The following is a 72,089-nucleotide window of genomic DNA, read 5'->3' as shown; positions in this document are numbered from 1 at the left end:
AACTATGGTGTATGCATTAATTTCTGAGCCTGTAAGCTAGTGAAGTTAATGTGCAATTCTTTATCACTGTATCACTGTCATCCCGTTGTTCATAGATTTGTGCCTGTAACTTCTTCATTTGTCCCTGTCACGTGCAAGTGTAGACCAGTAGCGTCTGCTCACTCCAGGAACACTAAGAGCACTTTGTTGTTACTGTTTTTAGCAAATGAAATACGTCACTGGTATCTTGCCAGGCTCTGCCATGTGGAGAAAAAATAAAAATAAAAATAAAGAGGTATAGAGTATAAGAGGTTGTGTGGCTGCACTCCAGGAAAAATTGCATCGCTTTCTTCTGGGACCTTTGTTTTATAGGTTGCTGGGGCTCTGCGTGGGGAGGGGAGGGAAACTCAACCTGCCCCCATCCGAGGGAGGCCCAGTGACGACAGACTAGCATGGGGGCAGGAGTCTCTGCATCACTCTCTTCCGGGGGCTTTGTTTTATAGTCTCTGGATCTTGGCTGTTGATGAGATTACATGGCGCTGGAGGGAGTTTGTGGGTGTGACTGCCAAGCTACTGGAAAACTGGGGATCTGAGTGGAAAAGTCCCTGTCCTAATCTGAGCAGGCTTGGAGATCTCAGCCATGGGTCCTGCATACCTGGGTTCCTCTGTCAGTTCCCTTATGAGTGAGGCTCATCCGAATGTGTGGAGAGTGGCCTTGAGCATGGCTGTGGCTGGGTTCTGGAGGTTTTCTGCTGCAGAATCTCCTGCCTCTACTCCAGGCTGTCTTCACCAGGGCCCCCTCAGAGGGGATCAGGTTGAGTTTCCCAAACAGAGCCCTGGCAGCTGAAAACCTCCAGAACCCAAAATATGCAATTAAGAAACAAATTCCAGATCAAGCCACCAACACCAAGCTGCCAAATTGTTCAAGGTAGATAGATCTCTAAACTGAAAACTATGATCTTCTTGGAAAGGGGTTCCCCTTCCTCCTAGATAGGCTCAGCAGCACTCACCCACACGTGACATCCTCCAACATACAAATGGCTCAGCTCCACAGCTCCTGGTGCCCAGAGTCACATATGCAGCTGAAGGACAGCTCCAAAATTTACAGTGCTGGCAGCCCAGTAGAAGCACAACAAATTTGATAGGTAAGTTTTGTAGAATCCCACCAAGCTCAATGAGCCAAACTCTACCAGCATCAACTAGCTCAGTAAATCCTCAGACAATGACTTTGATAATACCATTGTGAGATATAACAACTATCACAAATTGGCTTTTATTGATCTATTTTCTAGAATTCAACTTGCCATTTTGTTGTAACAAGAACCACAAAATCAATTTTTGCGCCTGCTAAGAGGGCAGGCTTGGAGAGTGCATGAGAAACTGGGAATATTGGTGGAGGAAAGATTACACTTGTGGTGGGATTGGTGATGCAACATTGAATTCCCAAAATAACTGCATTATGAAGAATTATATGTCTATATAGATACACAAACACATATACACACAAACACATATACACATATGTGTGTGTCTCGGGGGCCACATCTGGATGTGTTCAGTGGTTACTTCTACCTCTGCACTCAGGAATCACTCCTAGCAGTGCTCAGGAAACGGTATAGGATTCAGGGAATCAAACCTGGGTCGGCCACATGTAAGGCAAGCATCTTATCCAATGTTCTATCTCTCTGACCCTGATAAACACTTTCATAAATTATGGTGTTTGAATTTAAAAACATTTCTGGTTTTTACTTTTTGGTTTGAGAATTCTTATTATACTCTCAATATAACTTTTTATTGAAAAAATTGAAATAAAGATGCTTCAGCATGTATAACTCAAAAATGGGAAAACAATTTAAGATAATGTGTGTCAAAAGTTGTACTACCAATTGATTTTTCATTCAATAAAGAAGTATAAATTTCAAGTAATATTTGTTCAGTTGTAATAACCACTTATAAAAAATGTTTTGTACATGTTAACAATTTGGGGTGAGTCTATCTACCATGGGAACTGCAGTCAGCAATACCCAATGGCATAGTCTTTGAAATATCCACAACTTCTAAGAGATAAAAGGCTAACACTTTTATGTATGTAATATCAAGATTGAGTATCAAGTATCGAGTACTCCATGGGTAGCTTGCCACACTCTGCCATGTGGGTGGGATAGTCTAGGTAGTTTGCCAGGCTCTCCAAGAGGGACAGAGGCTTTTGTGGCGGCCTCTAATCGCCTTTACAGGTGTTCCCAGTCTAAAACAGTAACAACAATGGTCCTCCTTCCCCTGACCCTTAAAGATTCCCCAATAAGCCATCGGGCTACACTAGCACGCAACAGGGACAGATGGAGACGTTACTGGCGCCCGCTCGAGCAAATCGATGAACAACAGGATGACAGTGACACAGTGATACAGTGAATATCTAGAAGAACCAATATTAGAGGGAACCTTGGCAAAAAAAGCACATAACTATGCCCTTTCCCTTGTTTCCTCTTAACCATATGGGAAGTGTTGAGCAAGGAATATAGAAGCAGCTAATCATCCCCTTCCTAAATCATGGGCATCTAATACTCAAGTGGGCAGGAATTAATGTGGTTTATAACTGACTAGAACTTTTTATTCTTATATTTATGGTTTCTAAAGTGCTAACATATTTTTGTTACTGACTGAAAGAAGTATTTTTATAACTTAATGCTAATTAGGAAAGCTAAAGTACCCATTCAATAAATTTTAAAAGGAATACTGAGAGGTAGGTTTGCAAGTGGTAAATAAAGTACATGCCTAGCATGTGTGAGGCTCTGAATTTGATCCCCACTGCCTCATGGTTCTCCTTGTCAGGTATAGCCCTGGTTATCCCTTAGCATAATCTGCATGTGGGCCTTTTTTTCAAAATAGGAATGTAATTGGTTTTGTTTCTATTTGTCTTTATTGTCTAATTATTGAAAGCAAAAATTCTAAACAAAATCAGAATGGGATGATATTTATAGGGGATGAGGTAGTTTTTTTTTAACACCCTTGGTCTGAAAATAGAAAACTAACAAAGATAGAATAACAGGAATAAAGAATATATTTATTTACTATAAATTTTATATGACACGAAAAGCTTTCTATATAAATGAAGTCACAAAGAAATAATTAAACTGGAATATTTTTATGCTAGGTTTGACAAAATGTTGACAATTGTAAGAAATATTAGATAAGTGCAACAAATTTGGGGAAACTTAGAAAGGCCTATTCTTTCAGATTCTTCTCTGTGTCCCTTTATCATTGAGTCATTTGTTCCCAGGCTAAGGAAGTGAATTTATTATCAGAAGGTTTTATGACCTGGCCAGGGAAGCAGGAGAGGTTAAGGTGACCTTTCTGTTTCCTCAAACTCCCTCAACTTTAAATATTGAATATGCTAACATGCCATATTCATTATACTAAAATACAATATTTTGAAGTAGCATCCTAAACCTGACAATGAATTCAAAAAATAATTAAAATTCTAAACTGGAGGAGAATAAAAGCAATAAAAACATTAAACTTTATTAGTAAAACATGCATAACCAATTTATTGGATTAAGAATGTTAATGGGAGCAAATCTATGTTCTTTTAAAGCTGTTCAAAATTATTTTGCCTCTTTTCTCTTTTTTTAGGAAAACTTAATTTTTTATAGCTTTTTATTTTTTAATAGTTGTTTATGATGATTTGTTACATTCAATACTCTAACATCAATCCCATCACCACTACACTTTCCCACTACCGTTATTTTTAATTTTCTCGACCATCCCTCAAGCCTGCCCCTATAGAAGGCCCAGAAAATCTTATTTTATATTGCTTGTTTTAAATAATTTGCTAAAAATTATCAGAAAATGTTTTCATCTATGAAAAACAATAGGTGTAGTTCTCAAAACATTAAAATAGAATTATTATATCAATTCCACTATTAGCTATCTATCACAAGGATACAAAAACACTCATTTGAAAAGGCTAGGTTATGAGAGGCTGGAGAAATAGTATAAAGGGTAAGGTGCTTATTTTGTCTATTGATTCAGATTAAATCCCAGCACCCCATATGATACATCAAGCCCTCTTCACTCTGGTGGTAGGTGTTAAAATGTTATATGCCTGAAACGTTTTTATTATTGTTTGGAGGTCACACCCAGCTGTACTCAAGGATCACTCCTGACAGGGCTTGGGGGGACCATATGGTATGCTGGGGATCAAAGATCAAAGCTGGGTCAAATGATTGCAAGACAAGCATCCTACCGGGGATTCCAGGACAGCCCCAGCCGGGGCAGGAGCTCGGCTCCGGCCGGCCGGGTTTTCGGCCCGGGTGCCCATGCCTCTGCAGAGCCGGTGGATGTGGAACGAGCGGGAACCAGAGACAGCTTTAGGAATTGGGGTTCCAGCAAGTGCTTGCACCCATGTATGGAGGCTGTGAACTAAGCTTTTGCCCCACGCCGGCTAACGGAGGAAATAACCTTCCTTCTTGGTCTCTCTCCCCTCCGGGAGAAGGCGTGGTGTCCGACATTTTGTGGGTCCGTAGAGAAGGTATGAACTTTTGGCGCGGAAAAAAAAGTGTGCTTTGAACTTGAAACAGCCGCGGGATTCCGGGACAGCCCCAGCCGGGGCCGGTGCTCGGCTCCGGCCGGCCGGGTTTTCGGCCTGGGTGCCCATGTCTCTGCAGAGCCGGTGGATGTGGAACGAGCGGGAACCAGAGACAGCTTTAGGAATTGGGGTTCCAGCAAGTGCTTGCACCCATGTATGGAGACTGTGAACTAACTTTGGCTACATGCTGTTCCAGGAAGGGAAATGATTCATTCTCAAACTTAAATCTTCGCGGACTTAATTACTATAATACAGAAATTGTAAACATTATCTAATTGTAAAAATCATCTCTTCATTCTCATCAGTGGAGAACTTATTATCAAATATTTCCCTGTTAATAGAGCTGTATTCTTAGGGGATAAATTCCAACAAATATAGTGAGTCTGTTTTGAAACTCTAACAACAATAGTGAGTTATGTGTTGAAATCTGGAATGTAATCAAGGTAAAGAGAAAAGGAAGTGAAATTATCACTCACCTACGGGGTGGGTTGGGGGGGTGAGGGGTGGGATGTATACTGGTTTTTTTGTTTGTTTGTTTGTTTTGTTTTTGCTTTTGTTTTTGTTTTTATTGGTGGTGGAATATGTGCACTGGTGAAGGGATGGGTGTTTGAGCATTGTGTAACTGAGATATAAGCCTGAGAACTTTGTAACTTTCCACTTGGTGATTCAATAAAATAAATTAAAAAAAAAAGACAAGCATCCTACCCACTGTACTATGGTTTGCCCCCTGACATTCTATTATTAACAGTAGTGTAAATCATGGTACATAAATTAAAAATTGGGGGGAAAGTTTGTATGTTTTAGGGGGAAAATATTACTTCATTGTGTAATCACATGCAACTAGGAATCCAGCGGCTCTCTCTCACCACCTGCCTAGTCTGGGGCTGCCTCCCCACCTGGGACGGCCAATGCCATGTGCCAACGAAGGAGGAAACGAGGACCAGGCTGGTTGGTGATCAGTTGCCGTTTATTCCGTTCTTCCTGTGCATCTGTTCCAGTCTTACTAAGCTCCCCATTCCAGTCCCCCCTGTCTTCCTTGCTCATCTCACTGCACTGACTCACCACCTTGGTCTCTCTCTAGTCTCTCACCAACTCCTCACATTGTGGGTAGCAACCAGACCCAGGTCTGGTAGCACAATCAACATCTCAAAGCCCTTCCTGATCAGCCTCAAAGGCAAAATACCACGTAGGGTGTTTTTCTCCTTCCTTAGTTCAATAACTTAATTAACATCTTAATTAACATCTTAATTCTACTTCCTAATGTTAGTTATTTTGTTTGGACACAGTAAGAGATACATTAAACTTGTAGGATGGCTTTCCTGGGAACATCTTGCCACAGACTCAGACTACAGTGCTCAGGCCAGATTAGTCTTTCTTAATCTTAGCAGGGTCCTAATCTAGTTGTTACTTTTTGGATCATGTCAGAATTTGTCCATAACGATGCTCTTAACTTATAGTTAAGTATTATGGTGCTTTGGCATGGCCCATTTTGATACCAGGGTAGCTCACAGCTTGCCCTGGGGTCCATCCTGTCCCTTGTCAGGACTCTGCTTTTGGGGTACTAGGAACTAAAGGCAGCTGAGGCTTAAATCGAGAGTACAGAGTAAGTATTATTTGGGGTGAATTAACTCCCAAGTTAGAAAAGCGTAGCATTCACTGTCTCCCTGTGTCTATACAAAAAGAACGTTGCTCTGAATTAACTATGCAAAGGACTTAAGGAGAAGAGAAAAGCAATATTTCCAATTTAACAGAGTCTAACATTATTAGGAGATAAATGTGATTGACTGATTGGGGAGGCAAAGCACAAAGAAAGAGCTTATAAATAAACACAGAAGAATGGGAGCTCAGCACCTTTATTGCAAAACACAACACCTAATCAGAGAGAGAGAGAGTGAAAGGGAATACCCTGCCATAGTGGCTGTTTGGGGTGGGGGGAGACGGGACTGGGGAGGGTGGGAGGGACTTTGGGTTTACTGGTGGTGGAGAATGGGAACTGGTGAAGGGATGGGTTATCGAACTTTGTATCAGGGAAACATGAGCACAAAAATGTATAAATCTGTAACTGTACCCTCACGGTGATTCACTAATTAAAAATTAAAAAAAAAGATCTCAGGATAAAGACATAGTAACTAGGTAAGGCACTTGCCTTGAATATAGCCCACCAGAGTTTGATCCCCAGCACCATGTATGGTCCCCCAAGTTTCATCAGGAGTGGTCCCTGAGCATGGAGCTAGAAGTAAGCCCTGAATGACACCAGTTATGGCCCCCAAACCAATAAATAAATAGATTGCAAGCTAATGGTTTATCATTATATGTTAAGAATGTAAGAAAGAAAATTAAAACTAAGCATTAAAGAAAGAAAATGGAATAATAAATTTGAGGAAATAAAATGAAATAGAATAGAAAACAATTTTAAAAATCAGTGAGACTAAAAGACATAAAAATATTTCAAAGACTTAAATTTGGTTCTTTGGGAAGATAAAAGATAAACAAAACTTACCAAGAAAAACAAAGTGACAATTCAACTGATTAAAGTGAAAAATAACAGCATGGACAAATAACTTTGTAAATCACTGAGCCTTGATAATAATAAAAATAAATAGTAAAGTAAACTTTGTTATATACCAACCCCATATCTGAGACAGCTAATTATCAAATTCCAACTATCTATAAATTATGCAATTAAATCAACTTTAGATAAAATAGGTCAATCCTGGGGCTGGAGTGATAGCACAGCGGGTAGGGACTTTGCCTTGCATGTGGCCGACCCGGGTTTGATTTCCAGCATCCAATATGGTCCCTGAGCACCACCAGGAGTCATTACTGAGTGCAGAGCTAGGAGTAACTCCTGAAAATCACCGGATCACTGGGTGTGACCCCCCCAAAAAAGTTAATCCTGAAATCACTCCTTTTATTAATATAGTGTCACAATAATTAGGGGTTAATTACCAGAAAGATTATAGCCCAATTAATAGCACAATGATCTATCATGATGAGAATAACCTATATTAAAAAATTTTAAAACAGCAAGTATTGTAATTCTTATTACATTTTTGGTGAGGATGCAATAGTGAAGGAAGTGCCTATAGAAAACATTATGAAGATTCCTTAAAAAACTTAAAGCAATATCATTTCTAGTCATTAAGTAGATATAAAAATACTAAGTTGAAAATATATTTGTATCTATTTGTTCAAAACAACATTATTCACAATAACCAAGGCATGAAATCAACCTAAATACCCATCAACAAATGTCTGTATACTCAATGGAATGCTGTTCTGTCATTAAAAATATATATTCTGCTCTTTGAAACAGGAATATTATATTAAGTAGACAATTAAAAAAATGGAAAATAACTGTCCCGCCGTTTCACTTATACATGGAGTATGAATAACTAAAGCACAGTGAACTAGAAAAAACAATCTTCAAACTCAGTGAAAACTCTGGCGATTTCCAGAGAAAAGGTAAGAAAAAGAGTAGAGTAGATAAAAGAACCATTTTGAGGGACTGGAGAGATAGCACAGCGGGTAGGGCGTTTGCCTTGCACGCGGCCGACCTGGGTTCGATTCCCAGCAGGCCATATGGTCCCCTGAGCACGGCCAGGGGTAATTCCTGAGTGCAGAGCCAGGAGTAATCCCTGTGCATCGCCAGGTGTGACCCAAAAAGCAAAAAAAAAAAGTTTAAAGAGCCATTTTGATAGTGAGATGACTTTAGAACTTTGGTAGTTGGCATGATGATGCTATAAAGAGATGAAAAACATTTGAAATTAGAGTATTACAAATCAAGATAGAGAAGTGAAAATTTTAAATATTGCAATTAATTTTACATTGACATTATAAAATTCTGCTTATTCATTGGAATTCTAAGGCAATAAACTAGAATTAAGCCCTAATTTTCATAAACTAATGGAAGGAAAAGTATAGTGCTGGGGAGTACTTTCAACTTTCATTGTTTCTTTGTAGATAATCATGTCCACACATCCTAGAGTATTAATACATTTTATTAAAAAAATTGTTGAGGGGCTGGAAAAATAGCACAGTGGGTAGGGCATTTGCCTTGCATGTGGCTGACCCGGGTTCAATTCCCAGCATCCCATATGGTCCCCCAAGCATGGCCAGAAATAATTCCAGAGTGCAGAACCAGGAGTAATCCCTGTGCATTGCCGGGTGTGACCCAAAAAGCAAAAAAAGAAAAAGAAATTATTGAGAGTTCACCTTGATAACTAGAAATCCATTGATATAAATTGGTACAGATTCATTGGCACAAATCCAGTGGAATAGAACTAAATGTGAGCATAAGTATGCTTTCCATATTTGTATATGGTTTGATCTTGTGTTACTCCATCAGCAGAATTTCTCTTTTCATGATCACAATTATCCCACATTAGTCTATTCATTTATATCTTACCAAATTTATGGAGAAAGAATAGAATCAGAAATTTTAACTACATTGGATACTCAATACATTAATTTCCCTAGAGATAAAATTGCACTAACAAGGCAAGGACTTCCAGAATGGTAAAGTGAGGAGTTAGTTCAGTAAATCCTCTTCATAAAAGTCTTGATATCACTGGATAAAAAATTAATATAACAGTCACACCTGGACTCTGGAAACTGAGGTCAGAAGTAAAATTGAGAAGCATTTATTCTAGAATTGTTGAATCTTGATGAGTACAGCATGACTCTGTGTCATTATAACCTGAGGTTACTTCCATTTCTTCTCCGCTTCATGAGACAATGGTCCTTGGTTTATATCAGGGCATAGAAACACCCATACTGAGGGACATTTTAAAAGAAATAGACATTTCAGTGGCAAATATTCAAGAAAGGCCAACATTACAATTAACCTGAGGTTTCTTCCAATATCGGTTTATGTAAGTAACGGGATGGCAAAACAGCAAGAAATGTGAGTGACAGCCAATTAACAAGAGTTATAGTAAGTTTTGATATGCTGTGACATACCTCTGAGGGTCTGTGTCAGAAAACATTTGAGAGAATATTGGTGAGCTCCTTGTCCTTAAGTGCACAGGACACTTTGCAAGTGTAGAAAAGCATAACTATGGCAGACCTGTAAACTTTACTCTTTCTGAATTTGAGTACTTTCCCCAAGCAACACACATATTCATTAACGTAGCATAGAAATATTAATAGCATAATGCATTTAAGCAACATCCATACCAATCTTGACTGATTAATAAGCTGTGATCTGTTGATCCAGGTGTGATTTCCATCTAGGAGGCCAGAATTAAAAAAAACATTAACAGTGTTGTAAACCAAAGAGTTTAAATCAACAAAAATGTGTTTAATTACAATGGGGAGATAGGTTTGGGGGTACACTCAGGTGGAATATGTGGTGTTGAAATATTGTATGTATGTAACATTACTATTATCAATATTGTAAATCATAATTCCTACACTTTTAAATGTTCTAAAATATGGTCAAAATAAAGAAATTAAAAAATAGAAACAACCTAGTGATCATTAGCTAAACATTGTGGAAAGAACAAAATCCACATAATTAGTTCTTTCAACAGACTAAACAAATGACAAAACAGTAACATCCACCCAAGGTAGGGGTGTGAAACAAGAAATTAGAATTCATACTTGTTACAATTATTTTTAAAAAATCAAAATTACAACAAAAATATGAGAGATGCTAAGAAGCAGAAAGGTGTGAACTCTTAATTTAAAACACAATTCAAAAATGTTTTTGAAATAGTATTTTTATGCTGAAGCCATCTAAATATATAATATCTGTATTAAAAATACTGCAGAATAGAGAAAGTGATTGGAAGTTTATCAGAGAAAAGATTTTATTTTATTTGAATTAGTATTAAATGAATGCCACGGGAGAGCCTGGCAAGCTCCTTGTGGCGTATTCATATGCCAAAACCAGTAACCACTTCCCTGACCCTGAAAGAGCCTCCAATGCGGCACCGTTGGGAAGGATGAGTAAAGAGAGGCTTCTAAAATCTCAGGGTTAGGACGAATGGAGACGTTACCGAGACTGCTTGAGGAAACTGATGACCAACGGGATGATGATAATGATGATTAAATGAATGAGAATGCAAGTTAAGGTTTATATTGTAATCTTCAAACAATTATTGAGAAAATACCTTAGCAGGGCTGTTGAGAAAGAACTGGGGTCAAGTTGCGTGTCTTGCACACAGCCGACCCTGATTCAATCCCTGACAACCCATAGGATTCTCAGAGAACTTCAAAGAGTAATCGATGACAGCAGAGTCAGAAGTAAGCCCTGAGCACAACTGAGTGTGGTCATAGATTCCCCACTTCCAAAAATGGGGGTTGAAGATAGAATAAAGAAAATAAATACCGAAGAGCCAGAGAGATAACTCAATGAACTGAGGGAAAAGTGGGAGGCTGGGTTAGATCTCTAGCACCATGAGTCCTCAGGAGATAACCCTGAGCAAGATGCTGGAGTAGTCCCTGAACATTTCCAAGTGTGGTCCAAAAATAACAATAAAAAAAATGAAAGATACAGAAAAAAAGAAGGATCTCAGGCACCCTCTGCCTTCTCATCCAACATTTCATAAGAAGTTATCATCCCAGCTGAAATCTCCTTCGTCTTTTAAAAACCAGAAGTGTATTCTCCTCCTTTCCAGCTGGATTCCAGCAGACTTCACCCCCAAACTCTGCTGTCTCAACCGACCTAGATCCACATCTTCTAAATCATGTGACTCTATAGGCTGTCATACAAAAGCTGTACTCATCATTCACTCTGCAAGCTATTTGGGGGTGAGGTGGGTGGAGCACACTTTTTGTTGCTCAGGCAGGGTTTACTTCTGAGTCTACTCTCAGGGATCACTTCTGGCTGCGCTCAGGTGATCATACTATGGCTCCAGATCCCATACTGCACACTCTTACACCCCACCCCACCCCGACACTGTTTGAAAACTGCCAAGGAAGGAAAAGAGTAACACCCACCCTAATCCCTAAGCAACTCACATGAGATCTAACTACAAAATTTACACTCAGCACAATGGGAACAAAGTAAACACAATGGGGAAAATGCATAGAAGGACACCAAGCTCAACAAGTGAAAATAAAAGCATGAACTTATCAACCCAATCTGTTCTGTAAACTCCCAAGAATGACATTTTTAATTGACACCATGTTTGAGGCTGTTAAATGAGCTCTAGGAAATCATGGCACAGGTGATCAGCAAAGACAGAAATGAGGAAACTATAATCAGTGACGGAAATTAAGAGTATTGTACATATTTCAAAAACTCAACAAAATGTTTATGCAGGAGAATAGAGGAGCTGAGGAAAATATCAGCAAGCACCAAGATGAGATGCAGAAAACCTTTAAAAAACAATGGAAGATGGAGGGGAAACATCTGAAAATAAATCAACAGCACACCAGAGAATTATGGGATGAGTTCAAGAGGAACAACATAAGAATCACTGGAGTTCCTGAAGAACTGGAAGAAATATTCAATAAATAACAAACAGTTAAAGAAATCATAGATAATAATTTTCCATAGTTGAGGAGTACAGGCACTCAGAGGGCAGGGGGGGATCCCAGAGAAAATAGAGCTAAAATTGTCTATGGCCATATCATCCTGAACACATCTGATCTTGGAAAATAGACTGAAATAAAGAAAACTCCAAGACACATTGTAATGAGTATGACAAAAGACAAGGGCATAATATCGAAAACATATAATAAAAAGAACTTACATACAAAGGAAAGCCATAAAGTTCACAGAACATCTATCAACTGAGTTTTTACAAGCCAGAAGAGAATGGTTGGGTTGTAATAAAGAAAAAAACTCTATGAAATGAACACTTTACCAAGAATACTCTATCCCACTAGGTTATCACTCAAATTTAATGGAACAAAACAGAGCTTCATAGATAGGCAGGAGCTTAGGGAATTCATAGCCTTGAAACCAGTTTTGCAAGTGGCATTAAGGGAACTTTACTTATTAATGCAGACATAATGTTTTCTCTTGGTTTGTTTTGGGTCACACCCAGAAGTGTTCAGGATTTATTCCTGGCTCTGAAAAGGGATTATTACGAGTAGGGCTCAGATGACCATATATGGTCCCTGAAATTGTGCCTGGGTCAGTCACATGCAAGGCAAGCACCCTACACACTGTACCAACTCTCTAGCCCAGGCATTATATTTTCTTACATATAACAAAGCTAATATTTACTTTTTAGAATAAGACACTTTTATACAACTATACAGGTTTTCCTTGAAATATTTAAAAATTCTTCTCACTTCACTCTCATAAACTTGTAAATTAATAGAATTTTTCTATATCATGAAAATTTTAATGATTAGCATAGAACTATTCAGACTATCAATTTTGAAATTTATATACTTGTAGAAAAACAAAAATATACAGTCTATGACAAAGAAAAGCTATCTTATTATTGCTTAACAATTTTATAAAATTTGAGATTAGCTTTACTCACCTATATGCTCGCAGCTGTACCATCTCCACTATAAAAATAATTCTCTTGTATGTCATACATGGGATATAAACAAACATAGTAAGGGAATAACAAATATCCAAGGCATTGTAACTGGACATCTTGCCTACAGAATTGAGCTTCCTGGGAAAGAGGGTTCCTGGGAGGTATCTTGGTGGTATGTGGAGGAAAGTAGAAGAGTGGTGGATGTAAGCAGGAACTCTGGTGATTGGTGTGGTGTTGGAATTATGTATACATGAAAAGTATAATAAGCAGTACCAAAAATCATGGCACTTCAATGACAATGATAAAGAGAAAACAGCAGTAGGAAGAAGAGGGGGGAAAATAGAAAGAAAAAAATAAATATATATTTTAAAAGCAGAAAAGAAGTTAAAATAGTACATTAAAAACATTTATTCATCAACAACAAAAAGGAAAACATAAAACATTAAGGGACATAAAAGAAAATTGACCTTTCAACCAAGAAACAAAACACATCTTAAAAATTAAAATTTTACACTGAAAACTACAGAAGCCAAAATGGGAAATTTACCAACAAGACTCGGTGGCATGATATCGAGATACAGGTAATAATATGTTAGCTTGTGGTAAAATTAACTTTTTCATTTGTTTTTGGATCAAACCCAGCAGTGGTCAGGTATTACATCTGGCTCTTCACTTAGGGATCATGTTTGTTGGTAATTGGGAAACCATATAGGTGCCAAGTAGCAAACCCAGGTCAGGTCCTTGGAAGGCAAGAACCTTAGAACCTTAGAATTCTTAGAATATCTCTAGAATCCTTAGAATATCTCTCTGGCCCAAGATAACATCTTTTTGAAGTAGAAAAATTATTTATATTTATATATTTTTATTATCCATTCTTTAGTTGTTGGCACATCCAGTATTTTGACTTTCTAATTATCTTGAATAATGTTGCCATAAACGTTCATATACAAATTTTGTTTGATTCTCTTGGCACCATTTTACATCACCATCATAATGCGCAACTAAATCCATTTGTCTATGTCTACTCCATCACTTGCTTTTAGCTTTAAAAAATTATAGTCACTTTAGTGATTGTGAATTTCTTTTTTCCTTTTAAATTAATCACTGTGAATTACAAAGATACAAAGATATTTATGATTAGCTGCAGGAATATATTTTTCCAACAACAATCCCTTCACCAGTGCCCACTGCCCTCCACCTATGGTCCTTTTCCCTCCTACCCCCAAGACTGTCTCTGTGGCAAGTACTTTCCTATTCCCCATTGTCCTGGTAGTCCCTTAAATAACTTATTTCCTTCATCCCAGCCCCAGAGCCAGTATTTCTACTGAAGTCAGTTATCATGCTCTTCATTTCTATTGCCATTGGACATTTGATATTTCCCTATGGAGATTCTTTATAACCTACATATGAGATAGATCATTCTGAGTCTGTACATCTCCCTCTGGCTGATAACATGTAGAGTAAACATGATACTCTACAGATCCATTAATGTTACAGCAAATGACTTTATGTTTTAATAAGGCTGCATTGTATTCCACTGTGCATATACACCATGCTTTTTTATCAAGTCATTTGTTCATGGGCATTTGGATTGTTTCCATATTTTGACTTTTGTATATAGTGCTTGTGCTCTACCAATCTGGGAACTTGTCAGCAATGAATGATGTTCTTGACTATTTCTTTGTCATGCCTTCTGTCCTTTCAGGTCTCTGATGTTTCTTATGTTGTTACTCTTAAATTCATAGCAGAATTCTCTTGTCTGCTGTTCATTCCGAGTCTTTCTTTTACATCTCTGCTCTTTGGAGGTTTTCTGCATTTCATCTTGGAGTTCACTGATTCTATCCTCAGCTACTGTTACCTTGCTGCTAAGGACTCCCAGTGAGTTTTTTTTCACCTACCAAGTACTTTAGTTTGGTTACTTATGATTTTTAAATTTCTTGTATCCTCTTGTACTTAACTGGCAAATCCTCCCATTGTTTCCTTGAGCTATTAAACATCCTGTTCCTTACACAATCATGGAGGAGCTGAACCAGTCGACAGTATTCCTCGTTGATGTTGTCAACAACAGCATCTTCCCATATTGCCGCAATAGTGCCAAAGACCTCCCAGTTGGTGGTCGTTCTGGGAGTACTCTTCTTAAACTTTGCAGCCCTCTCTCCCTGCTGTGAAGTAGAATTTTGCACAAAGGAGACGGTGGTCTAATCCCGTTTAGAATTTTGGGACAACGACATTGGTCAGGCAAAACCATCGATTGAATATGACATGGTCAATTTCGTTGTGAACAGTCCACCAGGAGACTTCCATGTCCAACATTTAGATTCGGCCTTCTGGAACTGCGAGTTACCATGAATGGTCTAGGTCAACATGATGAACTCAAACAGTCTCTCACCCTGTTTGTTCCATTCTAGGTCGTGGGTCCCAATGTGATCTTCAGGAGATCTTCTCAGTCCTATCTTGGAGTTAAAATTACCAACAATGACCTTGTAGAAGGTGTGGTCTTCTTTATAGAACTTCTCCAGATCCATGTAGAACTTCTCAATTTCTTCCTTGTCGTAGCTGGATGTTAGTGCGTAGACAATAAGGATTCAAACGGGGGGGGGGGGGAAATGAGCCACATCTATTCAAATGTAAGCATCTGATTCAGGTTGTTAGGCATTTGAACGAATTAATGCTCATGGCCAAGTTCATGTTGACGAGGATACTGACACCACCAACACCTCCCTCTACTGTTGCATGTTCTGAAGAACAGTTCTCCAGTGTCAAAAACAGCACGATGTGATTGATGCCTTCTCGTCTCGGTCAATCCAATGATATCATACTTGATCTTCTGCGCTTGCACCATCAGGTCCTTGATGGATGCTTCTGATGCCAGCATATTTGTATTAAAAGTACAGACAGTCATTTTAGTCCTTCTTTAGCAGCCTCTCTTTGCTCATCCTTCTCAATGCTGCCATATTGGGGCTTTTCCAGGGTCAGGGGAATGAGGACCAATTTTGTTACTGTTTTTGTCATATTGAATATGCCATGGGTAGCTTGCCAGGCTCTGCCGTGCGGGTGGCATGTTCTAATAATCTGCACGCTGACAAACATGCCACACACCCTGTGCATGGACATGCTGCTCACGTACAGAAAGTACTGGCCAGATCGACACAGTCAATACAAGGAATCTTTGGATTGCTCTGCACCTGCCTGCATCTCTGGGAAGCAACTATCAGTTCGCTCTTTGCAGGTTGACATCGTTGCCATCCCCTCGTCACAATTAGACGGTGAACCAAAAGACGCATGTCTTCGGAAACTCTTGAGCTCATTCGCCAACGTGGTTTGGTGTGAGCCTCAGGCAATCACAAGCTAATCTCGGAGCTCATAAAGCTGTTCAGAGAAGCAATAAAGGAAGACTTCAGGGAGAGAAGAGCAGCAGTGTTGGCCGATGCGGCAGAAGCCAGGAAAAGTATTCGCAATGCCCGCCTGTTCTTTGCCAGCTATAAGACCAAGCTGACTGCCCTCTGATGTCCTGATGGATCTATCACATCTTGCAGAAGGGCAATGGAAAAGGTTATCCACAACTTCTAATCGGATCTCTTCAATAGCCACGTCCACCTGCCCATATACCAAATTCCGCATGATGGATATATTGTTTCCAGCATTCTCCCTTCTGAAATCTAACACGCCATTTTGTCAGTAAAGAAGCATACAGCACCTGGTCCAGACAGTGTCAGACCTGAACACCTGAAGAATCTGCCCCCAGTACGCATCAATACACTGGCTCAGCTTTTCACACACTACATGTCTGAATGCAAGGTTCCATCCCAATGGAAAACCAGCAGGACCGTCCCATTGTACAAGAAGGGAGACATCCACGACATTGGCAACTATCGTCTATCTGCCTGTTGTCCATCGTCTACAAGTTGTTCACTTGAGTCATCCTGAATAGGATTGGCAGAACACTAGATGAAGGACAACCATGTGAGCAAGCCGGGTTCCAAAAAGGATTCATCATGATCGACCATATCCACATGGTGACCAAGCTCATTTAAGTTTCAAGAGAATTCAAGATGCCACTCTGTCTAACGTTTATTGATTTAAAGAAGGCCTTTGATTCTGTTGAGACTGAAGTGGTCATGGAAGCCCTAGCCAAACAGGGTGTTCAAACTCAGCACATCAGGATCTTCTGTGAGCTGTATTACAGATTCACCACTAGGATCTCACCATTCTCCAAGGAAATGAGCATCGACATAAAGAGAGGGGTTCAGCAGGGCAACACCATTTCACCGAAACTCTTCAGTGCCACCCTCGAGAAGGTCATGCGATGACTGGAATGGGAAGGAATGGGAGTGAAGATAGATAGTCGGCAAATATACCACCTCTGCTTCACTGATGACATCGTTCTAATTAACACCAACATTAGCCAAGAGGCATGAATGCTGGCCAACTTCGACCGTGAGTGTGGAAAGGTCAGACTGCAGCTGAATCTCACGAAGACAATGTTCATGAAAAATGGACTAGTTCCTGATGTCCCATTTGCTCTGAATGGAATGAAGATCTCTGAATGCAGTATTTATGTTTACCTAAGTCTAGAACTCAACATGATGAATGACTTGGCACCTAAGCTGTGTGCAGGAGGAAGAGAGCAGCATGGAATGCCTTCAAGAGCATCGAAGAAGTTGTTAAGAGGATGAAGAACTTCCATCTCCAGGCACATCTTTTCGACTCCACCATTCTTTCTGCACTAACATACGGCTCAGGGACCTGGGCCCTACGAAAACAGGATAAGAACATTATTCGGGTCTCCCAAAGAGGAATAGAAAGAGCTATGGTTGGAATATCATATTTCACTCAAGTGAGAGAAGGAATCCAGAGTTTCGACCTCTGTCAACGATGGAGAATTAGGGATGCTGTCTCATTTGCCAAGGCATCGATAATCAGATGAGCTGGACACGTAATGTGATTGTAATGTGATTTGGAGACAACTGCTGGACTAGAGCTGTTACCAACTGATTCCACTGTATGTCAAAAAGAACGCCTGGCTGCCCACCTATGAGATCAGGTCAGACTTCTTTGTCAAGACCCTGAACGAACAGTTTGAGGCTCTTCGTGTTCCTGGAGCAAGCAGACACCATTGGGCTACACTAGCATGCAACAGGGATGAATGGAGACATTACTGGTGACCGCTCGAGCAAATAGATGAGCAACGGGATGACAAGTGACAAGTGACATTAAACACCCTCAACATTTCTTCTTTAAATACTTTATCAGAGAGATCATATAATTGGTTATTACAGGTAGAGTCTTCAGGGCTACTATCTTAGGTACCTAAGTAAGGTGGGGTTCTGCACTTCTTTCTCAATGTCCCTTTTATGCACTGGCAATGAGTTTTATGTGATGTTTTGTGGATGTGCATATACAGTTAGAATGGAAGTGTATACTCTCTGTGATATGTGATGAGGTGAAAAAATTCATGGCTGCTTTAGTATGCTGTATGCTTTGGGGGGCTTTTGACTGACCTAGGGACAAAATGGCGCACTTCTGAGAGCACCTTCCTAGCTGTGAATTTTCAGGACCAGGAGTGGGTCATTTCAAGCCCTGGCAACTTCCAGGAATGTAGCCAACTGACTAGCCCACTTCAGGGATCCTGATGGCCTGGCGGTGAAATGAAAATCATAGCCTACTTTAGTAGCTAGCACTTATTGAATTATAATAGATGGACTAAACTTTTGGGGAAAATATATGAATAAATGTGCTTGCACAAGTTTATGAATATATCTGCATATAAGACACTATGTTTTTTGTGTGTATATATATACACACACATATATATGCTGTTACATAACTACATCAATGTGTGTTACATGCCCATGAGTATTCATGTGAATGGATGCATGTATTAGTGTTTGTAGGTCAAAATGTGCTTCTGTATGCTGGTAAGATTGCCTGTGCATGTGTCTGTGTGGTGTGGTTATCATGAGACAATATTTATTATCAATATTTATTAATTGAAAGTGAGCTGGGGGGTTGCTACCAGGCTGGTTAAGTGTTTGCATGATATTGCTAAGTGAAATGACTCAGAAAGAGAGGGACAGACATAGAGGGACTGGACTCATTTGTAGAGTATAAAATAACATCACATGAGGCTAACACCCAAGGACAGTAGATACAAGGGCTAGGTGGATTGCCCCATAGCTTGAAGACTGCTTCATGAGCAGAGGGGAGAAGGCAGATGGAATAGAGAAGGGATCACTAAGAACATGATGGCTGGAGGAACCAGTTGGGATGGCAGATGCATGCTGAAAGTAGATAATGGACCAAACATGATGACCTCTCAGTGTCTGTGTTGCAAGCTATAATGCCTAAAAGTAGATAGAGAGTATGGGGAATATTGTCTGCCATAGAGGCAGGGGAAGGGTGGGAAAGGGGGAGTATACCTGGGATATTGGTGGTAGGGAATGTGCACTGGTGGAGAGATGGGTGTTTGATCATTGTGAGATTGTAACCCAAACATGAAAGCTTCTAACTATCTCACGATGATTCAATAAAATTTAATTTTTTTAAAAAAATGCGTTTGCATGATATTGTTTAAAAGTTAAGTCTGCATTATGTGAAAATTCAACAGACTTTAAATGTAATTATCTTTTCAATTACATTTGTTTCAGTAAAACCCAGTGCTTTTTTCAAATGGCCCTTTTATTTACAAAATTGAATACCAGTGCTTACTTGTACTCTTTCCTTTAAAATGTCATGGCTTCAAAAATGTTACAAAGTTTTCAAATAAAGTACAAGAAATGGCCTTTTAGCAGTTCAGAAATTTATCTGACAATTATGATTTATCTGGAATGCTTCTGAAATGATTAATTTCTGAATCAAAATGACTGGTGAAAGAATGCAACACTACTTGACTTTTTAGAAAAGAAAAGAACTGTTTCCAAGGACCTTATGTTGAATAACCTTGTGTTATTCAACCGTGTGTTGAATCGTCCTAAGCCTTCTTTCTGTGGTATGTGAAGGATTTATAGGAAAATCATCTGTTACCCTTTGTTTGCTTTTGTTGTGTACATACAATAAGATAATTCTGTTTTTAGTGCAGTCCTCTGAGTTTTGGCAGAGTACTTGGTGTTTTATAACTACCATAACAAGTAATGGTAAACAGTGTCCTCACATCCTGCATCTTTGTTGTAAAAATTCCACTTTTATTTTCTGATATCACTATCTGTTCTCCCACTCTGTGATTTTGTGTTTTCTATACTGTCACACAAAGTTAGGGTACATGTAGACTTAAATTGTAGACTTAAAGAAGTACAATATCACAATATTATTTCTTTATACTTGCTGTGCTGTTACACCATTAGAGTGCCCAGAATCCTTTCAATGTTATCCCCAGTTTCCACAAACCCCAGCACATTGTAATCACAGTTCTATTGCTTGTGTCTGAGGGTTATTTACATTGGCTATTGTCTAATCCTCTGCTATGTTTCTTTGTACTCTGAAAATGAGTAAGATCATATGGTGTATCACCTCAAACCAGCTAGAATGGTCTATATATCAAGGTGTTTGGAAGCAATAAATGTTGACTAGAATAGGACTTTTTTTCTGAGACTTCTGAAAAAATTAAAACCAGGACTTATTTACAATAATTTTGATTCCACATGACCCCGCAATTCCACTCTTGGATGTCTTCTTCAAGAATACCAAGACATTAATATAAAAAGACAGTATGCACATCTATGTTCACTGCAACATTATTAACAATCTCTGAGTTTTTGTTAATTACAAGCCAAGTTCCCAACAATAGTTGAGTGGATAAGGAATTTATAGTCTATAGACTATATGTAGTCTATATTATACTATAGTAGGACTGGAGCTAGAGCACAGCAGGTAGGGCATTTGCCTTGCACGTGGCCGACCCGGGTTCAATTCCTCTGTCCTCAGAGATCCCGGCAAGCTACCGAATGTATCCTGCCCACACAGCAGAGCCTGGAAAGCCACCCATGGCATATTTGATATACCAAAAACAGTAACAACAAGTCTCACAGTGGAGAAGTTACTGGTGCCCACTCAAGCAAATCGATGAGCAACCGGACAACAGTGTTACAGTGCTACAAAGGTTAAGGTGCTTGTCTAGCATTCATTCACAGTTGTGACTCTGGGTTGAGTCCCTATACCACATAAGGTCCCCTGAGGAGCACTGCCAGCTGAATACTGAAAGGTCTGGCCCAAATGCCAAAAAAAGAGAGTTAATTGTGGTATATATATATATATATATATATATATATATATATATATACATACAATGGACTATTATTTGTCTATGAGAAAAGACGAAATCCTGAAATTTTCTATAACTTTAATGGAATTAAAGAAAGCTGTGCTGGAGCTGGAGCGATAGCACAGCGGGTAGGGCGTTTGCCTTGCACACAGTCGACCGGGTTCGATTCCCAGCATCCCATATGGTCCCCTGAGAACCGCCAGGAGTGATTCCTGAATGCATGAGCCAGGAGTAACCCCTGTGCATTACCAGGTGTGACCTAAAAAGCAAAAAAAGAAAGAAAGAAAGAAAGAAAGAAAGAAAGAAAGAAAGAAAGAAAGAAAGAAAGAAAGAAAGAAAGAAAGAAAGAAAGAAAGAAAGAAAGAAAGAAAGCTGTGCTAAACAAAGTGAGTCATAAAGCAAAAGACATGAAGTCTTTTGAATTTTGATTTTTCCATTTGGAAAAATGCATTTGCAGTTCTTTTATATTTTTGCATCAATCTATCGTTAGTTTATTTAATGGGTAGGGACATTTACATTGTTTCTAGTTTGGTGCCATTGCTAATAAAACTGCTATAAGCATTCACATATAGATGTTGTGCAGAAACACAAGTATTCCTTTCTTCAGTGTATGTAGTCAATATTTTGAAACTTTAGCTTTACAGAAAAAGTGATCAGAATGAATAGAGGGTTCCAAAATGTATGAATTCTTCACCTCATTCCCCTCAGTTTTCCCTTACATGGAAATCTTGCAAAGGATGTGGTATAATTGTTACAATGGACAACCAACAGTGAGACATAATTCTTAAAATAAATTACATTTGGATTGTTTTTTGTCTTGTAATATTTGTTTTGAAAAATGCATATTTATGAATCTAACATAACAGTATCATGCATAATAGTTATAATTTCTAAATTCCCATGTTCCACCTATTCATCTTTCCCCTTCACACTGATCCCTGCCCAGAGCAGTTATGTTTTACTAAATCTATAGGTTTATTTTCTAGAATGTCATCAAGGTGGTATCATGTGATATGTAGCCCTTCAGATTGGTTTCTGTAATTTAGCAATATGCACATTAGTTTCAATCACATCTTTAATTGTCTAATACATTTTTTCTTTTTGATGTTGGTATGCTATTCCATTGTATGATGAACTTATTTGTTATCGCATTCATCTACTGAAGAACATCTTTGTTACTTCACTGTTGTAAACATCTGTGTACAGGTATTTGTATGGATATAAGTTTGAAATTTATTTGAATAGTTAGGATAACTATTTTTTTGTACTGTATTTTAAGATAGCACAGCAGGTATGGTGTTTCCCTTGCACATGGCTGATCCGGGTTCAATTCCTCCATCCCTCACGGAGATCCTGGCAGGCTATGGAGAGTATCCCACCCACAAGGCAGAGCCTGGCAAGCTACCCATGCTTTTATCCTATATGCCAAAAACAGTAACAAGAAGTCTCACAATGAAAACGGTACTGGTGCACACTCAAGCAAATCGATGAACAATGGGACAATAGTAATACAGTGCTATTATATGATAGTGCTTAGCTCTTCTTTCATTCCTTCTTCAGTCCTGTGCTGGGGAAGGGTGGTGGGACACATGTGGTGTGAGGAATAGAATCCTCACATGTGCAAAATTCCACCACTTGAGCCACATCCCTGGCACAATGTAAAGTTTTTAAGAAACTACCAAATTATCTTCCAAAGTAACTGCACCATGTAGCATACATAGTAGTCACAGTGCTTTAAATATCCCCTGTTCTGCCTTCCAGTCCCTCTGCAATCCAAGAAGTCTCTCTAATCTCTTTACTGTCTCCAGAGTTTGACATTTTACAAAATGACATAAAATCATACTATTTAGTCTTACCAGACTGACTTCTTTAACTTGCACAATTTAAGTTTTCTCCATATCTTTTGTGACTTGATAGCTCATTTTAAAAAATCACTAAATATTTTATTGCACCTATGTAACATCAGTTGGCTTATGCATTCATGTATGGAAGAAAATTTTGGTTACTTCCAGGTTTGGGAATTCTAAGTCATGCGACTATAAACAGCAATGTGCACATTTTGGAGACCTTCCCTGCCACCCGGAGGGCCGCCTAGCTATCAGCACGACGATCCCTAGCACCGAAGCCGTTTTCTCTTCCGGCCCAGGTGTGTGACATTCCCCGACCCGCCCTTCCCAAGACCAGCCTGCATCTCAGACCCAGACCTTCCTTGCCAACCCCCTGGCCCCAGAGGGCCGCCCCAGGTGGCAACTCGCAATCCCTAGCACCGAATACAGCTCCAATAGGACAAGGGGCATGGCCTAATCCAGAAGGGGCGTGACTTCGACTAAACTGTGCGTGGCCTCTTTTGGGGGGGGCGCTAACACTGCTGCAGACATTCTCATGACACCCATCAATCTGTTGTTTCATCTCAGCTTTCATTATGTATGTCACGTCCAAGAGTAACATCCTACATATCCATAAACAGTAGGTCAATAAAACACAAAACTTCACGTAAGGATTAGAGGAACATCTGAGAGGGAGGACATGTTCTAGGAAAATAAAAGGCAACCACCACTTACCGAGCCCTTCCAGTATCCCTTTTCGCAACAAAAGGGAGCAGGGATACTGATCTTCAAGGTCCCTCTTCCATAGCACCACAACAACATGAAGAAACAGTGCAAATCCCCACCACAAGCAGAGGACAATGAAAGGAGTCCAAAAAACCAAATAGGCTGTTCCTGCAAACTTGAGCTCTCTGATAAAGAATTAAGAGTTGAAATACTCAAGGTGTTCAATGAACTCAATGGAAAGATTAACAAGTTAAAGGAGGACCTGACAGAAACAATACAGCAGATAGCCGAGAAACTACAGGAAGAAATGAGAGCAGAAATAAAAAACCTACGAAAAGAAATGAAGGATTTGGTAGATGAAATAAAAAACTCTTGTGGCTGCCCTCAACAATAGAATGACCACAGTGGGAGAAAGAATCAGTGAGCTTGAAGATGAGCTGCAAGAAGCCCACAGGCAAAAACAAACAATGGGATGAGACCTCAAAATAGCTCTAGGACGACTCAGAGTCCTAGGGGATGATTCCAAGAGGAACATATTAGAATCATTGGAGTACCAGAAGGACAAGGAAGCAACCCCAATGAAAAAGCCACAGTCCAACAAATCATTGCTGAAAAGTTCCCAGAGCTGGAGAATGCAGGCATCCAGATTCAAGGAACCCAAAGGGTGCCAGCTAAAAGAGACCCTAACAGAAAAAACCCAAGACATATCATAGTTAGAATGATGACGTCATGGTTAGAGACACAATACTGCAAGCAACAAGGTCGAAGAAGAAAATCGCATACAAAGGAGCACCACTCAGATTCACTGCAGACCTATCAGAGGAAACCCTCCAAGCCCGAAGGCAGTGGTGGGATATAGTGAAAAAACTCAATGAAATCAACACTTCACCAAGAATGCTTTACCCGGCTAAACTCTCATTCAAACTCCAAGGAATGATACACTATTTTGTGGATAAACAACAGCTCAGGAACTTCATATACTCAAAACCAAACCTAAAAGAAGCACTAAAGGGGCTATTGTAAGACAAGAAGAACCTTTACAAGCACAACAAACCCTTACACAAAGGCTGCGCAAAATCGCATAACATTAAGCTCTTTTAATGTCAATGGTCTAAATTCACCAATTAAGAGGCACAGAGTGGCAAAATGGATTCAGAGACTGAACCCAACATTTTTCTGCCTGCAAGAAATGCATCTGAATAACCAGAACAAACACAGACTCGAAGTCAAATGATGGAAAACAATCCTGCAAGCAAACAACTCTCGCAAAAAAGCTGGGGTGGCCTTATCCGACAACATAGATTTCAGGTTGAAAAAGATTAGAAAGAATAGGGAAGGCCATTTTTTATTAATCAAGGGATATGTACAGCAGGAAGAAATCACACTCCTTAACGTGCGCGCACCCAATGAAGGACCAGCTAAAAACCAACAATGACCGCTAACAGACAGTAAGAAGGACATCGCAAGCAACACAATAGTAATTAGAGACTTTAATAACGCCCTATCTCCCCTGGATATATCAAGAGGATTAAGACCCACCAAGGAAATACTGGCTTTGAAGGAAGAAATAGAAGAAAGAGGGCTAATAGATCTATATAGGGCTTTATATCCCCAAAAATGGGAAGACACATTCTTTAACAGTGGACATGGAACATTTTCCAGAATAGACTATGTGCTGAGCCACACAACATACCTCAACAGAATCAGGAAGATAGACATTATATCAGCTATCTTTTCAGACCATGAAGCACTGAAGATAGAAGTTAATCATGTACAGACGCAGAAAACCAAATCAAACACCTGGAAATTAGACAACTTGATGTTGAACAATGAGTGGAACAGGAAGGAAATCAAGGAAGTAATCAAAAGGTACCTGGAAACAAATGAGAATGAAGACACAAGTTACCAGAACCTGTGGGACGCAGCTAAAGCCGTATTAAGGGGACAATTTATAGCTCTGCAAGAATTCTTCAGGAAGGAATAAAGGGCCCACATAAATAACTTGACTTCACAGCTTAAGATTTTAGACAAGGACCAACAAAAGGAGACCAAACCAGGCAGAAGAAAAGAGATAATAAAACCGAGAGCAGAAATCAAAGACATGGAAAACCAAAAGACAATCTGAAAGATCAACGAAACCAAGATCTGATTCTTCGAGAAAGTAAACAAGATTGATAAACCATTAGCAAGACTCACAAAGAAAGAGAGAGAGAGAACCCTTATAAACAGAATCAGAAATGAAAAGGGGGACATCAAAACAGAAAGCAAAGCAATTCAAAACATTATCAGAGACTACTTTGAAAAGCTGTATGCCACGAAACAAGAGAACCTAGAAGAAATGGATGGATTCCTGGATTCCTACAATCTCCCAAAGCTGAACCAAGAAGACCAGGAACACCTGAACAGTTTTATTAATATCAAGGAAATTGAAACTGTAATCAAAAGTCTTCCCAAAAGCAAAAGCCCAGGACCAGGTGGAATCACTAGCAAATTCTTCCAAACGTTTAAAGAGGACCAGTTGCCAGATCTTTTCAAGCTTTTCCAGGGAATTGAAAAAACAGAAACCCTCCCAAACAGTTTCTACGAGGCTCATATCTCCCTAATACCAAAGCAAACAAAGACACCATAAAAAAAGAAAAGTACAGGCCGATATCTCTGATGAACACGGATGCAAAGATCCTCAACAAAATATTAGCAAATAGAATTCAACAACTCATCAAAAAGATCATACACCACGATCAAGTGGGATTCATCCCGGGGATGCAAGGATGGTTTAACTTTCGGAAATCAATCAACATAATTCATCATATCAACAAAAGAAAAGATAAGAAATAAGAACCATATGATCATATCAATAGATGCAGAGAAAGCATTTGACAAGATCCAGCACCCATTTATGATGAAAACTATCGCCAAAATGGGTATAGAAGGGGCTTTCCTCAATATAGTTAAAGCCATCTACCAGAAGCCTATGGCAAGCATCATCCTCAATGGGGAAAAACTAGGAGCCTTCCTTCTGAAATCAGGGACGAGACAAGGATCTCCATTCTCTCCACTGCTATTCAGTATAGTATTGTAAGTACTTGCAATAGCGGGTAGACAAGAAAAAGGTATTAAGGGCATTCAGGTAGGAAAGGAAGAAATCAAGCTCTCACTATTCGCAGATGATATGATACTATACTTAGATAACCCTAAAACCTCTACCAACCTCTTAGAAACAATATACTTGTATGGTAAAGTTGCAGGCTATAAAATCAACACCCAATTGTGCATGGCTTTCCTATACGCAAATAATGAGAGAGAAGAAAGCAACGTGATAAAAGCAATCCCGTTAACAGTTGTTCCTTAAACGATCAAATACCTCAGAATCAACTTACCCAAGGAGGTAAAGGACTTGTATAATGAAAACTACAAAACGCTACTTCAGGAAATAAAAGAAGACATGAGGAAATGGAAAGATATCCCCTGCTGATGAATTGGAAGAATTAATATTATCAAAATGTCAATAATCCCCAAAGCATTGTACAAATTCAATGCGATTCCTATAAGGATACCCTTGACATTTTTCAAAGAAATGGAGCAAGCACTGCTGAAATTCATATGGAACAATAAGCCCCCACGAATAGCTAAAGCAATTCTTGGGAAAAAGATGATTGGAGGAATCAACTTCCCCAACTTCAAACTCTTCTAAAAAGCGGTAGTAATTCAAACAGCATGGTACTGGAACAAAGGCAGAGCCGCAGACCAATGGAACAGGGTTGAATATTCTGACACCTCCCCTCAAATATATGATCATCCAATCTTTGATAAGGGAGCAAGAAATGTGAAGTTGGAACAAGGAAAGCACGTTTAATAAATTGTTCTGGCAAAACTGGACAGCTATATGCAAAAACATGGACTCAGATCTCCACCTATCACCCTGTACAAAAGTCAGATCAAAATGGATTAAAGACCTCAACATCAGACCAGAATCCATAAGGTAAATTGAAGACAAGGTCGGCAAAACCCTCCACGACATTGTAGCCAATGGTATCTTCAAAGCTGACACGCCACTGGCCAAGTAAGTGAAAACAGAGATAAATAAATGAGACTACCTTAAACTAAGAAGCTTCTGCACCTCAAAAGATACAGTGACCAAAGTACAAAGACAGCCTACAGAATGGGAAAGGATATTTACCCAATACTCATCCAATAAGGGGTTGATATCAAGGATATACAAGGCACTGGTTGATCTCCACAAGAAGAAAACTGCCAACCCGATCAAAAAATGGGATGATGAAATGAACAGAAACTTTCCCAAAGAAGAAATTCGAATGGCTTAGAGGGACCTGAGAAAATCCTCTACATCACTAATCATCAGGGAGATGCAAATCAAAACAACAATGAGATACCATCTCACACCACAGAGACTGGCCCACATCCAACAAAACAAAAGCAACCGGTATTGGCATGGATGTGGGGAGAACGAGACTCTTCTTCACTTTTGTAGGGAATGCCGACTGGTTCAGCCCTTTTGAAAAACAATATGGACGATTCTTAAAAAATTAGAAATTGGGCTCCCACTTGACCCAGCAATACCACTCCTGGGAATATATCGCAGAGAGGCAAAAAGGTATAGTAGAAATGCCATATGCATTTCTATGTTCATTGCAGCACTGTTCACAATAGCCACAATCTGGAAAAAAAAAAAAAAACGAATGCCCAAAAACAGATGACTGGTTAAAGAAACTTTGGTACATCTACACAATGGAATAGTATGCAGTTGTTAGAAAAGATGAAGTCATGAAATTTGCATATAAGTGGATCAACATGGAAAGTATCATGTTGAGTGAAATGAGTCAGAAAGAAAGAGACAGACATAGAAAGATTGCACTCATATGTGGAATATAAAATAGCAGATAGGTATGAGCTTGCAATGATGCAACTTCTGGCAGAAATTTCTTTGTACTTAGTTACTAAAATACAGAAATCCAAAATCTCACAGCTGCTAGTGTGGCCACACGACCTCACATCTTCATTCTCAGCAATGGAAAACAAATTATCAAATGTTTCTTTTCCAGCAGGTCAGAATTTGGGGGGGGGGGGACTCCGAACAATAATAATGAGTTTTTCGTTGAAATATTGAATTTAATCAAAGTAAAGATAAATTAAAGTGAAATTTATCAGCTACACAGGCAGGGTGGGGGCTGTGGAAGTGGGGGTCTGGGGGAGGTTTTCTGTGGTTCTTGGTGGTGGAATATGTGCACTGTTGAAAGGATGGGTGTTCGAGCATCGTATAACTGAGACTTAAGCCTGAAAGCTTTGTAACTTTCCACATGGTGATTAGAAAAAAAAGAAAAATGGATATCTTCCAGAAATGAACATTGAAGGAAAGAAGTTAGGCATGAAATGGTACAGGGGAAGTGCACTTGAATGGGCGTGCTTGCTCAATACTGGTAAACTCTGGTTTTTATTCTGGGTGTTGGTAAACGTATATTTCAGTTTGTGCGAATTCATTAGGTTATGCAGTTACAATTAGTTCCCTTCACAGTGCAATATGTTAAATTTTGTTCACTTTTCTTTGTTATGATATTCTGCAGTATTATGTTAAGAAATATACCAACAAATTGCCAAAAAAAATCTGCAGTTGAACAAAAAAAGTGCACATATTGGTCTATATGTAAATTTTTAACTTATTTTGATAAGCATTAAAGGAGCACAATCACTACAATGAATGGTAATAATATGCTGAATATTTTAAAACACTGACAAACTGAGAGCACAGTGAATAAGGTTTACACACAGTTGATCCGGGTATGATCCTCAGCACTGCGTATAATCACACCCCTGCCAGGAGTGTGATTATACTGAGAACAGAGCCAGGAATAAGCCCTGAGCACAGCCAGGTGTGCCCCTCTCCCCCAAAACAAGCAAGAACAGAAACTGCCACAGTCTTTTAAAGTAGCAGTGTCATCATGCATTTCGACCATCGGTGAATGAGAGTAACTTTTGCTCAAAATATTTGCCAGCATTTGTTATTGGCAGTGTTCTGGTCCTGGCTGTTCTAATAGACTTGCAATTACCTAATGATCTAGGACATTGTGCATTTTTATTTCGCTGGTTTATCAGCTATACGCTTTTATTGATGAGGTATTGGCTCATATCTTTTGCCCATTTAAAAAGTCAGGTTATTTGCTACTGTGAATTTTCAGAGTTCTTTGTATATTTGCCTTAGTATGTTATATACATTTTCAAATATATTACTTAATAGTTTGTGAATATTTTGCAAGTGAATAAATATCTACATAGATTCATGTAGATGTTGATCTATAGACATTTTGGCAGATTTTACAATATGAAACATACTTTTACCCTACAACCCAACAATCACTCTCTTTGGTATCTACTGAAATGAGTTAAAAGATAACTTCCACAGAGAAACTTATACATAGATGGTTAAGGAATTTTTATTAATTTCAAACATAAGCACCATCTTTTGATTAGGGATCTTGCATATTGTCTTCAGTCGTGTTTAAGACTTGTTTTCATTGTAGTGTGACGCAGACCTGCTCCTGGACATAGATAAGTAAATCTCATAATGTAAACCTGTTACTTTCCTCCTTAATAAGATAAGTTAGTTTAAAAAAAATAACTTAGTTTAACTCTGAGGGCATTGGGCAAATAGTCAGAATGCTTCAATTATTTCCTTTGATCTAAGTCAGATATAATCACTACTTTAAAGACTAGAAGTATCTTAGTGCTACAACAGTGTTTTTTTTTTATTTTGTTGATGCCAGATGATAGTGTTTTTATTTGTGCTGCTATCATTTCCATTACTATTATTGATACTTTTACTTTTGCAGTACTGAGTATTGGACTAATGGCTATGACATGTATGTGTTCTATGTTAGAGGAACACCCCCGTTGTTTCTCTCTTTTAAAAAAAATTATATCAAAAGATTAGGAATTTAACCAAATATGTGATGTATTTATTCCATTATAACTGTATTATTACTTATAATTTAAAAAATATTTCTTTTCCCTTCTCAGAAAATGAAAAGTATGCTTCACCTCCAACTGCATTATTCAACATAATTTTTTCATTTGACCAAATAACAATAGATAATATATGCTAGTTGCACCATTTGTAATCTTTTTCAATTTTAACCTTGAATTTGGTATCTTATAGAATAAAAGAGGAGCTGTAACCTTCAGAAAATGTGACAGCCTGTTAGGTACCATAAAGATCACAAGTACACTAGCAGCTAATTCAAGGTCCCTTTCTTTGAGATGCCTAGCAAATTGAATTTTGCATATTTAACTCTTTTAAGTGGAAAACAAACACTTCTTTTTTTTATTCCCTTCGTTCATGCCTCTCTCTCTTCTGACCTTTCTCTCTTTAAATTAGAGGTTTAAGCATGATACTGGAATAATGACAGGTCCACAGAACAATAGAATATAATTGAAAATCCAGAGACAGACCCTCCAGCATATGGTCAGTTATTCTTTGATAAAGAATAAAAATATATGAAGTAGAGCAAGGAGAGCCTCTTTCAGTAAATGGTGTTGGTAAAACTCATTGGCCAAATGCCAAAAAAACCCTAAACAAACAAAAAACAACAACAAAAAACCCCTCAGACCTCTTTCTAACTCCATGCACAAAAGTCAATTCAAAATGGATTGAAAATCTCAATATCAGACCTGAATCCATAAAGTGCATAGAGAAAAACATAGGCAGAACTCTCCATTACATTGAAGCTACAGGCATCATTTCATTTTTGTTATTATTACACTGATTTACCAAGTTGTTCATAATACAATTGTCGCAGGCATTCAATGTTTTAACATCAGTCCCACTACCAGTGTGAATCCCTTCACTAGTTTCCCACCCACAATCCAGGCCTTCTCCCCTAGAAAGCACAAACAAATTTATTCCATATGGAAATTTATTCCAGATTGCTTGTTAAACACAAAGGCAAACAGAATTATCAAAAATAGATCAATAAAAGTAAATATGTGAAAATTGTTATATTGCACAGTGGTGTTAGCAATGTCACTGTCTGAGGACTTACGGGGCTTGTTGGTTCTAGTTGAACAATCTGTTTGATTGTTTTTAATCATTGAGCTTGGTGGATTTCTATGCAACTTTCCCATCAGAATTGCTGTGGTTCTACTGAACTGATACCAATATGAAATTTGGAGGTGTTGAACTGCTACATATGTAGCAGAGCACTCAAAGAGTTGTGAAGCTGAAACAATGAGGTTCAGTTGTGGAGCAGAGTCATTTCTATATTGGAGGGTGCCAGGTGTAGTTTTGGTTACTGTGCCTTTAGGCAGAAAGGAGAATTTCCCTGGCCCCATTCCAAAAAGGCCTCAGAATTTTCAGCCCAGACTGGTCTACCTGGGAGATTCAATGGCATGATGCTCTTTTTGAGATTTAGCTGTGGATCTGGGGCATTTCTATGCCAGAAGATGTTAGGTATGTGTATATGTTGGTGTGGGAGGTGGGAAGGGCATGGTTCTGGGCTTTCCAGTGGCAGGGGGTAGCCTCTGAGTTTTCAGTTCATAGACCAGTACCACCTGGGAAGGTTTAGTCCTTCTTTTCACAGTTAGTTGTGGAGCTGGGCTGTTTCCATGCCAGAGAGGGTTGGGTATGACTGCTGATTGCTGTCCCTTCAGACAGAAAAGGGAATCTGCATATCCTCATTCTTTTTTTTATTTAGTCATCATAAGTTACAAAGTTATTCATAATTGGTTTCTGCAGACAATGTTTTAACACCAATCCCTTTATCAGTGTCCACGTCCCTCCACCAAAGTCCCCCCACCTCACCCACCCATCATTTGCTTCCTATCAGCCAGTCTGCTTCTACAGGAGGTGCTTTTTAAAAAAATAAGTTTTTGCAATGTGATTTACAGTGCTGTTGCTGACAGGGTTTCATGCGTAACACTTTACAACCTTTCAGCTCCACCTCTTTCTCCAGGTTGAATGCTTCCTTCCACCATAGATATTGTCCCCTCCCTGTCCTATCTCCCAATCCCCTTCACATACACGGTGGCATATTTCCTACTAAAGAACAATACTAATTTTTTTGTTTCCATTTTATTTGAGTATTCATAATTCCACCACTGTTTCTTTATATCCTCCATATAAAAGAGATCATTCTGTGTCGTCTCTTTCCCTCCAACTAACTCCACTCAGTGTGGTACTCTCTAGGTCCCTTCCTGTAGCAGCAAATTTCAGGAACTGGGTAATGATATACCTCCCAACTTCTTTTTTAAAAAATTTTATTTTCATAAGGTTGTTCACATTGATAACATTCAATATCTCAACATCAATCCCACCACCATTACACCTTCCCACCATCATTATTTTCAATTTTCTCACCATCATTCAAGCCTGCCTGCCAGGGGCAGATGCTAGATAACTTATTTTCTATTAATTATTATTAATATTATGAGAGTTCACATGGCTGCAAAAATGGCTGTGCATTTCTGGAATTCTAAAATTGTAAGTGGCTGGGGTCCAGAGACATTTCTAGTGGGAGCTAATCCATTTTGAGATCATTTGGGACTTTCTGGATGTGTTGAGATGGTGCCCGGAGGCAGATTGTGGGCATGACAGGTAGGAGCGCAAGCCGGTGGGGATATAGGAAGGGACAGACTGTCTCCTGTGCTGCCATGTGGCCTGGAGGCTTAGTTCTTGAACCTGAGTATCTGGGTTTTGCTTCTGGAAGCTCGTAGCCACTGGGGTTTCATTTGGAGTGAGCGGAGAGGGCATTTCCGCTCCATCTGAGGTGTCCTGGTGGGACTGGCTCAGTATGGGGTCCAGAGAGATCTCTGGCGAGTTGTTGTCTTCCGGATTTCACTGCTGTGTCTCTGGATCAAGGCCATTGATGTGTTGAGATGGCGCCCAGAGGCAGATCGTGGGAATGACAGCCAGGACCCCAAGCGGGCAGGGAGATGGGGAGGGATGGCCAGTCTCCTCTGATGCCATGTGGTCTGGAGTCTTAGTCCTTGAACCTGTGTATCTGGGTTTTGCTTCTTGATGCTCATGACCATCAGGGTTTCATCTGGAGTAGAGGGAGCTCCATCCCAACTTCCTATTTTTCAGTACAGCTTTGGCTATTTGTGATATTTTCTGACTACAAACTTTGTTATTGACTTTTCTAAATCCTGGAAGAATGTCATGTGAATTTGGATAGGGATTACATTGAATTATATAATAACATAGGTAGGATACTCATTTTAATAATTTTGGTTCTTTGAATCCATGAGCATGGGATATTTTTCCATTTCTTAAGATCTTGTTTTATCTTTTTCTTAAGTGATTGAATGTTTTCATGGTATAGATCTTCCGTGTCTTTTTTGCTAATCTGATTTCTATATACTTGATGGTTTTGGATGCTGTTTTAAATGGGATAGACTCCTTAATGACTTTCTCCTCTGACTCATTCTTTGTATATAAGAATCCGAACTCGTTTTTTTTTTTTTTGGTTTTTTGGGTCACACCCGGCGATGCACAGGGGTTACTCCTGGCTCCTCACTCAGGAATTACCCTGGCGGTGCTCAGGGGACCATATGGGATGCTGGGATTAGAACCCGGGTGGCCGCGTGCAAGGCAAACGCCGCACCCGCTGTGCTATTGCTCCAGCCCCAAATCCGAACTACTTTTGAGTATTAACTTTTGTAGCCAGCTATTTTGCTGTATTAGTTTCTAGAAACCATTTTGTGGACCCGTTAGTGTCTTCTATATATTTCATCATGTCATCTGCAAATGTGATAGTTTGAGTTCTTCTTTTCCAATCTGGATCCCTTTCATTTGTTTTTCTCTCCTAATTGTTTTGACCAGGACTTCTAATTCTATGTTGAATAAAAGTGGAGAGAGTAGGCATCCTTGCCTTGCACCTGATTTTAGAGAGAATTCTTTTAGTTTTTCTCCATTAAGGATGATACTGCCCTGAGCTTGATAAAGATGGCTATTATTATCTTGAGGAAGTTTCCTTCTGCCCAATTAATATAACATGATTTTTATCTTTCTCTGCATCAGTTAATATAACATGATTTTTATCTTTCCTTTTACAATGTAGTACATTATGTTAATTGATTTGCATATGCTGACCCATCTTTGCATCCCTGGGATGAATCCCAATTGATAAAGATGTATATTTTTGATATGTTTTATTCAATTAGCTAAGATTTTGTTAAGGATTTTTGTATCGATATTCATCAGGGAGATTGGTTTCAAATTTTTTTTCTTGAAGTGTCTGTGTCTGCTTTGGGTATTAGTGTAGTGTTTGCTTCATAGGTGTTAGAAAAGAGTTCTGTGTCTTCAAAGTTTTGAAAAGATTAAGGAGTAAAGACTGTAAATCCTCTGCCGAAGTTTGATAAAACTCATTAGTGAACCCATCTGAATCAGGACTTTTATTCCTAGGAATATTCTTAATTACTGTTTCAATTTTCTGACTTGTGATTGGTTTGTTTAGGCTTTTGATTTTCTCCTCATTCAACTTTGCAAGATTACATGATCTAAGATTCTATCTATTTCTTCTAGGTTCTCAAGTTTAAGAGCATAAAGTTGTTTATAGTAACCTCTCATTATATTTTGAATTTCAGAGCAATCTGTTGTGATTTCTCCCATTTCATCTCTGATTCCATTTGTTTTTTTTAATTCTATTATTAATTCACCATGTGGAAAGTTACAAAGCGTTCAGGTTAAAGTCTCAGTTATACAATGCTCAAACAACCATCCCTTCACCAGTGCACATATTCCACCACCAAGAATCACAATATACGTCCCCCCTTCCCCCCCACCTCCCCAGCCCCCCACCCCGCATGAGTAACTGGTAAATTTCTCTTTACTTTCACTTTACTTTGATTACATTCAATATTTAAACAAAAAAATTCACTATTATTGATTTGGAGTTTCTCCCCCCTAAAGTCGATCTGCTGAAAAGAAAGCATTTGATAATTTGTTTTCCATTGCTGAGAATGAAGAGATATGAAGTCAGGAGGCCGCACTAGCAGCAGCATAGTTTTGAATTTCTGTATTTTAGTATTTTAGTAACTAAGTCCAGAGAAATGTCTGCCAGGAATCACAACATTGTAAGCTTGTACCTCTCAGCTACTTTATATTCCACATATGAGTGCGATCTTTCTATGTCTGTCTCTTTCTTTCTAACTCATTTCACTCAGCATGATACTTTCCATGTTGATCCAATTATATGCAAATTTCATGACTTCATGTTTTCTGACAGCTACGTAGTATTCCATTGTGTAAATATACCAGAATTTCTTTAGCCAATCATCTGTTTTCAGGCACCCTGGTTTTTTCCATATTGTGGCTATTGTAGACAGAGCGGCAGTGAACATGGAAATGCAGATGTCATCTCTACTATACCTTTTTGCCTCTCTGGGATATATTCCCAGGAGTGGTATTGCTGGGTCAAATGGGAGCTCAATTTCTAACTTTTTGAGAATCGTCCATATAGTTTTCCAAAAGGGCTGAACCAGTCGGCATTCCCACCAGCAGTGAAGGAGAGTCCCTTTCTCCCCACATGCACGCCAACACCAGTTGCTTTTGTTTTTTGGGATGTGGGCCAGTCACTGTGGTGTGAGATGATATCTCATTGTTGTTTTGATCTGCATCTCCCTGATAATTAGTGATGTTGAACATTTTCTATTGTGCCTCTCAGCCATTCAGATTTCTTCTTTGGAAAAGTTTCTGTTTATTTCATCACCCCATTTTTTGTTCGGGTCGGCAGTTTTCTTCTTGTGGAGTTCAACCAGTGCCTTGTATATCCTTGATATGAACCCTTTATCGGATGGGTACTGCATAAATATCCTTTCCCATTCTGTAGATTGTCTTTGTATTTTGGTCACTGTTTCTTTTGAGTTGCAGAAACTTCTTAGTTTGAGATAGTCCCATTTATTTATCTTTGTTTTCACTTGCTTGGCCAGTGGCGTGTCCGCTTTGAAGATACCTTTGGCTTCAATGTCCTGGAGGGTTTTGCCGACCTTATCTTCAATGTACCTTAGGGATTCTGGTCTGATGTTGAGGTCTTTAATCCATTTGGATCTGATTTTTGTACATGGTGATAGATGGAGGTCTAAGCCCATTTTTTTGCATGTAGCTGTCCAGTTTTGCCAGCACAATTAGTTAAACATGCTTTCCTTGCTCCACTTCACATTTCTTGCTCCCTTATCAGAGATTAGATGATCATATATTTTGGGGTGCATGTCAGAGTATTCAACCCTATTCCATTGGTCTGCAGCTCTGCCTTTGTTCCAATACCATGCTGTTTTAATGACTACAGCTTCGTAGTACTGTTGGAAGTTGGGGAGGTTGATTCCTCCCTTTTTCTTTTTCCCAAGGATTGCTTTAGCTATTCGTGGGAGCTTATTGAACCATATGAATTTCAGGAGCGCTTGCTTCATTTCTTTGAAGAATGTCAAGGCTATCCCTATAGGGATCGCATTGAATTTGTACAATGCTTTGGGGAGAATTGCCATTTTGACAATATTAATTCTTCCAATCCATGAGCAGGGGATGTCTTTCCATTTCCTTGTGTCCTCTTTTATTTCCTGAAGAAGTGTTTTATAGTTTTCATTATACAAGTCCTTTACCTCCTTTGTTAAGCTGATTCCGAGGTACTTGCTTTTTGAGGCACAATTGCTATACTCAGGTCACTTTCTTCTCTCTCATTATTTGCATAGAGGAAAGCAATGGACTTTTGGGTATTGATTCTATAGCCTGCAACTTTACTATACGACTCTATTGTTTCTAGGAGTTTCTTGGTAGAGGTTTTAGGGTTCTCTGGGTATAGTATCATATCATCTGCAAATAGTGAGAGCTTGATTTCTTCCTTTCCTACCTGAATGCCCTTAATATCTTTTTCTTGCCTAATCGCTATTGCAAGTACTTCCAGCACTATATTGAACAGAAGTGGAGAGAGTGGGCATCCTTGTCTCGTCCCTGTTCTTGGAGGGAAGGCTCTTAGTTTTTCCCCATTGAGTACGATGCTTGCTGTAGGCTTGTGATAAATGGCTTTGACTATATTGAGGTAGGTCCCTTCTATACCCATTTTGGCGAGCGTTTTCATTATAAACGGGTGCTGGATCTTGTCAAATGCTTTCTCTGCATCTATTGATATGATTATATGATTTTTATCTTTTCTTTTGTTGATATGATGGATTATGTTGATTGATTTCTGGATGTTAAACCATCCTTGCATCCCCGGGATGAATCCCACTTGGTCGTGGTGTATGATCTTTTTGATGAGTTGTTGAATTCTATTTGCTAATATTTTGTTGAGGATCTTCGCATCTGTGTTCATCAGGGATATTGGCCTGTAGTTTTCTTTTTTTGTGGTGTCTTTGTTTGCTTTTGTTATTAGGGAGATATGAGCCTCATAGAAACTGTTTGGGAGGGTTTCTGTTTCTTCAATTTCCTGGAAAAGCTTGAGAAGGACTGGAAAAATGTCCTCTTTAAATGTTTGTAAGAACTCGCTAGTGAATCCGTCTGGACCAGGGCTTTTGTTTTTGGGAAGACTTTTGATTACCATTTCAATTTCCTTGATGTTAATTGGCCTATTCAGGTACTCCAGGTCTTCTTGGTTCAGCCTTGGGAGATTATAGGAGTCGAGGAATTTATCCATTTCTTCTAGGTTCTCTTGTTTCGTGGCATAGAGATTTTCAAAGTAGTCTGATGATGATCTTTTGAATTTCATTGGTTTCTGTTGTGATGTCCCCCTTTTCATTTCTGATTCGGCTTAAAAGGGTTCTCTCTCTCTTTCTTTGTGAGTCTTGCTAGTGGTTTATCAATCTTGTTTATTTTCTCGAAGAACCAGCTCTTGGTTTCATTGATCTTTCGGATTGTCTTTTGGGTTTCCATGGCGTTAATTTCTGCTCTAAGTTTTATTATCTCTTTCCTTCTGCCTGGTTTGGGCTCCTTTTGTTGGTCCTTTTCTAAGGTCTTGAGCTGTGAATCAAGTTATTAATGTGGGCCCTTTCTTCCTTCCTGAGATATGCTTGCAGAGCTATAAATTTTCCCCCTAAAACGGCTTTAGCTGCATCCCACAGGTTCTGGTAGCTCGTGTCTTCATTCTCATTTGCTTCTAAGTACCTTTTGATTTCTTCCTTGATTTCCTTCCTGACCCACTCATTGTTCAATATCAAGCTATTTAATTTCCAGGTATTTGATTTGGTTTTCTGCATCTGTCCACGATTAAGTTTTATCTTCAGTGCATCATGATCTGAAAAGATAGCTGGTACAATGTCTATCTTTTTGATTCTTTTGAGGTATGCTGTGTGGCCTAGCGCATGGTCTATTCTGGAAAATGTTCCATGTTCACTGGAAAAGAATGTGTATTCATTTTTGGGGGGATATAAAGCCCTGTATAGATCTATTAGCCCTCTCTCTTCTATTTCTTCCTTCAAAGCCAGTATTTCCTTGGTGAGTTTTAATCTTCTTGATCTGTCCAGAGGAGACAGTGCGGTGTTGAAGTCTCCAACTACTATTGTGTTGCTCGAGATGTCCTTCTTAAGGTCTCTTAGCAGCTGTTGTACGTATTTAGCTGGTCCCTCATTGGGTGCGTAGACATTTAGGAGTGTGATTTCTTCCTGATGTACACATCCCGTGATTAATAAAAAGTGGCCTTCACTATCCCTTCTAATATTTTTCAACCTGAAGTCTAAGTTGTCCCATACTAGTAACGCTACCCCAGCTTTCTTGAGGGAGTTGTTTGCTTGCAGGATTGTTTTCCATCCTTTGACTTGAGTCTGTGTTTGTTCTGGCTATTCAGATGTGTTTCTTGCAGGCAGCAGAATGTTGAATGTTGGGTTGAGTCTTGGAATCCGTTTTGCCAGTCTGTGTCTCTTAATTGGTGAATTCAGACCATTGACATTAAGGGAGATTATTGTTATGGGATTTTGTGTCATCTTTGTGCAAGGGTTTGTTGTGCTTTTAGGGGTTGTTCTTGTCTTACAATAGCCCCTTTAGTGCTTCTTTTAGCTTTGGTTTTGAGTCTATGAAGTTCCTGAGCTGTTGTTTATCCCCAAAGTAGTGTATGATTCCTTCTAGTTTGAATGAGAGTTTAGCCGGATAAAGTATTCTTGGTGAAGCGTTGATTTCATTGAGGTTTTTCACTATATCCCACCATTGCCTTCAAGCTTGGAGGGTTTCCTCTGATAGATCTGCTGTGAGTCTAAGGGGAGCTCCTTTGTATGCAATTTCCTTCTTGGACCTTGCTGCTTGCAGTATTGTGTCTCTCTGAATGATGTCCATCATTGTAACTATGATATGGCTTGGGGTTTTTCTATTAGGATCTCTTTTAGCTGGCACTCTTCGGGCGCCTTGAATCTGGATGGCCGCATTGTCCAGCTGTGGGAAGTTTTCCGCAATGATTTGTTTGACTGTGTCTTTTTCGTTGGGGTTGGTTCCCTGTGGGTCTGGTAGTCCAATGATTCTAATGTTGTTCCTCTTGAAATCATCCCCTAGGACTCTGATTCTGGCTAGAGCTATTTTGAGGTCTCTTGCCATGGTTTGTTGTAGCCTGTAGGCCTCTTGCAGCCTCATCTTCAAGCATACTGATTCTGTCTTCGGCTGCAGTCATCCTATTGTTGAGGGCAGCCAGAGAGTTTTTGATTTCATGTACCGAATCCTTCATTTCTTTTTGAAGGTTTTTTATTTCTGCTCTCATTTCTTCCTGTATTTTGTCGGCTGTCTGTTGTATTGTTTCTGCCAGGTCTTCCTTGAAGTTGTCTATCTTTGCATTGAGTTCATTGAACATGTTGAGTATTTCAACTCTGAATTCTTTCTCAGAGAGGTCAAGTTTGTAGGAAACGCCCTTGAGGTTTCTGGACTCCTTTGATCGTCCTCTGCTTGCACTGGGGATGTTCGCTCTTTCTTCATATTGTTGTTGTGGTATGAAAGAGGGCCCTGTTTCCTTTTGTTGCGAAAAAGGATCGTGGATAGGCTCAGTTAATAGTTGTTGCCTTTTTACTCGCTGGTTGTAGAACCTGGTCTCCTACTGAGATGTTTCCTTCAATTCTTTTTTTTAAAAACTTTTTATTAAATCACCATGTTGAAAGTTACATAGTTCTCAGGTTTATATGTCAGTAATACAATATTCAAACACCCATTCCTTCACCAGTGCCCATATTCCACCACCACAAACCCCAGTATACCCCCCGCCTCCACCCCATACCCCCTACTGTATAACTAATGAATTTCACTTCATTTTTTCTTTACCTTGATTACATTCTTTTTTTTTTTTTTTGCTTTTTGGGTCACACCTGGCGATGCACAGGGGTTACTCCTGGCTCTGCACTCAGGAATTACCCCTGGCGGTGCTCAGGGGACCATATGGGATGCTGGGATTTGAACCCGGGTCGGCCGCGTGCAAGGCAAACGCCCTACCCGCTGTGCTATCTCTCCAGCCCCTGATTACATTCTTAATTCAACACAAAACTCACTATAGTTGTTGGAGTTTCCAACCAAGAGAGACAGACCTACTACATTTGATATTTAGTTTTTCATTGCTGGAAATGGAGAGATATGTAGCCCCACTGCTACAAGTACATAACTCGCTCTCTCTCTCTTTTTTTTTCCTTTTTCCTTTTCCCTTTTTTTTTCTTTTTCCCCCTCATCCCCCTTCCTGCGCTTCATAGTATGGTGTACGCCATGCCGCGTCGGCCAGCGTGGGGCTTTTGCTTAGTTCACAGTCCAGAGAGGTGGCTGCTACATTAAAAACCTTCAATATTTCAACAAAAACTTACTGTTATTATTTGGAGTTTCCCCCCCCAGTCAGACCTGTTCAAATGGAACCGTTTCACATTGCTGACAATTATAAATGTTAAGCCACGTCCGCGCGGTTTTGCATTTCTGTATAAAGTCCAGGGAAAATTCTGCCAGAAATTACATAGCCCAGCTCACAGTCCCAGTGCATTGCTATAAGAAGTCTCTGGAATTAAAGTCTTTAGGCGCAGAGGGTCCGATTTGCGCTCAGCGGCTCCGGATTTATCTGGGCCGAGGGCGTGCCGGTTACGCCCCCTTCCCATGATTCCTGGGAGCCCCAAAAGTAAAAACCGAATACCTGTGGGTTTGGAGTCATAGAAGATGGCGCCTGCCACGTGGGCGCCGCCAGCCCGACGCTTTCTGTGCAGGAAGACAGGGTGGGGAGGAAAAAAATCCATTCCCGGCAGCACAGAGTTGTAGCCCAGTTTGGTGTCCCAGTGCATCGCTATCGGATGCTGCGCTGGATGCCTGAATGTGTTACATCTCTGGAATCAAAGTCTTTAGGCGCAGAGGGTCCCTGTTTCCTTCAATTCTTATGTGAAGTTTTGTGTTTTATTGTCCTACTGCTTGCAAATAGCTAGGATGTTAGTCTTTGATAGGATTTTGAGGAAACTATCTGTCGCAGCGTGAGCTTTGGCCGCCAGTGATGAGGCCACGCCCACTTTCCTCAGGCCACGCCCCTTGCCGATTATGCCCCGCCCCTTTCCCACAACCTGGCAGCGTTCAAAGCGTGGGGTGCTCAGGGCCGCGGAGCAGGCTGGGTCTGGAAGGGTGGGTCGAGGGAGTGTCACACACCTTTGCCGGAAGACAGAATGGCGGCGGCGCTTGGGGTCGGCGTGCCAGCCACTCGGCCGGCAGTCCGCAAGGGAGGGAAATGCGGGTGCTCAGGGCCGCAGAGCAGACTGGGTCCCTGCACTTGTATATTTATTGCAGCAAAGCTTACAATAGCCAAAATCTGGATAAAAACTGAGTGCCCAAGAACAGATGACTATTTGAAGAAACCCTGGTACATCTACACAATGGAATACTATGCAGCTGTTAGAAGAGATGAAATAATGAAATTTGCTATGCAGCTGTTAGAAGAGATGAAATATTGAAATTTGCATATAAGTGGATGGACATGGAGAGTATCATGCTAAGTGAAATCAGTCAGGAAGAGAGGACAGACATAGAATGACTGCATTCATCTATGGAATATAAAGTTGTATAATATGAGACTAACACCTAGAAACAGTAGAGATAAGGGCCTGGAGGATCACACCATGGTTTGGAAGCCAACTACACGTGCCGGGGGGAAAAGGCAGTTGGGATGGAGAAGGAACCACTAAATAAATGATGATTGGAGGGATCGCCCAAGATGGGAGATGTGTGCTGAAAGTAGACCAAGGAAAAAACATGATTACTTCTTAGTATCTGTATTGCAAATCTTAATGGCCAAAATTAGAGAGATTAAGAAAGATTGTACCTGCCAAAGAGGCAGGGAGTGGGATAGGTTGGGGGTGGCGGGTGCGACACTGGGAACAATGGTGGTGGGAAATGTGCACTGGTGGAGGGATGGGTGCTCGAGCATTGTTGGACTGAAACGCAATTGTGCAAGTTTGTAACCACTATCTCATGGTGATCCAATAAAACTTCTTAAAAAACAAGTGAAATAATCGAATGAACTTTTTCAAATATTCTTAATTTAGCTCAGTATGTTCCAGTTACTGGACATTTCAATATATCATTAAAATAAAATTTTAGTGAGACAATTTTGTTCTTTTGTACAAAACTTTAGAAATATGAAATCTATCGTATATTTACTACAAATCTTAATTTGAAATAACCACATATCAAGTGTTCAATAATCACACATAACTAATGCCTGTCATATTGGGTAGGGTATGTTTAATATATAAACCAGGTCTTGTTTACTGTTGAGTTTTAAAAATACTAACTTACCATCTATCATGATATTAATAAAATAACTTATATTTATTTACTTATTTATTTGCTTTTGGGGCCACACCCAGCTGTTCTCAGGGGTTACTCCTGGTTCTGTGCTCAAGAATAATTCCTAATGGTACTCAGGAGACCACTGATAGTGGTTGGAGATCAAACCAGAGTTGGCTGCATGCAAGGCAATTGACTTAACCTTAAGCTATCTATCTGGTCTCTAGACTTCTTCTTTATTAAGGAAATATTACACTACTTTTCTTTAAGGGAGAATTATATTTACCACTATCTGAAAATAAACCTTGACAATGAAAAATTATTAGGTGCAATATTATTTCTCATATAGTAAATGTAAATCCATTTTAGAAACGTGAGTCTTTAAGAGACAAATCAAGTTATAGAGTGAGAACTATAAATGTTTTCCTTTCTGGGATAAAGCCTTACAACATTATTAAAATGAGGCAGTATACTCTGAGAACTATAGCTCAAAGAAATCCACTAACAAAATGATTTGACCTTGATTGCACTAAGCCATTTATTGTTAACATAAAATTACAATATGACCTACTCATTAAATACAGCACACCACCAAGCACTGTTGAATAAACATCCTTATCTGATGTTGGCTCAATAAGATGTTTGCTTCTTCATTATGAGACTTTTCATTTGGATCCAAATTGGAAAAGAAGTCAAACTATCAGTATTTGCAGATGACAGGATAATATTTATAGAAGGCCTATAACTCCGCTAAAAAAAACTCTTGGAAACAATAAACCAGAAAGATCAGCAGAACAAAATCAACACTCAAAAGTCAGTTGCATTTCTATATGTAAATAATGAACTTGAAGAGAATGAATAGAAAAAGACTACTTCATTTAAAATAGTTTCCCCCTAGGAATCAACTTAATAAAGGATTTGAAAGACCTACCTGTACCATGAAAACTATGTCCCTTGTGAAAGAAATAGAAGAGGACAACAGGAAATGAGAAAATATTCCACCTCATGGTATATCTTTGTCAAAATGCCCCTCCTACCCAAGTATACATATTTAATTTTATCCCCTTCAAAATCCTTATAACACTAATCAAAGATTTAGGATGAACAATATTGAAATTTATATGAAGTATAACAGCTGGAGCGATAGCACAGCAGTAGGGCATTTGCCTTGCACTCAACCGACCCAGGTTCGATTCCTCCGCCCCTCTCAGAGAGCCGGGCAAGCTACTGGGAGTATCTTGCCCGCATGGCAGAGCCTGGCAAGTTACCTGTGGTGTATTCGATATGCCAAAAACAGTAACAACAAGTTTTACAATGGAGACGTTGTTACTGGTGCCCACTTGAGCAAATCAATGAGCAATAGGATGACAGTGATACAATGATGGAGTACAAAGCCCCATGAATAGTTAAAACAATTTTGAGAAAAATGGGCCGTATCATGTTTCCAGATTTTAAGTTATACTACAAGACTATAATAATCAAAACTATGGTACTGGAATAATGATAAACTGTCACACCAATGGGTAAGGATTGAGAATTCAGTATTAAACCCCTAAAATATATGGACAATTAATCATATGACAAATCAATTGGGTGTATGAAGTGTAGCAAGGAAACTTCAACAAATGTTTTTGGGAAAACTGGATAATCACCAAAAGCAAATGATACTGGACCTATAACATACATCATTCACAAAACTTATTTCAAATGTGGGGGCCCAAGTAATAGTACAGTGAGTAGGGCACTTACCTTGCATGTGCATGTGGCCAACCTGGGTCCAATCCCTGTTATCCCATACGGTTCTCCTAGGACCTGGAGGAGAGATCTCTGGTGGCAGATCCAGGAATAAGCCTTGAGCACAGCCAAGTGTAACCCCCAAACAAACAAAGTGAGTCAAAGGCCTAGAAATTAGACCAGAATTCATAAAATACATCGAGGAAAGCAGCAGAGCTCTTCAGGATCTGAACTTCAAAGATGTTTTTTGTAACTTGATTCCACTGTCGAGGATAACAAAAATAAATAAGTTAGACTATTTGAAGTTAAAAAAACAAGTGGAAAAAGAAACTTAGCTAAAATAAAAACACTGAGCGAAGACATTTGCGCACATTATGTCTGATAAGGGACCGATATGCAAAAATTTTAAAGCACTCAAAATGTTCAGCATGAGAAAAACAATTGCTCCCTCAAAAGTTGGGGAGGAAAGGTGAGTAGACATTTCCACAAAGAGAACATACTAATGGCCAACAAGCATATGAAAAAGTGTTTATCATGACATAGTATCAGTGAAAAACCAAATCAATGATACATCATCTCAAGTAAGTGAGAGTAGCATATATCAAAAAACTGGAAGCAACCAATATTGGCAGCAATGTGCTGAAAAAGGAACTTCATTCACTATTGGTGAGAATGTCATCTGGTCCGGCCTCTATGGAAAACAACATGGAGATTTTTATTATAAAAAGTAAAAATATAGTTCCCATTGAACTTAACTATTTGCCTTGCATGCAGCTGACCTGGGTTCAATTCCTGGCACCCCATGTGGTCTCCTGAGCACTGCCAGGAACAATCCCTGACACAGAGCTCACAGTAAGCCTTTATTACTGCCAGTGTGGTCCAAAAACCAAAAATGAGTACAATCATGGCTTAGCCTCTGTGAGGTTCCCTAAATCTTGAGAGCAACCGGCTTATATTTGGAATAAACTCCTTATATGTGTTGCATTCATCATTGTACCCCTGATACTTAGAATCAAAGATTACATAGTAAATGGTTAATAAATAACTGGATAAACGGACAATAGACATTGAACAAATGTAAGCAGGAATGAGTAAAAAACAAACTGCCATTTTGCGGATTTGCAACACTCCAATCTTACCTGATGGGCAAGTTTCAGATCAGATTCTGTAGTCCAAAAGCTCTGTCACTCATTTGCTTCCATCTCTTTTTCTAGGTGTTATTTCTGGGTGTCCTCAAAAATTCTCATCTGTGTCTCACATTATCTCTAATTCATTTGTTATAAGATTATTATCTCTATTAGGATAATGGGAAATTGAGTTTAAAAAAGAAATAAGTGCCAATCTTAGTTCTGATTTTACCCAACAGGATGATCTTGAACATCTCTCTTCAATCTTGGGACTTCTAATATAGCTGGGATCACTGCTACTCTCCAGCTATATGACTATGGGCAAATTACTTGCCTTCTATTCGTCTTAATTGCCTTTTCTGTGAAGTCTGAATGATTATCTCTATTAACAAAGTCTTATTTGTGAAGTCTAATGGTTGATTATTTGATGGATTATTACTTTAAAAAAGTAAACAGAGAGACCAGTGAGATAGTTCAGCAGGTATAGTGTTTGCCCAGTACCCCAAATGGTCCCCTGAGCACTTTCAGGAGTGATTCCTGAGCGCAGAGCCAGGAGTAAGGTGGCCCAAAACTAACAAACAAAAAAGCCAATAGGGGAAATAAGGCTCATAACAAACATATCACAATACCTGCTATATAACAGATACTCAATAAAAATTAACTACTATTTTTATGTAATCTAGGGGTCAAACACTTGTGAAGCATCATGCACTCTACCACTGAGCCACATGCCTGGCACTTAATTATTATTATGTTTATTTCCCATCTGTCAAATGGTTGTCCTTAATAATAATAAAAATAAAGACAAAAATTTAACATATTAATCCAAGTGTATATGCAAATGTACACTTGGTAAATGTATAGGATATATGCAAAGCTAAATATACATTTATGTAATATATATCATATAATCATATAGTCATATATCATATAAGTAACATTGTAGAGAGCAGACCTCTTCTCTCCTCTTTGTAATGTGTCCTCCATGGATGGAAGTTTCACACCTGCACACACACAAATACTGCATATACTTGATAAATTATGACTCAACTATACCATGAAATCCTGCAATTTGCAACAACATAGATAAACCTATTAGACTTAATGAATAAATCAAATGGAGAATGACAAATGCCATATGGTTCGACTCATGTGATATGGAGAAGCCCAAGAAATGAATGAACCAAGAAAAACACCAGAAAGAAGCTTTTGGGCTCTAAGATCAAATTAAATATCACCATAGTGGCAGGCTGGGATGAGGGTAATTTGGGAGGTTGCACGGGAAACTGGGGACATGGATGCTTGGAAATTACACTAGTGGAGGAATGGGTATTGGAACATTATATGAGTGAAACCCAATTATAAACAGCTTTGTAGTGCTCTATCTCACGGTGATTCAAGCAAATTTAAAAATTAAAAAAAATGATGAGAGATTGGATAACTAGTGATGGGGATAAGGTGTTTGCCCTTGTGGTCAGTATACTTGGGATCAGTCCTTGAGCACTGCCTACGGTCCCCTGAACAATGTCAGGAGTGATCCCTGAGCATAGAATCAGGAGTAAGCCCTGAATAGAACTAGAGTGACTTACAAAACCAAATTAAATAAATAAATAAATACAAATAAATAATTGGTATTTCAGAATTGGCTATGTTGCTCAGTATTAGAGCACATGTTGTACATTCATTGACCCTTATATAATTATCACTGATGCTTAAAAAAATAGCCATTTAAAAAATAATTCCTCGAAGGCCAATTTTGGCATGGATATGTGCTAGGTCTTTCAAAGGGCACACGATAAGTAGGACAAGGACCTCAACCTTCCCAATCCTGGTGACATTAAGTGATTCTTTCATTTTAGCAAGTTTTCCTTGTGCATCTTTTCTGATGTGATCTTAGACTTGAGTAGTCATTTATTTGAGTCTCTCATCTTTATAAACTATTAGTTTAGAAAATGTGTTTCTAAAGAACCACACTTGCTAAATTAACTCTAACAAAAGCTCATTATCTCATTACAGTAATTACATTGTCAGCATCTACACTTAGACTTTCAAATTAGTTTAAAATTATTACTGAATGACCCTTTATGCAACACAGTAACAAATAATTTGAAAAACATTTGCTGAAAACTTAAAATGGTATCCAAAAACCCCCACAAAACACCTCCAGAAGCCCACCCGTGTTTAAAGCTTTATTTTGAAGAAAGATGAAAACTTATAGGGGCATCTCCCACTCTGCCATCTGTAAAAAGGTCTGTTCTATGGAACGCCTGCTGTGCTACATGGTGCTTGATATATAAGCTAATATAAAACATAAGTTATGAATCTTTAAAATTTATAAGCAAGTGAAAGATGAACATCATTGACTATAGTTTGAAAAAAAAGAATGTCATAAACTAAAGTATCTGATCCATAGGAACAAAAACTTAATATTTATATGGAATTAAGTCTCTGAAAATAATTTAATATGATTAAATTATTTATTAAAATCAAATAAAATTATTAATGTTCTCCCATGCCCTTAGAATAAATACATATTTGCACAATAATAATAATAATTCGGTGATTTTTATTGAATTTATTCTCATTTCTCATGTTCCTATTTCTCATGATTTTAGGAAGAAGAAATGAGAGATTGGATCATGATTGTTTTCATCTTGCTCAAGAAAGATGGATGTGAACAACTAAAAGGCTTTAGGCAGAAATTCCATGTTTACAGAAACTTGAAATTAATACTTGGAATCATGGCAGAAGTTTCATTAACATAAAAAGTGTTTTTATATTTACAAATATTTCAAAATTTAGGTCTTTCTAACTTTACCAAGACTTTTTCTCTTTATCTCATTTCCCAATTATTACATTTCTCTCTTAATCAGGTGAACAGGTATTCATGAGAAGTTTGAATTATTTGGAACCAGATGTCCTTCTTAATAGATGGACACTAAATTTCTCAGAGATCAGTTAGGAGATGATGACTGTAAGTTTGAATCATCATTTATTGATATAATACTCAAATCACTTGTTTATAGAAAATAAATTTTCATTAACAGGTGAAGACCATAAATGTTATTAAATGGGGATTCCTGGTCATGACCTCAGCTTTCATCCTTATTTCTATTTCTAATTATCTTGGCCTTGTAAAGTAACTTCAGAATTATAGGAATTGGAAATTCCTGATAGGAAATTCCTAATCCCACTTACCTACTCCCTGAGGCTCTTTAGAAAATGATGCTTCCCTTTACAAATATATTTGCCTTCATAATAAAACCTTTGCAGTTCAGTAATTTATAGTTCAGTAATTATACCAAATTTATGACTACCACAGTCCTCTTTCACACTCCAGATCTGTCTTTTTCCTGCCTATTAAGCATTTTTATTCATATTTATCAGATTTCTGGAAGTCTAGCTGGGTAATGATACCCTATATAACAGAAGAATAATTGAATAGGTCTTGGGAAGTTTGGATGACTGAGCTGAGTCAGGGGGGAATGAAAGGCAAGAACAAATACATAGTTTCCACTCTGACCTGAATAACTCAATTATGCGTGCTTGGGATGGTCAAGGACTTAGAGTAATATGTGTATCCAAAGATGTAGGGTTTAATATCAGTATACAAATATTTATATACTGAACTGAAGAAATGAGCCTCAGTTTCCATTCTTTCTACTTGAAAGTTTGACTTATTTGGAAGTAAAGTGAGAGACAAAGGGAGAAAGAAGGCAAGAGAGAAGAAGAAAGAAATAAGGAGGGTGAGTTTTAGCAGTATGGCAAAAATATTAAAATGATGCCTTTCACTTGGGTTGCATTTTAACTTTTCAAAGCACTGTCACATTTCTGCTATTTGTATCTTTAAAAAAAATCCCAAGAAGCCCACAGAAAGAAGTTAATAATGCTTTACAAAAGATGTAACGGGGTGCTGAAAATGTCAAAAGGCTTATCTTTGTAATCTCAAGTGATTATTGGCAGATTTGGAGCCAGAGCCCATATTATCCTTCCTTCCTTCCTTCCTTCCTTCCTTCCTTCCTTCCTTCCTTCCTTCCTTCCTTCCTTCCTTCCTTCCTTCCTTCCTTCCTTCCTTCCTTCCTTCCTTCCTTCCTTCCTTCCTTCCTTCCTTCCTTCCTTCCTTCCTTCCTTCCTTCCTCCCTTCCTCCCTTCCTCCCTCCCTCCCTCCCTCCCTCCCTCCCTCCCTCCCTCCCTCCCTCCCTCCCTCCCTCCCTTCCTTCCTTCCTTCCTTCCTTCCTTCCTTCCTTCCTTCCTTCCTTCCTTCCTTCCTTCCTTCCTTCCTTCCTTCCTTCCTTCCTCCTTCCCTCCTTTCCTCTTTCCCTTCCTTTCTTCCTCCCTTCCTCCCTCCATTCCTGTGGCAGGGATCAAACCCTCACACATTCAAGGGAAGTGCTCTACCTCTGAGCTACATCCCTAGCACTCCACTGCATTTCTTTGCAGTGGGGACTAAGTTTTGGGGTCACAACTGGCAGTGCACAAGGACTACTCCCAGTTCTGTATTCAGGGCTAACACTCATATCTGTGCTCAGGGGTAGCTTCTGACAGTGTTTTGGGGACCACGTAGTGCCAGAGAGACTACATTTGTAGTAATGCAAACAAATACCTTAACCCCTGTGTTATCTCCCCAGCCCTGTCTTAAACTGTACCCCTCAAAAGTGTGAGTTTCAGAACAAACCATGAATAAAGAAACGTAGGAATTGTGTTACATAATCACTTCAGTTTCACAATGAGTATTATAATATTAAAGATTTTAAGAAATACTGTATTAAAAAACAAATGTTTAACTTTGCTCCAGAAAGTACACTATAGGGAAAGTACTCTAGACTTATGCTGCTTCTGATATGAGTTTATCTGAATTATGTATCTTCTAACCAAAACAGTGCCAAGATAAGGAAGAATATGTTAAAAGCCAGTCAGCTCCAATTTTTACATCAGAAATATCAGTATTTCATTTCTCATGCCTAAATTGAAATTCTGTTTTGTGGATCTCATTAAATTATGTGGTTCAATTCACTCATTGTGTAGCAAATGCTGAAACTGTTTTAACACATTTTAATATGTCAAGTTGTAGTTGACATTAGGCTAAGGACAGGACAATTTTTCTACATTTTGAGAGTGTTTGCTAGTTTTAAATATTTCAAGTTAATTGCTTTTATGCAATGTTACATTGGGATACAGTGATTAGAATTATGGGAAAATGCTGCCTTTATCATAAAACATGTTTGGTGTATTTTTGAAGGTCTGTCATGCCTTCTTAGTTTGTGTTTTGTTTTAGATTTTACTTTCCTACAAATATAAGAAAGCAATATCTCTCTTGGATCTTCCCATTGGATATAAGAAAGAGAATTTCTGTTTTTTGTAGATATATAATACACTTATGTATTAAGAGTGTATAAAAGAGAAAAGATTGTTATCTATTATTTTGTGGATTGAAAGAATTATTAGGAAAGCTATCTTTAGTTAATAATAAAATAACAAGAATTTCAGTTTATTTTTCAGTACATTTTTCCATACAAGTTGAAAGTTTTCCAACTAGAAGAAGACTTTGTGGCTTTTCAAAAATAATTTGATTAAATGAGGAGCTTTTGACCCTGAAGAGTAATTGCTTATTTTTCCTAGTCTTCCAGGAAGAACAATGGGATGGATATCCATGACAATCCAAAGATATAGGGACTTAGAACTGTAGTGCCAGCAATTAGAATGCAAATTTTTGTCAGAATTCCCTTTGTTCCAGAGTGCTGTCTTTGAGGAAAAAGGCAGTTTAGAATGCCCTATCTTAGTTGCTGGGGCTAGAGTTTGGGAAAAAAAAACAGTGTGCATTGTCAGAGAAGTAAAGTACAGTGACAGCTATCTATGCTTGTATTGTACGTATAAACCTTGGATTTTGATTCCCTGGGGACTCAGTAAGTCTCTTTCTTACTCCTGCCAAATAAACCAGACAGCTTAATGAATGTAGGGAAGTGATTTCTATTAGAAAATCTCAACTGTAATTTGGTTCTTATTTTCCTTCCACAGTAGAGAAATGTTTCCCAGATTAGAAGTGGTTCTGATTAATGGTGAATTCAAAAAGCCTTCAGCTCCAACTAAACTATGCTTTAAGGCATTTTGTATGGCAATGACTGCAGTATAAAAATAAGTTATATTTCTCTTTATTTTTGATCATAAGTTTAGCTCTTGAATTAGCCTATTCACTAGCAAATCCTAGTAAGGCTTTCTGTGCTGCCTGTGGAGGTGTTCAGGGGCTTACCAATTAATACACTGTTAAGCTGTACACCTGTGGCGAAATTACCCTCGGATCAAGATATTGGAACTTTGAACCCCATGGCACCTATATTATTTCCCTGGAAGTAAAACTTAAGTGGATATAAAATGAGTCCTGTTGTCTTTACAAAGGCAATTTCTTTCTGTGGTGTTTTTATGGAGCTGTCAAGCATGGAAGTACATGTAGGGGAGTCATTGTGATGCAATTCATTTAGTAGCAACTTTATTTAGATTATAATTTACATACCATAAAATTGACCATTTCAAATGTACATTCAAATCCTTGTTAATATCATTAAAGAACTGTGCAACCATCCCCACAATCCAATGCTCAAACATTTCTGTTAACATAAAAAGATAATAGTACCCACTAGTCAACTCTCCGTATTCTCATACTCAACCAATCTATATTCAATCCTTATAGATTTACTTTTTTGGCACATTTCAGTAAAAAATGGAATCATGCAATATGTGTCACTTTTGTATTAGTACTTAATTCATTTTTATTGCATTTTTGTTTATGCAATCATCAAATTTTGAATATTTAGGTTGTTTCCACATTTTGACTATTATGAATTATGCTAATATGAATATTCATTTACAGGACTTTTCATGGACATAGAAATTTTATATTAAGCACACTAAAACCAGATTAAAACTCAGCTTAGATCCTCATGTTCAGTCAGAGCATTATTATTAGAGGAGCTATGGGGAGCTGTGACATTTGCAGAGTAAATGGCAGTTATACAAAAGTGATGATAATCAGAGTGCTAGTTAATATAAAATTTTGTATAAATTCTTAAGGATTTTATTAAAATTGGTTTTTATGAGAAGTTTTATACTGTGCCCTTTCATTTACAGTGGCTGCAAGCTTACTTTTTCCAATAGCTGTAAAGAATGTCAAGAGTTAGTGTACTTGGCAGACAGGAATTTGAATGCAAATCTGGGACTTCTATCTGGGAAAAACTCCTCAGTTTTTCTGTCTTTAAAATGGTGGGGGGATGATTTCTGTACAGACCCCCAAGGCAGTTAAACATTTCTGAGGCATTTAAAGCACTTCACGTGAAAAATAACATACTATATAAGCCTAAAGAATTTTTGTTGGCATAGATGAAAGGTAGGGTTAGTCAGCCTTTTGTTCTTTCTGGAAAATCTAAAAAATAGATAAAAAACACAAGGTTAAATTTTATACATTTGAGCTGGCAGGAATGTGATATCCATTTCCTCGAAGGTCAAGATGTTCATGGTTCCAGTAATGTTAAACCTTTAGCTGGAGTAAAACTTTCTCTGAGCTCCTAAAACCTTTGCTAACCGCACTTTGAAATGAAGTCCTTTAACCTTTATATAACAATACAGAGACCATATTGGTTTGGAGTAAAAAAAATGTTTTATGGAAGGAAATCAATCAATAGGCTATTAACTAGCAAGTTCTCATTAAAGGAAACCCAAGGTGTTTTTTGCCTTATAAGATTTCCTCTTCTGATGGGGCTCAAAAATAACTGACAATTTAAAAAATATATCTTATTTCATTTTAGTACCTCATATGGATTTCCATTTTAGAATAGTATCTTCCTGTTGATGATAATTTTTTTCTTCTTTTTATCATATTATATTTAATTTATTTGTTTATTTGGTTTGGGGCCACATCCAGTGGTGCTCAGGAGTTATTTCTGGCTCTGCACTCAGGAATCACTACTGGCAGGCTTGGTGAACCATCTGGGATGTTGGAGATTGATGTCGGGTTGGCTATGCATGAGGCAGGTGCCCTACCTGCTGTACTACCTCTCTGGCTCTTTCTTTTTTAATCATATTTTAGTTAACATGGTTATATTAGCATTAAATATTAATGTAAAGTAACAATAGTTTATGGCATTGCTTTAAGTTACAAGAGTTTATGGCATTGATGTAAAGTTACTGTATCCTTCTGATCACCAAAGTGCCCCAGACCATCACTGTCACTAAGTCACAATGTCCGCCTCTTAATTTCTCCCCTTCTCTCCCTCTACTGAATAATCTCAGTTTTATAATACAAGGCCAAATGTTTGTCATCATTTGTTTGTTAATACCTATTAACAAACAAAATCTATTCCCTTGTTTTCTTTCTCCATATGAGATCATCCAGCAATTATCATTCTCTTTTTACTTATTTTTCTTAGCACAATATAACTCCAATTCTACCCAAGTTGCAGTGAACATCAATATTTCATATTTTCCTATAGCTGCATATTATTTCATTGCACAACTTCTTTATCGATTGGTCTGTTGTTGCATCTGTGGGTTGTTTTTGAGTCAACATCATGAAAATTCATGCATCAATGAACATAGCTGTGCATATATTCTTTTGAATTAATGTTTTTGTGTTCTTTGATAGATGCCAAGAAGTGGAATCACTGTCTCATATGGAAGCCCTGTTCTGATGTACTGAGGCATCTCTACTGTGTTTTCAATAAAGGCTGAATCAAATGACTTTCTCACCAACAGTTAAAATGGGTTTCTTTTCCACTGCTCTCCCTAATATTAGTTGTTACCAGTCTTTTTGATATATGATATTCCTACTGGCATGGAATAAGAACTATTTATTTTTTTGATTTGCATTTCCCTGATAATAAGTGACGATGAAACTTTTTTCACATTTCTATGAGTTATCTCATGTTTTCTTCATGCAAGCTGTCTATTCATATCCTTTTCTGATCCTGATGAAATTATCAAAGATAATTTTTTAAATGGTAAAGTTTTGACTCTTGTAGAAATGTCAAAATGAGCATGTTTAAGATTTTATTTAACAATATGTTATAGACAATTCAAAGAGATACGAAGAGCATGCACATAAATAGATAAATAATGTTGTAGGTAAGGCAGGGATTGGTTGACCTAGTTTATTGAAGATCCAGTATAATTGGAAGTGAAGGTTTGCATTGACATTGTGATAGAGATTAATAAAGAAGCAAATCATTTATATATACATTTCCTAAGAAAAACTTGCTGTGTCCCAGTTTCCTTATAATGTAGACTCAGCCACCGGGAGTCCAGAGTTATATAATATGGTTTGTGTGTCCCTAGTCCCTTACCACAAAATATTTCATGAATTCATCAGACTGTTCCTGTGTCTGAACTTCCCAACTCTAGCTGTTCTTCTTTTTGTACAAAAGTGGATGCAGCTTTTGTAATGGGAATAGTAGCTTTCTTAAAATATTAAGTTGTACAGTTTATTGGGAATCAACACCTTAGCTCTTATTGGCTGGTCAGTTTCTTTAAAACAGAAAATAGTCCATCTAGAGAGAGCAACCCAGTCAAGGTGCCACTTTAGACTTTGGCCAGCTTGTTTTGGATCATAAGATGCATTAAGATATGGAGAACAGATCTCTTCAAAGCATCTAACCCTTGCATAGACCTGGAGAAATTGGGCTGCTTTGCTCTTAAATTTCCCAAATGATAAGATTTTTGATGGAATTCTATCTAACTTGGCCAGAGTTTAAGATGTTTTCTCTTGAAATCATAATTGTGTGTGTCCTTTTGAATTTTTGTCCTTAAGCATATTTTTGTTTTGATTGGCTCTCAGAAAAGAAAAGAAATCCAAAAACATGAAGGTCTATTAAACAGAAGAATCTTATCATTCCAGAGAAGGGTTCACTTTTGCCAAATGACTGGTCAGAAGAAATAAAGGATTTGGCAATAAAGAGTGCAACTTTCTAAAATGCTGCTTCTCCTTTTCTCTCGTCTTTCTATCCACTTTCTCAACATTTTCCCATAGTTCTCAGTTCTCTGTCTTGACTCATTTTTAGTGTACTTGAGATTTACCCTAGATAAATATTAAGTTACTCCATTAATAAGGACTGTACAGAGTACTGTAGGCTATACAAATGAATACAGAACTGGAGGAAGCAAAGCACAAGCACATGAAAACATAACTAATAATTGTAACAAAAATTTCTATCTCCATTTAGAAATAACTACTTCAGAATTAATCAGTGAACTAAAATTTAAATTATGATCATATCAAAAGGTAACAATCCAATATTTGAGAAGGTCTAATTTTTTATCCCTTAGATAAGAAATTTCCCACCTTGTCTATTATTATTGCCCAAGAAAGGTCTTTACAAGCACAAATAACCAATCCCCATTTTTTATCTGAAAAGTTCCATGACAATTGAATTGAAGTGGTGTGCACACATAAATATTCATAGTGAAGAAGACTGCCAGAGAGACAGTACAGCAGGTAGGGCATGTTCCTTGCATGTAGCTAGCCTGGGTGTAATTCCTGGTATCCCATACAGTCTCCTGAGCACTGCCATGAATGATCCCTGAGCACAGAGAGGACTAAGTCCTGCACACAGTATGTGTGACCCAAAAGAACAAAGTGACAGTTTTAAAATACAAGTTAGAGACTGATATTTAACATAACACAAATTATAATTAAATTCAAGTTTAAGTGAAACATAATTTTAAAACAAAAAATAAGAATAACACAGTTTTGTTTATGATTTTAGTTCTTTTTGATTTTGTTTTGGGGCCACACCTGGCACTGCTCAGGCCTTACACCTGGCTTTCAGTTCAGGGATTACACCTGGCAGAACTCATGGGATACTATGTGGTATCAAAGATGAAACCTAGATTGGCCATATGCAATGCAAGTGTCTTCGATTACTGTACTGTCTTCCTGGACCCAGAATAATATAATTTAATACATTGTTATCTGATAAACACCAGTGTAACTAATGCCCAAGCCAAGTAATAGCATTTCCTAACTCAGTGAGTCTCTCCTCCATAACTCCATGGTTTCTGCCAATCACAGTCTCCTCTCTCCTTTACATGAGAAATGGAGTTTATATCTCTCATACTTGTCCAGACTGAACTTCCAGAAATTGGTTAATTACAATTTGTTTTCTTTATTTAACACTAGTGTTCTTGGAGAAACCATTTTGGTCCCTATAAGATATGATGCTCTGTATTTACCTGTCTCTTCTCTAAGTTGGGGCACTGGTTTGCACTGTGACCTCACTTCCGCAGATCTAAGAAACATTCTTGGATTTACAGTCTGTTCAACCTTTTACTTGTTGCTAGAATGGGGTTTTGACATTTAAGCTTCTTAGATACTGGGTCAGAATTATTTTTCATACATTTTGATAGGTTTTTTGAGGTTAAAGTTCTCTTCTTTTGAATTTCCTAAAGGATTTATTTTTCTGGATATATATGCTACGTTTAATTAAATGTTTAAATATTTCGATAAAAACATAATTAGTGTCTGCAAGTACAACATAATTAATAAACTATTTTTTGCTTTTTGGGTCACAACCAGCAATGCACAGGGGTTTCTCCTGGCTTGTATTCAGGAATTATTCTTGACGGTGCTTGGGAGACCATATGGGATGCTGGGGATTGAACTCAGATCAGCCTCATGCAAGACAAACACACTACCTGCTGTGCTATATGGCTCTGGCCCTAAACTATTACTTTTTTTGCTAAATCATCTTTGCCTTCATGATATAAGGTATCTGGTTGTGTTAGGTTGAATGCAAAAATGCACTCTCTAAATATCTTCTCTGGGTCTTTGAATAATCTCATAACCTAGAGGGAGTGGGAATGGGAAGATCTGTACATGAACAGGTAACCTGAAACTTGCTTCTGACTGAGAGACACAGCAAGGTGAAGTGATCCCTTTTTTTGTGCAATTCAAGTTCACTTGAAGTTAATCAGTCTTGTGGTTATTTGTAATAAAATGATAGAAAATGAATACATTGGCTTAACATATTTTATTTATATATATTTTATAATTTTAATGTATTTTAGCACTGTCATCTTGTTGCTCATCAATTTGCTTGAGCGGGCACAAGAAATATCTCCATTCTGAGACTTGTTGTTACTGTTCTTGGCATATCGAATACGCCATGGGTAGCTTACCAGGATCTGCCATGATGGCGGGATGCTCTCAGTAGCTTGTGGGGCTCTCTGAAAGAGATGGAGGAATCAAACCTGGGTCAGCCACGTGAAAGGCAAACGCCCTACCTGCTGTGCTATCGCTCCAGACCATGTATTTTATATATTTATAAATAATACATATGTCTGTATATTTGTAACTAAGTTAAGAAAATAGTTAATATGGTTTTAGAAGTTTAATATCTATGCTTATAATGGAGAATGGTTCTAGTTTAAATTCTTTTACACCATATATAATTTTGGTATCAAAGTTTATTATCCTCATAAAAGAGTCTAATAATTTGCCTTCTATTCTCTGAAACCATTTTATAATATAAAAAGAATATGTTCCTTGAGAAATAATAAAACTTGCCTATAAAATTAACTAGATGTGATTAATTTTCAATAAAACATGAGTGTGGGTTCAATTTCTAAAAATTGATTGTGTAGGCTTTTCAAATTTTTTTTTTGTTGGATGCAAATATTTCTGTTTTCCACTTTACTTTCTTTGATCTTGTCCCATTTATTCTAACTTATTTTATAGAGCTAGTCTTTTAATTTTTTATTTTAGTTTTCTAAAAATTATGTATATATGTGTATATATATATGCATATTTGTAAATGTCATATAATTGCCAGGTTGTTTCATAACAAATAACACTCTCCTTGCACATAATTTCCTTTTATTGTCCCTAGAAAGAAGCATTTTCATTACTTTGAAGTAAACTTTTACCATTTGTTTGTACCAAAAGTATGCTTATATTGCAATTTCTGGCTTGTGATTTTTAAAAACATTTTCCCATGATTTCCCAGTTATCTGTAGTCATCTTCCACCTTTCACATATTAATTGTCATTATAAATAACATACATTCAATATTGTGCCACACCCAACTGTTCTCAGGGCATAATCTTAGCTCTGTACTCAGGGAATACTTCTGGCTGGGCTCAGTGAACCATATGGGGTGCCAGGGATACAACCTGGGTCAACTGCATGCAAGACAAGCACCATCTATTGTACTATTTCTCTGGTCCCTGGAGTTAATATCTATTTATTTTGTTTTCTTTGCAAGTGTTTTCCTTTCAAATTCTATTTCTTTATAATATAAATAGTTTCCTTATAGAGATATATACATGTATATAAATCCACATATATAAATACATATGTGAGATCCATCAATCTTTTTGTTTTTGTTTTTTTCATAAGAACTACACCTGGAAGTACTCAGAAGACAATAGGTACCCATCCTGAGGGCCAAATCCCTGAGTTTGGTTCCTGGTATCACATGGACTCTGTCTTGTATAGCAAGGAGGTATCTTAAACCTCAGAACACTTGTAAAAGTTACTCCCACACTAAAACCACAAAGAACACTTTCCAGTCCTAGAAAGGCTTGTCTTTTCCATATTAATTAAAAGATGGAATTAAAAATTCCATTTCTAATTTCAAAATGAGGACATATTTTCAATAAACTTATTTATTTAAATATTTTCCATTTTAAAATATAATTTAGACTGGACTGTACAGTTCTCTATTTGTATTTTGTGAGATCCATTAGATATATTTTGTTAATCATGAGTTAGTTCTAAAATCATTTTTTTTTCTTTTTTTTTTTATTTTATTTTATTTTATTTTTATTTTTTTATAATTTATTTATTTTTAATTATAGAATCACCGTAAGGGTACAGTTACAGATTTATACACTTTTGTGCTTATACTTCCCTCATACAAAGTTCGGGAACCCATCCCTTCACCAGTGCCCATTCTCCACCACCCGTAAACCCGGCGTCCCTCCCACCCTCCCCACTCCCATCTCCCCCCCCACCCCACCCTGCCACTGTGGCAGGGCATTCCCTTCTGTTCTCTCTCTCTAATTAGCTGTTGTGGTTTGCAATAAAGGTGTTGAGTGGCCGCTGTGCTCAGTCTCTAGCCCTCATTCAGCCCGCAACTCCCTTCCCCCACATGGCCTTCGACTACAATGTAGTTGGTGATCGCTTCTCTGAGTTGACCTTTCCCCGGAACGTGAGGCCAGCCTCGAAGCCATGGAGTCAACCTCCTGGTACTTATTTCTACAGTTCTTGGGTGTTAGTCTCCCACTCTGTTATTCTATATACCATAGATGAGTGCAATCTTTCTATGTCTGTCTCTCTCTTTCTGACTCATTTCACTCAGCATGAAACTTTTCATGCCCATCCACTTGACTACAAAATTCTTGACCTCCTTTTTTCTAACAGCTGCATAGTATTCCATTGTATAGATGTACCAAAGTTTCCTCAACCAGTCATCCGTTCTGGGGCATTCGGGTTTTTTCCAGATTCTGGCTATTGTAAACAGTGCTGCGATGAACATACATGTGCAGATGTTGTTTCGATTGTACTTTTTTGCCTCTCTGGGATATATTCCCAGCAGTGGTATTGCTGGGTCAAATGGGAATTCAATATCTAATTTTTTGAGAGTCGTCCATATTGTTTTCCAGAAGGGCTGAACCAGTCGGCATTCCCACCAGCAGTGAAGAAGGGTCCCTTTCTCCCCACATCCTCTCCAACAGCGGTTGCTTTTGTTCTTTTGGATGTGTGCTAGTCTCTGTGGTGTGAGGTGGTATCTCAAAGTTGTTTTGATCTGCATCTCTCTGATGATTAGTGACGCAGAGCACTTTTTCATGTGCCTTTTGGCCATTCGTATTTCTTCCTTGGTAAAGTTTCTGTTCATTTCTTCGCCCCATTTTTTGATGGGGTTGGATGTTTTCTTCTTGTAGAGTTCAACCAGTGCTTTATATACCATTGATATCAACCCCTTATCTGATGGGTATTGTGTAAATATCCTTTCCCATTCTGTGGATAGTCTTTGGATTCTGGTCACTGTATCTCTTGCGGTGCAGAAGCTTTTTAGTTTAATGTAGTCCCATTTGTTGATCTCTGTTTTTACTAGATTGCTTAGTTCCGTGTCACGTTTGAAGATACCTTTGTCTTCAATATCGTGGAGGGTTTCGCCGACCTTGTCTTCAATGTACCTTATGGTTTGTGGTCTAATGTTGAGGTCTTTAATCCATTTTGATCTGACTTTTGTGCATGGTGTCAGGTCAAGGTCTAAACCCATTTTTTTGCATGTGGTTGTCCAGTTGTGCCAGCACCATTTGTTAAAGAGGCTTTCCTTGCTCCACTTCACATCTCTTGCTCCCTTATCAAAGATTAGATGGTCATACATTTGGGGTTGTGTGTAGGGATATTCCACCCTGTTCCATTGGTCTACGGCTCTGGCTTTGTTCCAGTACCATGCTGTTTTAATTGTTACTGCTTTGTAGTAAAGTTTGAGGTTGGGGATGGTGATGCCTCCCATCATCTTTTTCCCAAGAATTGTTTTAGCTATCCTTGGACGTTTGTTATTCCATATGAATTTTAGGATTGCTTGATCCATTTCTTTGAAGAATGTCATGGGTATACTTATAGGGATCGCATTGAATCTGTATAATGCTTTAGGGAGTATTGCCATTTTGACAACATTGATTCTCCCTATCCACGAGCAGGGTATATGTTTCCATTTCCTCATGTCCTCTTTGATTTCATGGAGTAGCGTTATGTAGTTTTCTTTGTAAAGGTCTTTTACTTCCTTGGTTAAGCTGATTCCGAGGTACCTGATTTTCTGGGGCACGATTGTGAATGGGATTGCTTTTTTCATGTCCCTTTCCTCTGCCTCATTGTTTGCATATATGAAGGCCATGGATTTTTGGGTATTGATTTTGTAGCCTGCAACTTTACTGTATAAGTCTATTGTTTCTAAGAGTTTCTTAGTAGAGGTTTTAGGCTTCTCTAGATATAGTATCATGTCGTCTGCAAATAGTGAGAGTTTGATTTCTTCCCTTCCTATCTGGATGCCCTTAATCTCTTTTTCTTGTCTAATAGCTATCGCAAGTACTTCCAGTACTATATTGAAGAGGAGTGGTGAGAGTGGGCATCCTTGTCTTGTGCCTGATCTCAGAGGAAAGGCCCTTAGTTTTTCCCCGTTGAGGATAATGCTTGCCGTAGGCTTGTGATAGATGGCTTCGACTATCTTGAGGAAAGTTCCTCCAAACCCCATTTTGGCGAGGGTTTTCATCATGAAAGGATGTTGGATCTTGTCAAATGCTTTCTCTGCATCTATTGATATGATCATATGGTTTTTATCTTTACTTTTGTTGATATGCTGGATTATGTTGATTGATTTCCGAATGTTAAACCATCCTTGCATCCCTGGGATGAATCCCACTTGGTCGTGATGTATGATCTTTTTGATGAGTTGTTGGATCCTATTTGCTAGTATTTTGTTGAGGATCTTCGCATCGGTGTTCATCAGGGAAATTGGTCTGTAATTTTCTTTCTTAGTGGTGTCTTTGTTTGCTTTTGGTATTAGGGAGATATGTGCTTCATAGAAACTGTTTGGGAGAGTTCCTGTTTTTTCAATTTCCTGGAAAAGTTTGAGGAAAACAGGCAATAGGTCTTCTTTAAATGTTTGGAAGAATTCGCCAGTGAAACCATCTGGGCCTGGGCTTTTGTTTTTGGGGAGGTTTTTGATTACCGTTTCAATTTCCTTAACATTGATGGGTCTATTCAGGTATTCCAGGTCTTCTTTCTTCAGTGTTGGGAGATTATAGGAATCAAGGAATCCATCCATTTCTTTTAGGTTCTCCTTTTTTGTGGCGTAAAGACTTTCAAAGTAGTCTCTAATGATCTTTTGAATCTCACTGGTTTCTGTTATGATGTCCCCCTTTTCATTTCTGATTCGATTTATTAGAGTTTTCTCTCTTTCTTTCTTTGTGAGACTTGCTAGCGGTTTATCAATCTTATTTATTTTCTCAAAGAACCAACTCTTTGTTTCATTGATCTTTCGGATTGTTTTTTTGGTTTCGATGTCATTAATTTCTGCTCTAATTTTTATTATTTCTTTCCTTCGGTCTGGTTTGGGGTCCTTTCTCTGGTCCTTTTCTAGGGTCTTGAGTCGTGAAGTCAAGCTATCTATGTGGATCCTTTCTTCCTTCCTGAGGAATGCTTGGAGAGCTATAAATTTTCCCCTTAACACGGCTTTAGCTGCGTCCCATAGGTTTTGGTAGCTCGTGTCTTCATTCTCATCTGTTTCTAAGTATCTTTTGATTTCTTCCTTGATTTCCTTCTTGACCCACTCATTGTTCAACATGGAATTGTTTAATTTCCAGGTGTTTGATTTGATTTTCCGTATTTCTGGGTGGTTAGCTTCTATCTTCAGCGCATCATGGTCTGAAAAGATGGTTGATACAATTTCTATTTTTCCGATTCTATTGAGGTATGTTCTGGGGCCCAGTACATGGTCTATTTTTGAAAATGTTCCATGTGCACTGGAAAAGAATGTGTATTCTTTCTTTTTGGGGTGTAAGGCCCTGTATAGGTCTATTAGGCCTCTCTCTTCAATTTCTTCATTCAGAGTCAGTGTTTCCTTGTTGAGTTTTGTTCTTGTGGATCTATCTAGAGGTGATAAGGCCATATTGAAGTCTCCGACTACAATTGTGCTGTTAGTGATGTCCTCTTTGAAGTCTGTTAGGAGTCGTTTTAAATATTTAGCCGGTCGTTCTTTAGGAGCATATACGTTTAAGAGTGTGATTTCTTCCTGTTGTACATATCCCTTGATAAACAGAAAATGACCTTCGCTGTCCCTTTTGATCTTTTTCATCCTGAAATCTATGTTGTCGGATACCAGGATGGCCACTCCAGCTTTTTTAAGGGGGTTGTTTGCTTGGAGGATTGTTTTCCATCCTTTGACTTTGAGTCTATGTTTACTCTGTTTGTTCAGGTGTGTTTCTTGCAGGCAACAGAATGTTGGGTTTAATTTCCGGATCCATTTCGCCACTCTGTGTCTTTTGATAGGTGCATTTAGGCCATTGACATTGAGAGAGATTATTGTGATGTGGTTTTGTGTCATCTTTCTGTGGGATTTGTTGTTCTTATGGGGCTCCTCCTTGTCTTACAGTAGCCCCTTTAGACCTTCTTTCAAGATTGGTTTTGAGTCTATGAAGTTCCTGAGCTGTTGTTTATCCGAGAAATAGTGTATGGTTCCTTCGAGTTTGAGTGAGAGTTTAGCTGGATAAAGTATTCTTGGTGAGGCATTCATTTCGTTGAGTTTTTTCACTATGTCCCACCATTGTCTTCGGGCTCGGAGGGTTTCTTCTGACAGATCGGCCGTAAATCTGAGGGGTGCTCCTTTGTATGTGATTTCCCTCTTTGACCTTGCTACTTGTAGAATTGTGTCTCTATCTACAGCATCCGCCATTCTGACTATGATATGCCTTGGAGTCTTTTTATTTGGGTCTCTTTTTGCTGGCACTCTTCGGACTTCTTGTATCTGGACGCCTGCCTTCTCCAGCTCTGGGAATTTCTTAGCGATGATGTCTTTGACTATGTTTTTTTCATTGGGGTTACTTCCCTGTGGTTCTGGTACTCCAATGATTCTTATGTTGTTCCTCTTGAAGTCATCCCCCAGGGCTCTGATTCGCTCTATAGCCATTTTGAGGTCTTTGGCCATGATTTGTTGCTGTCTGTAAGCTTTCTGCAGCTCATCCTCAAGCTCGCTGATTCTGTCTTCGGCTGCAGTCATTCTGCTGTTGAGGGCATCTAGTGAGATTTTTATTTCATCTACCGATTGCTTTATTTGTGAGACTTCTGTTCGAAGGTTTGAAATTTCTGCTCTCATTTCTGCTCTCATTTCTTCCTGGATTTTCTTGGTAGACCGTTCCAGCGCTTCATTCATCTCCTCCCTTAATTTATTGGATGTCTGTTCCATAGTTGCTTGGAGTAGGTCAACTCTCCTCCATATTTCCTCTCTGAATTGTTTATCTGAGAGGTCGTAGATGTTGGGAGACTCTTTTGAGGTTTCTAGTATCTTTTGTTCTCCCTCTCTTCGTGGAGGGGATTTTCGCTGCTTCTTCATATTGTCACGGAAGTGCAGAGTTGGAACCTTGTAGTTATTTATTCCTCTTCCTTTTTGTGGGAAGAATGGGCTCCGATTGTGCTAAACTTCCCTTATTCACTGATAGCTTTTATACTGTCAGCCTAAGCTAATGGCTATTTTACGTAAATGTTTGAGATCGCAAAAGTGAGTTTTCAAAGGAATACACAGTACGGAATGAGCTGAGGTAGCAAAGAATAACTGCGGCCGCGTTAGCGTTGGCCGCTCTGAGAGGACGCCACGCCCACTTTAGACCACGCCCACTAAGACACAGATAGAATGAATTCTATCAATTGTGGCCAAAGGAGAAGGCATGGAATGTTAAAAAAAAAAAAATAACCGCGGCCGCTCTGGAAAGAGGCCACGCCCACTTTTTAGGCCACGCCCCCTGAGATGAGGACACGCCCCTAAGCAGCAGAGTGGGGATTGGTCAGGATCCGACAGCGGCGGCGGAACGGTGCCAGGCAGGGGCTTCAGGAGAAGCCCCGAGCCGCGGCGGGCAGGGGGCGGGGAGGGGGGCTTCTCCGCGCTGAGGCAGGCTCTCCAAGGGATTGCAGTTCTAAAATCATTTTTAAGTTTTCAAACTTTGTGTGTTCTTAACCAACTTTTTTTGTGTTCGATTTCTAAATAAAATTTTTATCATCACAGAAGAACATGAATAATATGCCAATAATATAGTGCATTATTTAAAAGTTTATCTTAAGGGTTACTGACTACATTTGTAAACATTTCATATGTTTTTATAAATAATATATCTTTTATATTTTTGATTGCTAATTTTGTTGTACAAAGATTCTATACCCTTAACAATTCTCGTTTGATCTAGCAATTTAACATAGAGATGCATTAAAGTCTCTGTTTGTAATTAAGGAATTTTATTGCATATTTCTTGAGGCTTAGATGCCATCAGGTTACACTAGCACGCGACAGGGACAAATGAAGACATTACTGGTGCCCGCTTGAGCAAATTGATGAACAACGGGATGACAGTGATACAGTGATGTCTTGAGGCTACACAAATTGAAGGATGTTTTAATATTCCTGGTAGAACATTAATTATATTATTAAAGTCATCCTATTTCTTTCAAACTAGTAATTTTGATTATGGTTCATTTTGTGGAAAGGGCTGGGCCAAACCCAATAGGTTTTCAGAGCCTATTCCTGTCTCTGTGCTCAGGGGTTACCCCTGGTGGTGCTTGAGTGGACCAGGGATAACAACCTTCTGTGTTATTGGGGTTTTGTTGTTGATATTAGTTGGCTTCTATGTTTCTTTCCCATGTAGTATGGTGTGCTTCTACTGTGATGTCAGTACTGTGAAATTTTCAGGTATATGGTCATGTGCTCCAGAGTGTTCAGGGTTTGTAGAACTAATCTGATGAGTTGACTTGGTGACAGCCATGGGATTTGGATGTGGATGCTGGGGTCTTAAGAAGGTAAATGCTTACGTAGTTTTCAAGACAGTGACACATTTTCTTTTAAGTAGATTTTTCATTTACTACTAGTACCACTTATCACAAGCAAAACAGTTTCATAGCCTCAATCTGGTAAAGTATTAAATGATGTTTTGCACACTTGGTTTTTCTTTCATCTTGAGTTACCTAATTGTTGAGGTCCATTTCTTCCCATTCTTTCTTTTCAAGAATTTTCTCGTTATATGTACATCCCAAAGATGTATATGGGAAGATGTCGTCGTTGACAACATCGACGAGGAATATGATCAACTGGTTCAGCACCTCCATGATTGTATGAGGAACACAGAGAGAAAGCCACAAAAAGACGCCTGTCTTCAGAAACTTTCAAGCTCATTCGCTAACCTGGTTTAGCGCGAGCCTGAGGCAATTATAAGCTAACGTCTAAGCTCGTAAAGCTGTGCAGAGAAGAGATAAAGGAAAATCTCAAAGAGAGAAGAGCAACAGTGTTGGCCGATGCGGCAGAAGCCAGGAAAAGTATTCACAATGCCTGCCTGTCTTTCATCAACTATTGGACAAAGATGACTGCTCTCCAAAGTACTGATGGATCTATCACGTTTTCCAGAAGGGCAATGGAAAAGGTTATCCACAATTTCTACTTGGATCTCTTTGATAGCCATGTCCACCTGGCCACATACCAAATTCAGCAAGATGGATATGTCATTCCCAGCATTCTCCCTTTCGAAATCTGACATGCCATTTCATCGGTAAAGAAGCAGACAGCACCCAGTCCAGACAAGGTCAGACCCGAACACCTGAAGAATCTGCCGCCAGTACTCATCAATACACTGGCTCTGTTCTTCACACACTACCTGTCTGAATGCAAGGTTCCATCCCAATAGAAAACCATCAGGACCTTCCTCTTGTACAAGAAGGGAGACATCCAAGACATTGGCAACTATCGCCCCATCTACTGTTGTCTGTTGTCTACAAGTTGTTCACTCAAGTCATCCTGAATAGGATTGGCAGAACACTAGATGAAGGATAACCATGCGAGCTAGCCAGGTTCTGAAATGAATTCACCATGATCGACCATATCCACACTGTGACCAATTTCATTGAGGTTTTGCAAGAGTTCAAGATGTTGCTCTGTCTAACATTCATCAACTTAAAGAAGGCCTTTGATTCTGCTGAGACTGAAGCTGTCATTGAAGCCCTAGTCAAACAGGGTTTTCAAACTCAGCATATCAGGATCCTCTGTGAGCTGTATTATGGTTTCACCACCAGGATCTCACCATTTTCCAAGGAAGTGATCATCGACGTAAAGAGAGGGGTTCGGCAGGGCGACACCATTTCACCAAAACTCTTCAGTGCCACCCTTGAGAATGTCACGTGATGACTGCAATGGGAGTGAAGATAGATGGTCAGCAACTACACCACCTCCTCTTTGCTGATAGCATCCTTCTAATAACACCAAACATCAGCCAAGAGGCACGAATGCTGGCCGACTTCGACCATGAGTGTGGAAAGGTCAGACTGCAGCTGAATCTCACATAGACAATGTTCATGAGAAATGGACTAGTTCCTGATGTTTCATTTGCTCTCAATGGAACGAACATCTCCAAATGCAGCAGTTACGTGTACCTAAGTCGAGAACTCAACATGACGAATGACCTGGCACCTGAGCTGCACAGGAGGAAGAGAGCAGCGTGGGACGCCTTCACAAGCATCAAAGAAGTTGTTAAGAGGACAGAGAAACTCCGACTCTGGGCACATCTTTTCAACTCCACCGTTCTTTCTGCACTAACATACGCCTCAGAGACATGGACCCTACAAAAACAGGATATTCAGGTCTCCCACAGAGGTATCAAAAGAGCTATGCTTGGAATATCGCGTTTCACTCAAGTGAGAGAAGGAATCTGGAGTTCCAACCTCTGTCAATGATTGAGAATCAGGGATGCTGTCTTATTTGGCAACGTGTCAAAAATCAGATGGGCTGGACACAGAATGCGATTTGGAGATGACTTCTGGACTAGAGCTGTTACCGACTGGATTCCATGGGACCTTAAAAGAACGCCTTGCCATCTACCTACGAGATGTTCAGACTTCTTTACCAAGACCCTGAATGAACGGTTTGAGGCTCTTCGTGTTCCTGGAGCGAGCAGACCCCATTGGGCTACACTAGCATGTGACAGAGATGAATTGAGACGTTATTGGAGCCTGCTCAAGCAAATCAATGAGCAACAGGATGACAAGTTATACAAGTGATATACATCCCAATTTTTTCTGTAACTGATGGTCTCTTTCTTCTCTGTCTTTAGAAGTTTCATCTATTTCCCAATATTTTTCTATTTTAATTTTATTCATATTTTGTTCATGTTTGTTTTTTCCAATGCAATTTAATAGCTTAATAATTTACCTTGCTACTTACAGATTTAATTTTATTGGAGGTGAAGGTTGGGACACAGTGGGCAATGCTTAGTGCATACTCCTGACTCTGTGCTCAGGGATCATTCCTGGAATGTTTGGCGACTATATGGGGTTCTGGGGATTGAATCTGGATTGGTAATATTCAAGAAAACTATCTTACCCATGGTTCTATTGCTCCATTCTGCTTCTTCACTCTTTACCCCTTTATATAAATTAATATTATAATGGAAAAAATACAGAAAATACCTTACTGGACATTAATTTTAAATATACAGTAAACTGGTGTTTCTTATCAGTGGAATAACAAATGAAGTTTTATATAGCTGGTGTTGGCTGACTAGATGACTCTGTCAGAAAGGAAGAAATGGGATTCACTCCTTACACAATATGCTAGAATAAATTCTAAATGGATCACGATCTAGCAGCAGGAGAGTTAATTGATCAGGTGGGGTACTTAAAGCTATTTTTAAAAAGAAAAAGTGAGGGTATGGTTTTATACCAAATAGAGTCAGGGTGATACAATAGTCTATATAACTAGGAGTTTTCTAGGAAATGCCATGTATAGCTGGTGAGACTTGTTACTGTTTTTGGCATATCGAATATTCGATTTGATATTTCAGTATATATAATATATATAACACAGCGGGTAGGGCGTTTGCCTTGCACATGGCCGATCTGGGTTCGATTACTCAGGCCCTCTCAAAGAGCCCGCGGCAAGTTACCCATGGCGTATTCAATATGCCAAAAACAGTAACAAAAAGTTTCACAATAGAGATGTTAGTGGTGTCCACTCGAGCAAACCGATGAGCAACGGGATGACAGTGACAGTGAAATATAAAAATATAGTTATATTATGTAACTTTATTTTTCCCTTATTATATATGATACAACATTGCTCTATATTTGGGTCAGAGACTTAACACAATAACAAGTAACCAAAGAACTTTAATTGGAAGTACATCAGATTCTGATTCTTTCAATAATTTTACCAATATTTAACACTATCTGTGGCTGTATATAAGTGTTTGAGCTCAGGTAATGTGCCTATATCAAAGCATTAAGAGAAATGAAAAAGTAGCAATTGTAACTCTTATAAGGAGAGATAGCTCTACCTTCCACCAAAATTATAATTCGATGATTTCCAAAATGTTAAAAAAGATTTAGATCTATGAATACCAGAGAAAAAAGTCTCTATTCTAGCATAAACCCTGGAAACCAATGGAGCAATTAACTATAATCTAAGCATTACATATATTCCCTTTTGTATAAAACCACGTAACTACTTAAAAATGAGTACAGTAAAGTTTAATTTGCATGCAATACACAGCTTATAGAATAATTTGCATGCAATACACAGCTAGACCTTATAGAAGAGCATGATGACATGAAGCAGAGAAATTTGTTAAAGTATGACTAAAAGGCACAATAGCCTGTTTTTATACTTTATAATATCTTTTAATCTGCATTGGTTGGAACTCTAGAGACCCATCTGTTTGAACAGAAGACTTTGTCAAGTTTATATTTTTATTACACTACTGTAATTGCAGGGTTTTGTGCTATTTGTAGTGTTTGAGCTGAAGATAATAAGAAAAATAATCTATAAAGAGGGTTGGAATGCCATCGACTTTCTAGCAGTTACCATACAATCACAGATGCCAGGGCCATTTAGTGATTTAATTATATGGAACTTAAGACTCTCTTCCCAGTTTCAAAACTTTTAGCTTTTTATATCAGAGATAATGGGGCAAGAAATATAAAGCAATTTCCAACCTCAGAGCAAATATTCTCTCTTCCTTTTTCCCAGTGGAAATAATGGTCACTCCTTTGATTCTGAGCACATCTTCTGTTATGTTTGTATAGAAAATGGAGATATCTTCCTAGGAGGCTCTTAGGCAATTCTCTATGACTTTTAAAAATGAATGAATGAATTTTTTAAATGAATGAATGAATTTTTAAAAATGAATCACATGTAAATGAATATTGAGACCCCTCTTCTCCCCCCAACACCTGTACCTGTAATGGTCAAGGCCTGAGGATTTTCTGGCAATGTTTAGAGTCAAATCCCAACACGATATTGAACTTGATTCTGTTGACCTCAAACAAAAGCAAACAGCTATTCTAACAACAAAATAGGGTTTTTTTAATATAAAAAGAAGTAAGGGAAGATTGAAGTGAGTTTATGGAAAGATCTATGTGTACTTTTATGGTAAAGGTTAACTAACAACTCCTTTTATAATCTTTGGGGAACTTTACTGATGTTCTCCCACAGAGGGAAGTGGTGTAGCTTCTCTTTTGAGATGCAAATCGTGTTAGTTCCTTAAGCTTGCTGATTTGTGCATTTGTGAACACTCTTCTAGCCTGCTACTTCGTTTAAGTAGGGTTCTGAGAATTAAATATCACAGTTCCCATGCTATTTCTCCAATAATTAATGAAACAACTAACTTCACATATGGACCTTGTGGCCAATTTGAAGTATGGCTGTTTTAAAATACCCCTTCATAAAACAACAGAATGGGAGACTAATACCCAAGAATAGTAGCAATAAGTACTAGGAGAATCGCTCCATGGCTTGGAAGCCGGCCTCACATGCTGGGGGAAAAGGCAGCTCAGATAGAGAAGGGAACACCAACTAAAGTATGGTGAAGGATCCGCTCGGGATGGGAGAGGTGGGTTGAAAGCAAACTATAGATTGAACACGACAGCCACCCAGTACTTCCATTGCAAACCACAACACCCCCAAAAA

Source organism: Sorex araneus, chromosome X (genome assembly GCF_027595985.1).
Source record: "Sorex araneus isolate mSorAra2 chromosome X, mSorAra2.pri, whole genome shotgun sequence".
In the NCBI taxonomy this organism is placed as follows: Eukaryota; Metazoa; Chordata; class Mammalia; order Eulipotyphla; family Soricidae; genus Sorex; species Sorex araneus.
The sequence above is the reverse complement of the archived record's forward strand: the minus strand, read 5'-3'. Positions refer to the sequence as shown.